This window comes from Phoenix dactylifera, unplaced genomic scaffold (assembly GCF_009389715.1).
Source record: "Phoenix dactylifera cultivar Barhee BC4 unplaced genomic scaffold, palm_55x_up_171113_PBpolish2nd_filt_p 000328F, whole genome shotgun sequence".
NCBI lineage: Eukaryota > Viridiplantae > Streptophyta > Magnoliopsida > Arecales > Arecaceae > Phoenix > Phoenix dactylifera.
Window position 1 is genome coordinate 15,109 of NW_024067792.1, and position 72,089 is coordinate 87,197.

A 72,089-nucleotide genomic window follows, 5' to 3' on the forward strand; every position below is an offset into this window, starting at 1 on the left:
TATGAATCTAAAACTTTTTGATGAATTTTGTGAATAAAATAGAATAGTTCATGAAATAACTCCACCATATTCTTCAGAATCAAATGGTGTTGTGGAAAGAAAAATAGAACTCTTAAAGAAATGATGAATATTCTTGTAATTTCAGGGCTACCTATCAACATATAGAGGGAAGCTAGTCTATCATCATGTCATAAACAAAATAACATTTCTCTTAAAAAAATAGGTAAAACTTCTTTTGAATTTTGGCATGTTTATCCTCTTAACTTAAAATATTTGAAAGTATGGGGGTGCTTGGCAAAGATAATGTTACCGGGCCCTAAGAAAAGAAAAATTGGTTCTAAAACTTATGATTGTGTTTTTATTGGTTATGCTCATAATAGTACTATGTATAGATTTGTTGTTATTAAAAGTGATGTTTTAGATATAAATATTATTAGAGAAGCCAAAAATGTTGAATTCTTTGATAATGTATTTTCTATGAAATCAAGAAGTACTTTATATGGCGCATCAACATCATTTGCTATGGGGTAAATTCCAAACTTTGGCACAAACAAAACTTTGATATGTCTCTACCTGGGGTGCTTTTGTATGGCCACCCGTTCTGGGCTTCCTCTTCCCTCTTGTATCACTTCTTTCTGTATATCTTGTAACCTTTTCTTTCTTAATAAAAAGGGGTAGTGCCCTCCCACCTCCTCTTCCTTTTCAAAAAAAGAAAAAACAGAAGTACTTTTATATCACATAAACCTTCTAATGCTTTTAATGAAAATGAAACTAGTGAATTAGAATTGAGGAAAAATAAAAGAGCTAGAAAGGATACTAATTTTGATGATTTCTATGTTTACCATGTAAATGATGAACGTTTAACTTATCAACAAGCTATAACCACTATTGATGCACCATTTTGGAAAGAGGCAATTAATAATGAAATTGATTCTATTATGTAACCATACTTAGGAAATGGTTGATTTGCCTTCTAAAATAAAACCAATTGGATATAAATGGATCTTTAAAAGGAAATTAAAACCACATGGCTCAATTCATAAACACAAGGCATGCTTGGTTGCTACGGGTATAAACAAAAGAAAAATTTTGATTATTTTGAAGCTTACTCACCAATATCTAAAATTGCATATATTAGGGTTTTGTTTGCATTGCATCTATATATAAACTTGTTGTGCATCAAATAGATGATAAAACCGCATTTCTTAATAGTGAACTTAAACAAGAAATTTACATGGAGCAACCTGATGGATGTGTGGTCTCTAGATAGAAGCATAAAGTATGTAAATTAGTAAAATTCTTGTATGGTTTAAAACAAGCTCCTAAACAATGGCATAACAAATTTGATAATGTTATACTTTCTAATGGATATGTAATAAATAATGCTGATAATTGCATATATGGTAAAGTTGTTGATAACATTGGTGTTCTGATCTGTTTATATGTTGATGATTTGTGATCTTTGGTATTGATATCAATGTTGTAATTAATACAAAGAAAATTTCTTGCATCAAACTTTGACATGAAAGATATGGGTGAAGCTAATATAATTCTTAGTATAAGAGTTATAAGAAAAGATATGGGTGAAACTTTGTCACAATCACATTATATTGAGAAAATGCTTGGAAAATTTGATCACTTTGACAACAAACATATATCTTCTCCTTATGATGCTAAGGTTGATAAAAAATCTCTATATAGTGTATCACATATTAAATATACAAAGATCATTGGTAGTTTGATATTTTTAATGAACTCTACTCATCCTGATATTGCATATGCTATGAATAAGCTCGATAGATACACACATAATCCTAGAAGTGATCATTGGATTGCATTATCTAAAATATCTTGTAGGGATGGTTGACATATTGTTGATTTCCAATTGTCTTAGAAGGATATACCGATGTTAGTTGGGTTTCAGATTCTGATGAACTAAAGCCAACAAGTGGCTATGTGCTTACTCTAACAGGTGGTGCAATCTCTTAAAAATCATCCAAGCAGACAATTATTGCAAGTCCTCCATGGAATCTAAATTCATTACCTTAGAGAAGGCATCATCTAAAGCCGAGTGGCTAAGGTAATTGTTGGTGGATGTTCCCATATGGAAAGGATTGATGACATTTGCATCTTTATATTGTGATTGTCAAGTTGCCTTAGCTTGAGCTAAAAGCAAGACTTATAATAGGAAAACCAAATTTATTAGATCAAGACTTAATATTGTGAGGCAGCTAATTGAGAGGTGTTATGTCCATGGACTTTATGAGGTCAAACGAAAATTTGGCTGATCCTGTGACCAAGCTACTGGCTAGAGAGTTAGTGAGCAAAACATTAAGAGGGATAGGACTGTTGTCTATTATAGAGACAACGTGATAGATCCCCAACCTCTATGATTGGACATTTCATGAAGGAGGTTAATGGGAAGAATGAAATCACAAGACATCTTAATTAGGCGGCACTCCCATTTATTCTCTATCCACCATCACATGGAAGACAGTGCTACTATAGTGAGTGCAAGGTTGAGCTCGATGAACTGAAGTACACTTTTGATGGATGCCACTTATGAGTGTGGGAGTTAGGCCCCTCCCAATCAGACAAAGGCAGGTCTCAATAACACTCATGAACATTGAGGTAGGTGCATGGCCATAATGGCACTAACCTGATGGAATTTGGTCTGATTAGAGACAGTTATTTAGATAGCAGTTTTGACTATATCACACTAAAGGAATTTGGTTAAACGAGCTTAGCTCCACCACATTTCTATTATCCCAAACTTTCTCATTAGAGGTATGGTTCAAACCCCCAAGGTACTATTACTATGAATGACTTCTCATGTCTCTCGCCATATTAGGAGAGTGTTTTGAAATATGTAGGGGATTGTTAGTTTTTTTTAATTTTATTTTGGTGTTTCAAGATATTTCAAACTCTTTTGTTCTTATCCATATGAAAAAAGAGTCGTTTCATGCCTTTGTATGATGGAATTTTTTTTCCATTGGATATCTGAATGGTTGCTACCTTTGGTTCGGATGGTTACTTTTGTTGACCAAAATACTGTAAAATCTCTTCCATAAATATGTTTCTTCTTTTCTCATTTCCAACATGTACTCTGTTTCTTTTCTGAAAAGCACCTTTCTATTTCTCTCTTCTATTCTTTGCAAAAGAACCTTTATTTTCCTTATCTTCCATTTTCTGCAAAATATCACCACATCTTTATTCTTGAGGCACAGGGCAACTAGAAGCAATTCAATTAAACCTTAATAGTTGAGCGCATCCTCACAAAGATATTATTTTTATAATTGAATCCTGGAGCAAAGACATGCTGGGATCCTTTGCGTTGAGTCATTGATTTTGGGAAATGCGAAATCTACCTTTAAGGACACCATGATCCACGTACCTCTATAGCTAAGTTTCCTTTCTCATTTTATTCTTATTTATTTATTTATTCTTGATTATTTGTGTTGTTACAAGAATTTGCAACCACATTTTAAATTTCTAATATACTCTAGATTGAGTCTCTTGATACGGTTTGGTTTGCATCTTGACCTCTACTAAATTTTCATCTCTTGAAGTGGTTGTTAGTTGTAAATTAGTTTAGAATTAAGATAATTTGCACTAATCATTATATTAACATGGTATCTGGAAGCTACGAGAAGATTTTAATTAGGATAAATCGCTAATGTGGGAGATGAAAATTAAGCAAAATCAAGGTGTTAAATCATCGAACCAATGGAAAGGCAAAAAAGCCAGACATCCCTCACCTCATAATGGAACGAGGATGTATCTTTCACATAAAAGAATTACCTTCCTTCGCACCTATACCATAGATCTCAAAGCTCTCCAAACTCCATCAACCATTCACTTGCGCAGATCATGAAGTGATCGATGGGTGATCCAACGATGAATTTGCATGAAGGAGGGTGAATCCTTCTTTTTTGTGGAAGATACACTCCAGGCCTCGTCGAACAAAAATCATATGGGGCGGGCGACAAAGAAGAAAATATAGGGTGGGCCCATCTTAAAGAAGAAACACAAAACTCTTTCTACTAACAAAGTCGTCAGTTTTGTAATTAAAAAAATAAAAAAAAAGAAATTGTGCATGATAACCTCTTTCTTTCTCGTCGAACCTCTCCATCTGTGCTCTTCCTCATCAAGCCATCTCTTCTGTCCATGAGATCTTCCTTCTCTTTTCCAAATCTTTTTTTCCTCCTTCAAATCTCTTTCTCTTTTTCAGATCTTTGCACATAAGATTTCATGAAATCTAAGGAATGACATTAATATAATTTCTTATGTTAGACAAAGCTAGAAAACTCTGTACTATATATTGGTACTGATGAATGCTATATTTAGAAAAAAAACATATATCAATTTAGCTAGAGATATATATTAGGTTGTTAGATGACTAATTTACTTGATATGTATCACCAAGCCATATAGTTATCATGGTAAAAAGTATGTTCTGAAATTTGTCTATCAATTTACCAAGAGATGTATACTGGATTATTGTTGGAAGTGTATCAAATAAGCTTGCAGTATATATCAGAAAGTCGATAAATATGCATCACCTAGCTATATAGTGTGCATTAGTGAATATTATGCTTTAGAAATTGTGCATTAATTTACTTGAAGGTGTGTATTGGGTTACTAAATGGCTAATTTACTAAGTGTGCATCATCTAGCTATATACTATGTACCGATGAACATTACATTCTAAAAACTATATTGATTTACTTAAAGGTATGTATTATTTTTGTTGTGATTACTTGGGCACAAAAATTAATCTATCCGGCTTACCAATTAACAGTTACTCTCATTCAGGTATTTCACAAAACACATCACAGCATGAATAGACAAGCACAAAGATACCAGATTTACATGGTTCGGCAGCAAGTGCCTACATCCACGGGGAGGAGGAGCAATCCACTATGTCAATCTTCCCAATAGGGTACAAACAAAGATACATAAAAGCCCAAAATATGGACTGCCAAATGATCACAAGAGGAGGCAATAATAAACCAAATATAAGGCAAAATAACCAATCGGACCAACCCTTCTGCAGCCACAATGATAGATCAAAAGTGTAGTATGCAAAGCAACCTTTCTACGGCTCCAATGGTAGATCAAAGGAATATCAAAATCTTACCTTTCCTTTCTTTCATATACTGTGAACAGCAAAGAAGAAAGAGGCTCACGGAAACAAGAAAACCACAGAGAAAAGTCACGGCTGAAGAAGAAAAGAAGGAAGAAGGCCTCCAGCGAGCAATAGATCAAAGGAACACAAGCCTGTCGTTGCCGGAAGACCGAGAGCACATGGGAGGATGAAGAGGATGGAGTGCGGTGGCTGGATCCTCCTTTCACCCAAAAACAAAACCCTTCATCCCAGGAATAAAAGAATAGGCTGCCTTATATATATAATGGGATGTCAATCTTGCAAATAAGTCCCTCTCAAAACAACTATTTGGAGCAAAGTCCAAAATAATCAATAATCCTCCTCCTTGCGACAAATCATGTACCCAGCATCAAATATGGATTGATAAAAATAACCTCCTCCTCACCACAAGCCCGGAAGGGCATTAACAAGTGCTCACACCAATCAAGTTTAGGAAAGTCCTGAACTTAACTGCTGTGATTGGTTTAGTGAGCATATCAGCCGGATTATGAGCAGTGTAAATTTTCTGAAGTCGGACATCACCATTCTCCACCAAGTCTCTGATGAAGTGATACCTGACATCTACATGCTTAGTACGTTCATGATACATCTGATCTCTAGCAAGATGCAAAGCACTCTGACTGTCACAATGAATATCCAAACGGTCCTGCTCGAGACCCAAATTCTGTACCAACCCTCTTAGCCAAATAGCTTCCTTTGCTGCCTCTGTTAACGCCATATACTCTGCTTCTATAGTAGACAAAACAACTGTAGGCTGCAAAGTAGCCTTCCAACTAACTGCACAATCAGAGAGAGTAAATACATATCCGGCTAATGACCTCCTTCTGTCCAAATCACTAGCATAATCTGAATCAGAAAATTCTGTAACAGTGCAATTATTATGTGCAAAGAATACCAATCCCAAATTAGAAATGCCTTTCAGATATCTAAGTATCCATTTCACAGCTGACCAGTGAGCCTTTCCAGGCTTATCCATGTATCTGCTTACTACGCTTACTGCCTGTGAAATATCAGGTCTAGTGCAGACCATTGCATACATGATGCTGCCTACTGCACTTGCATATGGCACTTTAGACATATATCTCTCCTCATCCTCAGTCTGGGGACAGAGTCTGGCAGATAATTTGAAATGACTGGCAAAAGGAGTAGTGACTGGCTTGACTGTAGACATACCAAATCTATCCAAGACTTTCTTAATATATCCATGCTGAGTAAGAAAAAGTTTACCCAACTGCCAGTCACGATTGATCTCCATCCCAAGTATTTTCTTTGCCAGTCCAAGATCCTTCATCTCAAATGCAGTACTGAGCTCAGCTTTCAAATTTTGGATGACTGATATATCCTTGGCTGCTATCATCATATCATCCACATACAACAATAAATAACAAAATGATCCATCTAAAAACTGCTGGTGATATACACAACTATCATATGGAGATCTGTTGTATCCATGGTCGACCATAAACTTATCAAATTTGCGATACCACTGTCTTGGAGACTGCTTGAGACCATATAATGATCTCTTGAACAAACATACATGATCTTCCTTGTCTGGAACCTGAAAGCCAGGTGGTTGTTGCATATAAATCTGTTCCTCTAAATTATCGTGAAAAAAAGCTGTTTTAACATCTAGCTGTTCCAGCTCTAAATTCTGAGAAACAACTAAAGCAAGCAATACACAGATAGAATAGTGTTTGACTACAGGAGAAAATATCTCCTTGTAGTCAATTCCTTCCATTGACTATAGCCCTTAGCTACTAACCTGACCTTATATCTAGAATCCTGAGGACTGGTTCTCTCTTTCTTCTTGAAGATCCATTTGCAACCAATTACCTTCTTGCCCTCTGGTAATTTGACTAATTCCCAAGTCTGATTCTTCTTTAAAGATTGTAGTTCTTCAACCATAACCATGGTCCATTGTTCAGCCTGTGGACTACTAATAGCCTCCTGATATGTGGTTGGCTCATCACCAATAGTGTCTGCAATGCTCAGAGCATAATAAACTAACCCAGCACAAGCTGAATCCTCAAAGCCATACCTTTGTGGTGTTCTGATCTGACGCCTGGGTCTACGAGTGGCAATGCTATCAATCTAATCCTGATCTTGCATGCTAACCTCCTCCGGAGTCTGTATCTCTGCATCTGTCTGCTGTTGCTGCTCATTCAGAATAAAAGTATCTTCATTTGCCTGCTGCTACTGTGATTTGATAGTCTGATCAATATTGATAATAGTCCTACCCATCTGATCCTGACCCTGATATCTTTGAGAAGAACTAGGCTGTAGCTGCCTTAAAGGAGTGGCTATCTTATGAAATGTCACATCCCTACTGACTAAAAAACCTTGGGATCCAGGCTTTGTGAACCATAGTCTGTAGCCTTTTATCCCATATGCACATCCAAGAAATACGCACTTCTTAGCCCGGGGGTCCAACTTTCCATCTCTTAAATGTGCATAAGCTGGACATCCAAAGACTCTGAGTATTGAATAGTCTGCAGGTCTTCCTGTCCACATCTCTTCCGGAGTTTTCATGCCCAATGCTGATGCTGGAGATCAGTTTATAATGTAGCAGGCTGTGTGAGCGGCCTCTGCCCAAAAATCTCTAGTTAATCTAGAACTAGATAGCATAGATCTGACTCTCTCAATTAGTGTGCGGTTCATGCGTTCTGCCACACTATTCTGTTGAGGTGTACCCACTGTGGTTCTGTGTCTAACAATGCCCTCTGATTTGCAAAAATCATCAAACTCAGTAGAACAAAATTCTAATCCATTGTCAGTTCGGAAGGTTTCAACTTCCTATCAGTATGCCTCTCGACCATAGCCTTCCACTTCTTGAATGTGTCAAACACATCACTCTTATTTCTGATAATATATATCCAGACTTTGCGGGAGTAGTCTTCAATAAAAGTGAGTAAATACCTAGATCCACCCTTGGATGTAATTGGGGCAGGCCCCCATAGGTCCGAATAAATATAATCTAATATACCAGCTGTCCTGTGCACGCCTGTAGAAAAACTGATCCTGTGTTGTTTTCCGAACACAATGCTCACTGAATCCAAGTGCACCAACCTTCTGACCACTTAGCAAACTACGTCTTCTCAGCTCCTGTAAACCTTTGTCTGAGATGTGGCCCAATCTCTGATGCCACAGGTGTATCAACTTCTCAATAGAAGACTGTACTGCTGAAGCCTATCCAACTATTGTACTACCATCCAAATAGTAAAGAGTCCCACACAGTTTCCCTTTCAATAAAGTCAATACTCCTTTATTGATAGTTATTGATCCTCTACCCCATCTGTCCTCGAAACCTGCACTATCGAAAGCATGTACTGAGAGAAGGTTTCTTTTTAGTTGAGGAACATATTTGACATCGTCCAAAGTCACTACAGTGTTTATATTAGATTTAATTTGAACTGTTCCAACACCTTCCACTTTGCAAACGCCATCATCTCCAAGAAGAACGGTGCCCCCCTTACATGATCTAAAAGAAGAGAACCATTTCCTATGGGGTGTCATGTGGAAAGATGCTCCAGCATCCACAATCCAAGTATCAAGATGGCTAACACTGCAAGCAGCTGTAAATACTGCATCATTATCATTATTGTTGTGACCTGCTGATGAAACTGCAACTGTTGCCGAATCTGAGACGGTTCCTTTATTCTTTTGTTCCCTCTCTTTCTTAGACTGTAGGAGTCTACATTCTGATTTTCAGTGGGCTGGCTTCTTACAATAGTGACAAACACTTGGTCTTTTGGACCTAGACTTTTATCTGGTTTTGGATTTACTTCTATCTTGTCCACCTTTCTTCTGTTCATCTCTACCTCTAACTATAAGTCCTTGAGCTGGAGTCTGAACCTGATGCTGTAGCTGTACTTTCAATCTAAGCTCATTGGATAACAAAGTAGCTTCTACCTCTTCAAGACTTATTGTCTCTTTTCCATAGAGCATAGTAGTAGTAATATGCTCAAAGGACTTAGGCAATGAGTAGATCAGGATCAAAGCCTTGTCTTCTTTATCTACTTCAACACCAATATTTGATAAATCAAGTAGGAGCTTATTATACTCATCCAAGTGATCTTTGAGTGAAGTCCCTTCTGCCATACGAAATGTGTGCAACTTTCTCCTCAAATACAGTCTATTAGTAAGGAATTTTGCCATATATAGACTCTCCAATTTTTTCCATACTCCCTTAGCTGTATCAAGATCCACAACATTGCGTAGGACTTTATCACTCAAGCTTGAAAACAAAGTCCCTAGTGCTCTCTCATTAATCTCTTCTTTGACAGCCTCATTATCTCCTGGGATTGCATCCATACCCTTAAGGGCCTTTGCTATACCCTCCTTAACCAACAAGTATTTCATCCTTATCTTCCACAGTGAAAAGTCCCCTGTGCCATCAAATACAGCCACTTCATACCTCATGGTAGTGGAATGAGAAATAGATGCCGAATCGTTGGCCCTAGATGAATAGATGAATTTTGTTGCCCGACAGTGGCCATAGCTTTGATACCAATTGTTGTAATTACTTGGGCACAAAAATTAATCTATCCGGCTTACCAATTAATAGTTACTCTCATTCAGGCATTTTACCAAATACATCACAAGCATGAATAGACAAGCACAAAGATACCAAATTTACGTGGTTCGGCAGCAAGTGCCTACATCCACGGGGAGGAGGAGCAATCCACTATGTCAATCTTCCCAATAGGATACAAACAAAGATACATAAAAGCCCAAAATATGGACTGCCAAATGATCACAAGAACAATAAACCAAATATAAGGCAAAATAACCAATCGGACCAACCCTTCTGCAGCCACAATGATAGATCAAAAGTGTAGTATGCAAAGCAACCTTTCTACGACTCCAATGGTAGATCAAAGGAATATCAAAATCTTACCTTTCCTTTCTTTCATATACTGTGAACAGCAAAGAAGAAAGAGGCTCACGGAAACAAGGAAGCCACAGAGAAGTCACGGCTGAAGAAAAGAAGAAAAGAAGAAGGAAGAAGACCTCCAGCGAGCAATAGATCAAAGGAACACAAGCTTGTCGTTGCCGGGAGACCGAGAGCGCACCGGGAGGATGAAGAGGATGGAGTGCGGCGGCTGGATCCTCCTTTCACCCAAAAACAAAACCCTTCATCCTACGAATAAAAGAATAGGCTGCCTTATATATATAATGGGATGACAATCTTGCAAATAAATTCCTCTCAAAACAACTATTTGAAGCAAAGTCCAAAATAATCAACAATCTTGATAGATAAATGATTTGCTTGGTGTGTATCACGTGACGATGTAGTATGTATTAGTAAAAAAGAAAGAGAATGTCTGTGCAGATTTTTTTTTTTAATTTTTTAATCAGGAGATATATGACTTCATTGGTAACAGTAGTTTCTTTTAAATTTTTAAGATAGCCACTGTAGGAGACGTTTTAGGAAGCCCGCCTCCGGCCCCGTCGTTTTCCCCTACCGTCGAGGAAAGATTTGTTATCATCGTAACCTCCCAATTCGATCCTATCCATCGGATCACTACTACCGGCTGTACCGTGACGTAGCGTCACGTGCCGTGGAACGGAATTTATGCCGCCAAAGGTAAACCGGATCCCACGTGCCCAGGTCGCGCGCTTTCTCCATATAAATAATGCCCCCCGCCCTCTCCCGCATTACTTCGAGAACGCCGGAGAGCAGCGGTCCGAAATACGCGATCGCTCTCCCCCTTCTCACACAAAAGCGAGAAAACCTCCTCCCGATTCTTTCTCCTCTCCATCCGATTCGAACTCCTCGGATCGCCTCTTCGATTCGGTTCGATTCCTCGATCCAGCGGTTTCTTGTTACCCCTAATCGCTTCTTTCTGCGATAAAGACCGATCTTTGTTCGTTCTTTTTTTTCTTTTTTTTTCCCCCTTTTTGCCTTTTTCTTCGATTCATGGCGGTGGTGGATCGGTACGTGGATCGGAGTTAGGGTTTGAGGGGTTCTTGAGAGGAGCCGGGAGCTGAATTCTTGGAAGAGTACGATGGAACGGAAGAAGTATCCGATCCGAGCGGAGGATTACGAGCTGTATGAATTGGTGGGGCAGGGAGTCAGTGCGGCCGTTTATCGAGCGCTTTGCATTCCTTTGGATGAGGTCGTGGCGATCAAGATTATTGAATTTGAGAGGGACAATAGCGATCTGGTGCGTTTGACCGCTAACTTTTGTTCTTATTTCATTTTCTTGCTTCTTTATGATTGGAAAAAGGGATTATTTGATTTGACTAGAAAATGAACCTGCATTAAAGGATTTTTTGTATAAAAGAAATTATTCATCATAGTAGAAAAATCAATCCATGACAAAGTTTTTTTTTTTAAAATTCTTACATAGGTTATTGATGATTTACTTGACTGCTGAACGTATTTGTAATGATTTCTTGGAATCACATGCTAATTGAAATCGAGGAAAGGTTTTCATACTGATCTTTATAGGTATTTTTCTGCTATTTGGCTATGAATTGCATCGTTGCCCTGAATTTTGTGTTTTTGAGGAAGTTATTTCCCTAAAAAATTGAGTTTTGGAAATCAGTACATTGCATTAAACTGATAAGTGACACAACAAGAGGATGAAATTACTGAAAAAGGGGCTAGATTGTTTTGTCGTGTCTTTATCTTGAACTAATCAAAGGACATGTGTGAGATAAGCTTGATATTACGTGATATTCTTTTCCAGGTCTAGGGTATTATTCAGGCTGCATTAGATGGAAATTTATCTGAAAAAATAATTTTATTATTATTTTTTTGGTGTAAGTCTATTAAAGGCATTTTTTTACTCTTTTACTGCATTTGCTGTGTGCTACTAAATGTGCCTATCTTTAACTATGGTAACTAGAATGGCGCTAAAAGTGGAAATCATCCTTTTCTTCTGTGGAACAAAAACCAGGCACCTACTTTTTTTTTTTAGTTAAGTCATTTTGTGCCACATCTTGGAAGTGCAATTAGCTTGTTGACTTTGTTGACCTTCTGTGCAAGCATCCATATCGACCTGCAATTAAACATAAATGGATGAAAGTGCTAAGACAAAAGGTGGAAAACTGGAACTAAATATGCTTTGTATATATCATACCTGAGGGACCATGGACAATTGTCTGTACATATTTGGAGCTTTTACTTTTTATAATGGAAACATTGTAATATCACAATCTTCCACTTACTTTCATCTTATATTATAATTAAACTTAATTAAATACCTGCTGGTATCGTTGTTAATTTTTAAATGTGTCTCTTTTCCATGTTATGTATGTCACAAGTTGGCAGCTAAGCAAAGGAATTTCAATTTATCTCTCTGTATTTGTGCTGTAAGTTTGCATGATAGTGACTTTCTAGTTCTTTGGATTTCTTTCCACCACAATTTTTAATAACTTTTCATTTTATAATCATTTCTCCATAGTTTTCATACCATAACGTCTGATATAGATGGAAATATTAAGAACCTTATCTTGAATTTACGTGGAGCCCTATTGTTGATTAGTCGTTTTCCGCAAATTATTTTGTTTGATCTAGCTTATCAACAACCTTCCATTCAAATGTTAGAAATTTTATCTCTCTCTATTTTATGCAGAGTAGCATCTCCCGTGAGGCACAGACTATGCTCTTGATTGACCATCCTAATGTTCTCAAGGCACATTGTTCATTTGTGAATGGTCATGACTTGTGGATTGTCATGCCTTATATGGAAGGAGGATCTTGCCTTCATATAATGAAATCTGCCTATCCTGATGGCTTTAAGGAAGTTGTGATTGCAACTTTTTTACGTGAAGTGTTAAAAGGATTAGAATATCTCCATCATCATGGGCATATACATCGAGATGTAAAGGTAAAGATATTTGTATTGCAAATTTGTTGGTTTATTTGTTGGACATGATTAGCCATCTTCTTTCAGCATTGCCCAATTGTTTTCATTTATTACAAGGTTATATCTTTCATGTACTGCGAATTTGCCTGTCACAACCCAGGATCTCGCCCACAATGGCTAGCCAGAAGGTATTATTTGGATTCCTTGATCCTATAATAACATATCCAATGAATAACCGATGTGAGACTAAACATATGCCTGCACAGTTTCTCACATACTTTTTTCGTTTAATCTCTGACGTCCTTATCAGGCTAAGGGTTCAAATCCATTCAAATCTAATCATAAGCACCATGATCGGCCTGTAGTCAGCCCAAATAAATTCGTGCTGTAGTATCCTATAGTCCACATAGTTTATAGGCAGGGTCAACTCTAATACCATTTTTTGTCACGACCTAGATTCGGAGCATGATTTGTTGCGGCCTAAATCCGGAGCATGATACGACCGTGTTACCGAGGGGTACATCCCATGAGAACACGAAGCCAACATTACATTTAGTTTTCAATTCCATCTCAAATATAATATCTAATTTCATTATTCATTAAATAAAAACCAATATTGGTTCAGAGCTTTAAATCCAAATATAAATACCAAACCCAAAATCCATACTATTTAGAAAATTACTAATTACAAATTCATAATCGGCTGTAGAACTAAAGTCCTGCTCTGCTATATAGATTGCCAAGCTTGCTAGCGCGAACTTCAAGCCTGGACCATCCTTCATCCCTACTGATCTTATTTGCCTGGAGAGAAAAATAAAACCGAGGTATATGAGTGACACAGCTCAGTAAGTAAATCTTATACTCCTTACTAGTTTTCAAACTTGTAAATAGATCTTACACTCCTTATTATTTTTTAAATGATCATATTTTTCGTGCATAAAATCTGCTTGTGGAAATATCATGCTTTTCTTAAAATTATGGATTAGCATATGTATTATGAAAATCATGTTATATTATAAAAAATAGTTTCATGAATATTTACCTCTCTTGCGTGAGAACTTGGTAAGTGGAGGCATTAACAGTTTATATTGATCATCATGTTTCAACTTTTTAGCACTACATCTCTTAGATAATCTTGCGGTAGAATAGGCTGATTTGACATACTACTAATGTTTTACTTCTTAGACTTTTTAATGAACTTCATCCTAAGCATGACCAAACTGATTCTGTTGGTTTGGACCATCAAGTTTAACAAGTCATCTTTTTTTTCAAAATAGCCTCAAATAAAGCAAATGACTGCTTTGTTGAGAGAAGGTTCACCATGCTGCTTGCTGGTCTTCCTCTTTAGCCTATAAATGAAAACTCATTTTAAATTTTGAATTGGTCCTTTTCCTACCTGGTTGTTGCAAGTTTTGCTGGAATACTCAACTCGTGTACTGGGTAATTCATATCTGCTAGGAGTATCTTAAAATTGATGAAGGCTAGTATGTCCTTGTCATCGCATTTTAAATTGACATTAGTATTTTTCCCAACCTGGTTGTTGCAAGTTTTGCTGGAATACTCAACTTATTCTCTGTGTAATTCATAATATCTTGTAGAAGTATCTTAACATTGAAACTAGTATATCTTTATGATTTTTAAACATCTGCCATTATGATTTCTTCTTGTATGTCTTTGTGTTAGTTGTAACTTGTGGAGAAGTCTTAAAAGTTTTAGTAGTACAATGAATTTACTGGTGGCTGTATGGATGCTTGGCAATCGTATCCAAATCATATCTCATATATGGTCAGTAAAATATTAAGAAGCACTATGATCAGAGGAAGGGAAGGGAAGAAGTTGGAGGCAATAGGTTGGCAGTGATCATGCAATCCAGTTGGAGACAATACCACAAAGACTATCTATCTATGTTGGATGCAAAAAGGAGATTTTGATGCAGATATATTAATTTCTGCTTAAAGATGCAAAAATCCAGTTAAGGCTGCACGAAGAGAAAGCCGGAGGATGATAGAAGGATGACCATGTTATGAATCAGATATGATATCATGCTGATCGATCAAAGTGGATGCTAAGACAATCAGACTTAATTGCAATTCATGGTCCTGCCTCTTCTTATTCACATGATCATAGGTTACGAGGTTGTACATTAGCTCATGTTTCATATTTAGCTGCAGTTCTTAAAATCAGATATTAAGGAAGGAGTCACTAAGAGATTGTCCTCGAATGGTCATTGATATGGAGTGATTTGTAATCAGTGAAACCATTAAAATGAAATCCTTTCAAAAAAGAAAACGTGGAGAACCATCCTTATGTGTCAATTTAGCCGCCGTTCTCAATCACATTATTTTTTAAAAAAATCAAGAGACCTATAGGATCATCATTGATATTACATTGAATTCTATATAGCAAAGTATGCTGAACCGCCGGGTTCACCCTGTGCCGAACCACCCAGTTCACCCCATACCGAACCGCCCGGTTCACCTCGTACCGAACCAAACCGATGGGGAACTAGATTGGTTTGGTCCTAAATTTTGAAATCCTCCCTAAACCGCTCCGAACCGGGTAGTTCGGAGGCCCCCCCTTCCGACCTTTTTAAAAGGCTTGAATCATGGTCTATTGAACTGGGGTGAACCAAACAATGGACTGGCATAGGTCCTGGTATCGCTTCGGCGGACCTTGCTATATAGGAATTATTATTATTATTATTTTACTTCTCCAATTTGTCAAAAATGATTTAGAAGAATGCCACATCTTACTAGTCACAGTGTAGACTGTGGGTCACTCACATTTAAGTAAATTCTAGACTAGTAGATACGCTAGTCAATGTATAATCTTTGGTAAGTTTGATATATCAATGCACTTAAGGAACCTAGGTTTGGCATTGAAGTTTAACTATTACTGAAGATGCCTCTCTGTGTGCTTATCATTAATGTAGCAGTTAATTTTTGGGTGGTGCATTCCTCAAGAAACATTGTACATGATGCTCAGTATAGTTGTAGGACCCTATGTTCACCTAGTCATATTTCATTGCTCCGCCCATGTTTTTTTTTTTTTTTGTTCCTATGCACTACTAATTCCTCCAAGTATCATATTGCTTGTTGTAGGCTGGTAATATCCTAGTTGATGCACAAGGTGGAGTTAAACTTGGAGATTTTGGGGTTTCTGCTTGTCTTTTTGATTCAGGCGACAGGCAACGCACAAGGAATACAATCGTAGGGACGCCTTGCTGGTACATATTTAAAAACAACAAGCATTTTTGCATATATTTATGTTTTGACATTTAATTCTTAAGCTTAATATTCCTTTTGATAGGATGGCACCTGAGGTGATGGAGCAATTACGTGGTTATGATTTCAAGTTGGTCTATAACTTTTCTTTAGTCATCGTTTGGTTAAGTTTGTACCAAGCTAGTATATACTCATTGCAAATGCTTCTTGTAAATAACCAACAGGGCTGACATATGGTCTTTCGGAATTACTGCCTTGGAGCTTGCTCATGGTCATGCTCCTTTTTCAAAATACCCTCCAATAAAGGTATTTCTTTCAATTCAGATAATAATTTATCATTTATAATTAAACAATTTGAAGAACCATTTCATATCTGAAATTTTTGCTGCATCCAAGGTATACTGTACCAGTCCGAACTAGACAGTACGGAGCGTAATGTACCATACCGGTTCGGTACCGATATCCGATATGGGTGGCATACCGACACTCAGTATGCCAAAAAACTCCGTACGATTCTGTACTGGTACTATGCTAATGTGGCATCAGTATGGGGTCCGGTACCAAGACAGCAAATCTTGGTTGTACCACTTTTTAGCCTTGCCAATTATGTATTCTGAAATTTGACAATTCAATCAAGTTCTCTTTAATGCACACTGTATGCCTTTACCTGATATAAATAACTTGCAAGGGCTTTGGCAGGGAAGTTCCTGCATGGCAAGGTTTTTCACTATATTTTTTTTGAGGGAGTTCTGAAGTAAGTTCACATGGCAGGTCTTTGTTATGACTCTGCAGAATGCCCCTCCAGGCCTTGATTATGAAAGAGACAGGAAGTTTTCAAGGGTATCGTTACATTACCGTTAGAAAATATGCTCTTTCTATTTGAAATATTTTTTCTCTCATAACTTATGCTTTTGTTCTTAGTCTTTTAAGCAAATGATTGCTATGTGCTTGGTAAAAGATCCTTCGAGAAGGCCTTCAGCACAAAAACTGTTAAAGCAACCTTTCTTCAAGCAAGCCCGTTCCCAAGATTACATTGTGTGGAAGATATTGGAGGGGTTACCTACTCTTGGTGTTCAGCATCAAGCTTTGAAGGTTGCAAACTGTGTTTCTGGGCCCACGGTTGTAATTTACTGATTATTATTCATGACAATAACATATGTTCCTATTTGAGTGCAGGACAAGGAAGAAGACTTGGTTGCGCAAAAGAAAATGCCTGATGGAAAGAAGGAGGAGATATCACAGGTTTGGGTTCTCATCCTAATCCAAGTTGTTCCAATTTTTCTTTTTCTTGTTGAGGTATTTAAGGCTGAATAAATTGTATGATATAACAAATATATACTGCATATTGCATGAAACTTTTGAGTGTTGTTAAGTTACTCAAAGGTCCCCTTGACTCCTATGACTCAAATATCCAACCCATTTTTCATTTTTCTTCTATTAGGTTAACCAACTGAAGATGACTAGTGAAATTTATCAAGAATTTCAAGACTAGAGAAAGTCAAGAGGACTGCTTGATGACAAAAGATAATTTTGTTACAAATGAAAGGGGAAGTTTGGAATATGCAGTTGATGCATCGTGCTTAGCAATTTAACATTCAATAAGGGTAAAATGAAGGATGAAACATTAGGAGCAAGTGTTGAAGTTTACACATGTAAGGTCAAATGCACGCTGACGGAATGAACTCCTATGCTACAAGTAAGCCAGCTAACCTGAGGATGCAAAGGTCAAGTTGGATTAAGAACTAAGGTTTTGTGACAAGAAGATAGTTGATTGAAAAACAAGTAGCGACTGATGCGAGAGAGAGCTAGTAGATGCATGATGGCATCAAATTGTGATTGTGTAAGAAGTGACCAAGGTCCTTGAGAGTTGAGACTGAATAATGAGCTAAAATGATGCACAAATCTGCATGACCTTCCATGGGCAACAAAACTTGGAAGCATACCAATACAAACAAGCAGCATAATTTGCAGGTTTAGGTTTGTTGTCACATGGTATGAAGAGAAGCCACATAGACCTTCATTGCTAAATATTGATTTCATATGATAGTAAATGTTACACGAGTCATGGCAGGAGGGTTCTACTTGTAACCCTGAAGGAAAGACCCAAACAACACTGCATATGGTTGAACGACAAAATGAATGGTAATCTTAGTTACCATGAATTGAAAGCTGACGTGCCAAGTGATCTTTCCGAGCCACATGGTGAATTATGTGAAGAAATTGGCAGCAAAGTAGGCATTGTAGTGAAACAAACTTGAAGCATCATAGACTTATTTCCAACAAACGGAGTAACATGGGTACATGACATATGTTAACATGTAGTACTAATTATAGATCATGAGCAAGGTACGCTGTACCAGTACTGGTTAGGATCGGTTTGAACCGGTACTGAACCGGCCAATGCGCAGAGCGCACGCAAAAACGCGCACGGATGCGTTAGGATCGGTTTGAACCGGTACTGAACCGGCCAATGCGCAGAGCGTATGCAAAAACGCGCGCAGATGCGCACCCGCCGCGTTAAATACCCTTTATGGCATTAAACGCGCCCGCGTGGGCGCGCTGCCCCAGGGAATCACGCCCGGAACCGCGCCTGGGCGCTCTAACCCGTGTGCGGGCGCGCTCCCCGATGCGCGCCAGCATGGGCGCCCTGCCCCGGGGAATCGCACTTGGAACCAAGCGCGGAATCACACGCGGGCGCGGTTTCCAGCTCACCCCAGTGTAGCCGTGCTGCCCCGCGTGCGGGCGCTCTTCTCCATGCGTGGGCGCGCTGCCCTGAGGGTGGGTACCGGTGCGCACCGGTACCGGGCTTGTACCGCTCGGTTCCACGTTTGAACCGGACCGGTGAGGTACGGGCAGAATCGGCCGATACGGGCTGGTTCAACGTACCATGATAATGAGCTACTTTTTTTTCCGTGTATCATGATATCTTGGATCATTTTTAGCTTCTTTAAGTCTTCTTTCCTACATTAAGTGGTTTGAAAAAACTCATGGATTTCTTGCTTTCTTTGTTTCATTCATCATGATATCTTGGATCATTCTTTGCTTCTTAAATTTTTTTTTTTGAACCCATGGACATCATCACTTTTTGCTTTCTACTCATTTAAATCCCCCTTGCCCCACGCCCCCGACCAAAAGAAAACACACATGCATATTAAAGTGGCTTGAATGAACCATTTGGCATTAGTGGAATATAACTAAAGTTGAGTGCCTTTGTTGCAGTTATTCATTATTCCATATTTCATCTCCATTTGGTGATAGGCCAATTTGATGCTTACGAGAAGAATTCTATTTTTTCCTTTCATTTTATGCGTAGAATGAATATAAAAGAGGAATCAGCAATTGGAATTTCGACATTGAGGACTTGAAGGCTCAGGCTTCACTGGTACAGATTCAAACTTCTCATCCTCCTCCACCAATCCATTTTTCAGGCTTTCTTGATGAGCTCTTCTTTCAGATGCCAGATAATGAGGATGGCATTCTGGGAAATTCTTTATTTGAACTTGATTCTTTGCAAGAAAAAATGCCAGAAGGGACCCATCTTGCTCCAAGTTGCTCATTGAATTATGATGATGATATGGTAGGTTGCAGTCTTTTATAGAGTTTAGTTTATTGTTCTCCCTGATCAGATCTGTGACAAGTTTCTAATATCATATTAAGTTGGCAGGAAAGTGATGGGATGGCACATAATAAATCAGGTCTCCTTTCATCACCTGATCAAACTGCATGTCTTCAGAGGTAATCTAAAAGCACCTTTCTGAAATTACCAATGCCTTTTTTGTTCACCTGTTTTCAACCCTATAAGGATTGATTCTTCTATGGTAAGGTCACATCAATTTTTTCTATGGTTTTTTCAGAGTTAAAATGTTATTGGACCATCATATATTTTTAAAAATGTTCACTAATGCCAATTTTTGCTTACCAGGATAGTATATGTATTTTCTCAGAGGTATATCCTTATGGCAACTTGGTTTTCCTTTATTATCAGAGCCAGATCCAATGAATCTGAGAGCGAGTTTAGAGATGCTGGAACAAGTGACCAAAATCTTCTTCAGAATGGTTTGCCGTTCCATGGCAATGGGGTAGAAAACTGTACTGGTGAAAGTTACGAACCAGATATCAATGTAAAGTGTGTGGAAAATGTGCCTGTCCAGACTTGTCACGAACGGAAGTCTTCTGCAAGTTCATGCTCATCGGACATTCTTCCTTCAACAAAAGGAGAGAGGTATCATAAGCACCAAATGAAATGTAACCAAAAATAGCAGCAAACATGACAAAATCTATTACTGCATGGCTACTGTTCTTGCTTGTGTATGGATATACTTGTGGAGTCAACAGTTGTAAAGCAGTACCTCGTGAATATGTCTCCTGGTCTCTTGATCCCTTGTTGCTGTTGCAGCCATGCCTTCATTAAGAAAGACTGCTTTGTTTCACATTTTGATTGTGAAACATGTCTCTGTATTTTGTTCTTTGTCATTTGTTGTGCAATGTTTCTTTTGGATTATTTGTTGTAGATTTGCATGTTTCTTTACACACAGATTTCTCCGTCAAGGTCACGTATTCAACAGTGGATCTTCAGTATTACTGCTACCTGGTTTATCCTTTTGTAATGGCTTAATTGGTCATCCCTGTAGAATTTTTTGCGGCCCTTCCTTGCAATGAATTCAAGTCCTTAAATTTGGATAGCATTGCAGTAATCATGTTTTGCTTGTGAGGATTCCATCTTTTGTGCAGCAATTGCAAAACAAAAAAGCATCCATAACTAAGGTCTTCTAGGAGGCATAAAACTGATATTGAGATACAAGGGAATAGAGGCAAAGAGAAAGGAGAAAAGGCATTTTCTCATAGGCATTTTTTCAAAGTCAATAGGCTTTTCTTTTGGGTAACGCTCTTGTTTTCTTGGGAGAGGCGTTTCTTCTTAGAAAACCATCTTTCACTATAAGGGGTCTTATTGTCCTCATGTATCAGTTGTGGACTGCTTCATGTACTCCGTGATAGTTGTCCACCTTTTGCATCTATTGCATAAAAGTTGTTCATGTACTGAGTTCTTCGTCCTTCTCTGTCTTCACTATATAACTAAGTTTTATTTTCTGTTTTCAGTTTGAAGCAAAAAAGTCTACTCCAGAACTTGGGAAATTGCAGCGGTGGAGTTTCTCACATATTTAATGAGACACCTGTTGAAGCAATGCCTAAAGCACCCAAGTCATCAGGCATGCATATAAACCATTTCTCTTTGCATTTCACTGGCTCGCTTTACTTATTTCTATTTTTTATGAAATTTTTGCATTTAAACTCCTCACCTGCATTTTGTTTTTTAAGCTGACATTTGTGATTGCAGTACCAAGTGCTGATAATCTTGATGATAAATCAAAGCCTCCACTTGTGCAGCAAAGGGGACGTTTTAAAGTGACATCTGAGAATGTTGACTTAAACAAGGTAAGCTATCAACTGTGAATACCCAGGCTTCTTTTAGATTATAATTTTGATGTGGAGGCTTCTCCTGCCCTTTCAGGCTCTTCCATCTATTGGCCTTCAAAAGAGTCGCAGTTTTCAGGTACATAGTTCTAAGGTGATTGTCTTCAGGCTGTATGGAATTGATACTAGCATTTAACTAGGTATAGTTGTTTTAGTGTTTATGTAAATCCCTTACCTTGTTCAAACTGTTACATGTTGTTTAATCCTTTGATAATCCATGTTATCACATTGACAATTGCCTCCACAGATATAAAATATGCAGAAAGTGTGGATGAGTTCTAAGTGGGCAAGTAAAAAATATTCGAACTCTTTTTTATTGTTATGATAAATGTGAGTCATGTATGAATTAGGTTAAGGGAAACTTAGCAACCAGTCCTTTGTTTGACTGCCATTTGATGCTTAATTCTCACACATTTTATTCGTTTAGTCCTGCCCACAGTTAGGATAATATTGTGTAGATACTTACACCTGTTCTAACACACATTTAAACTTGTTTCTGTACATTGGTACATAGACACGCTTACATAGACATGCTTACATCGACTTTTGTACAGGACCAGGGACTAAATGTAAAAAGACATCAAATCAAGGGGCATGAACAAAATTTTTAGACAACAGGGACTAAACATCAAATGGCAGTCAAACAATGGACTCAATGTCAATTACAGCTTAGGTTAACACAGATTGTTAGGTCTCACTGGCTTCCAAAAAGGAGCAGACATAATGTCTTAGGGTTTTCTTTTGTTGAATGGCTTATCAAAATCATGGATTCTGTAGGCTATATCACAGCTTTCTATGACAAGTGTACCATCATCAGTGGACGCTACATCAAATCTTTCTGCTTGTTCCATTTTTCCACAGCTGCATTGTATTCTACAGGCAAATATTTTTGAAAGGGTATGAGGAACATATATTCTCCTTTTCAATCTATTTTTTTAGTTTCTTTTATTTTTTCCTCTTTCTTTTGCAGGATAATATCCTTAGTATGATCAAGCAGCTGAGTGCTAGTGATTCACCAGTTTCCAATGCTTCAACTAATCGTTCAATTGCGGGAGCATCCCTATCATCACCTCATATTGTAAGCGAGAAGTCCTTGGTAAGTGATTAATTTCTCACTAAAAATCTTGCAAATAGGTGACATGGCAGAAGATAAAGCCCAATCTTAGACTACATACTCATGCAAACCATCAAGTCTAGAGGCCCTTAATGTGTTTGCCAAAATATCTGTTGGATCTTTCAAAATATGTAAAAAATATCAGAGCAATGCCATGTAAGTTATTGGATTCTAAATATCAAATTAATAAGATAAAAACTATTGCTGGCATAGTTTCATGATAATGGGAGGTCTGGGTACTTTTTTCAAATTGCAGTCCTTATTATTTGATAAAGAATGTTTGGTTGAAAGGCTGAAGTAAAAAAATCATAAATCTTGGTAGTACAAACTTTAGAGACAGACTAGACCAAATGGAGGAACACAAAGATGATTCATATGGCCTTCAAAAGTGTGTCATGACCTTATATCCTAATTTTTTGTGCTATAAGAAAATGTTACATGAAATAACAAAAACAGGCGAACAAAGTAACGAGCCAAAATTGACCAACTTTATTCTAGCAAAGAAATTGGCTGGGTGTCTTTATTACGTAACCATAACTATCCAACCTTGTCCTAACTATTTGTGGTTGGCTTTATGGATCTCATTCACCAGTAATTCCTATTTAGGATCACCTCTAAAGTTATTCCAAAATTGTCCATATCTCTTACATCCACCATCTATGCAATCTTAGGTCTTCCCCTCCTTTTTGTGTATCCTTCAATTTCCAATTAAAGTACCTCTCCTTACTAGAATCCCTTTTGATCTTCATCTTACATGCCCATACCATGTCAATCAATTCTCCATCATGTTGTCCTTAGCTTATGCAACTCCTACAGCTTCTCTATCATACTAGTTTTTCATTTTATCCTTTTCTAATATTACCACACATCTATCTTAGCATTCTAGTTTATGCTACACTTGTTTACTTGGAGCATCTATATTGACCAACATCTGAGACATACAACATTACATGCCTTATTATTATTCAATATTTTTTCTTTTAGTTGTCAAGGTATGTGACTATATATAGTAGTCAAACAATATGTCTTCATTTCATCCAATCAGTTCGAGTTCTACTATGTCTTTATCCATTTCTTTATTATTTTGTACAATAAATTCCAAAAAGCGAAATAACCTTTTGGTATTTCTTGCCCATAATTGTTTATTATGGTGTTATCTTTGTTTCTATTTCACTAAAATTACATCTGCATACTCTATCTCGTTTTCTGAATTTAAACCCTTATCTTATTAAGATCTCGCTCATAGAAGAACGTTAGAATAAATTAGTCCGCCAAAATTGGCAATTTTTATTCTATTAAAGATTTTTGTCAGGGCTCCTAACCCTAGTATTCTCCTATAAAAAGAGAAAAAAAGGTCAGCCAAAATCGATTAGCCTATTTGTTGTTGCCAGGTTAATTTAGACATGAGAGACATTTGAAACATATGGAAGTGATAGTTGGCCACTGAAGTTAGAGGAAGACGTGCTGGATTCATGTTGAAAGACAAGTAATTATAGGCTTATCCTTCTATGCATATCAGCATATGGCATGAGGGAGGCATGAGGTCCAAGCTGCAAAATTGTAGGCATTAGATTATGTAGTGTGATTTGTACCATTAGTTAGTATTTATGAGAACTAGAATGTGTTAAGGGATGAGCATGGGAAGAGGAACACCACCTAGCTGCTGGCAAGGCTTTGAAATTTCCAATATTACAAGGTAGGGATACATCCTATCTTATTTGTGCCACCCTGAATTTGATGGTGAGAATGCATACAATGAATCAAACATTGCATCCATGGTGCACAAGCAACATTTTTTCAATTTAATTGGTTGGGTCAAGGTTTGCTATACTGGTTGGCACTTGTATATACTGATCGTACTGTACCATATCGGTACCAAATTGGTACGTGGTACAGGAGGCGTACCGACTGTTAGTATACCAAACCGTACTAGACGTACCGATTGTTGGTGCCGAACGGTACTAGACATACCGATTGTAATAGGATGGTATCTATACGGGGTCCGGTACCAAGACAACAAACCTTTGATCATGTCGCTTTTTGAGATGTGTGTGCAAGGTGGGTGCAACCTAGGCTGCGACACTTGCAAGTTAAGTGTCTATTTTTAGGAGCTAGTCATGAACCAAATCAAGGTGTAAGTGTGTGATCCCAAGGCTTATTGGTGTATTACAAAATGTTTAACACATGTTGAGCCTATGAAAGTGGGAATTCTAGTCAATAGAAGTAGCTATGATGAGTACAAGGAGGATTGCAAGTGTATCCTACAAGGTTTAGTAGTGTATTAATATTAAGAATACAAGCAATGGAAATCCCAGGTGGGCAAATGGAACACTTAGAGAGCAAACAAATATGACAAGCACCTTACAGTGTAAAAGAATGATGACAAACATATGAAATTGTACAAATGAATAGGATGGTTCAAGATGTCAAGGGAAAGAAATGATTTGGTGAAGTAACTAAGTAGAGATGAAGTGAACCTTGACTAAAGAAGATATATAAAATGTTTTTTGGATGAAGGTTGATGGGTACTTATAAAAGCAAGAGCTTTAGTTTTCAATGCAGGTGCTAGAAAGAAAATTCAAAATGAAATTGAAGGTAACTAAGATTGCAAATGGGTCGGGTTGACCCGTGACCCGACTCGATCCGACTCGCTTAGACCCGATCTGATCTGTTTCGGAGGACCCGTGGGGTTGGGTCCTCCAGGTCAGGTCTGGGTTTACTGAATTCAGACCCGACCTGACCCATTTAAAAATTTGGGTAATTTTGGATTTTCAATCTTATGACCCGATCCGACCTGAATTTGTAAAATTATTTGAGCCTACGGGCTGCAGCTCGCGAGGGTGCAAACACAAATTCTGAAGCCATGGATGAGTTGACCCGAACCGCACCCAAATTTTTTGGATTGGATCCGGGTTATACATGGACCCGACCCGATCTGAATGACCCGTTGGGTCAAAAATTGTCGCAGTAGACCCGATCCGATCGGATCTGGGTCCAAAATTAAGATCCGAACAAAAAACCGAATTAGGTTAGGGTCACTTATGATCCGACCCGACCCGACCCGACCTGACCCATTTGCACCCCTAAAGGTAACTAGAGAATGATTAGTGGATTGGAAGTTGAACCTTTCACCATTTACTAGTTACCAAGGGCATGTTGATTAGGAAAAATCAAGAGCAAGCTATGCTCTATGTTAAGAGTGCACAAAAGCTGGCTTTCATATAGGTTACTGGATTTGAGTTTTTTTTTTTTTTTTGACTGACAATGATGAACATGTCATTTCATTTTGGTGATCATTTGGTTAGTATGCCAAATTAAGTTGCCATCATGCAAGTCCAAGTCCATGTGACAATCACATTTAGTTGTAGGGATTGGCAAATGGGGGTCATATACTTCTAGTGGGCTAGGACGTACCATGACAAGATTAAAAAAAAATCCCCAAGTTGATACCACATAACTTGAGGAGCAAAAAAGAGCAAAATGTTGAAAAACTATGTATTAGCTAAACGAATATGGAGCCATTTATAATAACCCAGCATCTCACCTAAACAAGCTACCTCAAAGGTTATAAATTAAGATCCTCGATCCTATTTAAGTATGCAAGATCTCCCTAAAGTATAACTAATATGGGACTACATACACACTCGCAGGTTTCTTACACACTCCCCCTATTTAAAACCTTGGTGTCCTTATCGAGGAAGGGTCCAATTACAAACAAAAACACCACAACTGGTTGTTGGTCAAAAGGACCTGCATTGAAGTGTTCCCGAGCCATACATAAGCCACGGGCTATATTGGCTCCGATACAATCCAAGTCCTCATCCAAGAAAGCTAACAAGAAGGATATTAGCTGGGGCTCTTGTCTCTACTTAAGTACCCAAGTTCTCTCTAATGCACAATCAATATGGGGCTAAATATGCCTATACAATGCCTCATACATTTGCAACGACCCAGGACCTTTGTTGAAAAAGCTAGCTAGAAGTTATTAATATAGATCCTTAGCCTTGCTTAAGCACCCAAGACCTATGCAACACACAAATAATGCAAGACTATGGTTTCTACCACAATCCCCTTATTTTTAAGCCCGGCATCTTCCTTAAGGCTCGAGTCACAAATAATCCAATTACAAATACTATGGCCAGCTCATTCTCAGCCCCCAAAAGGCTCGTGCTATAGTGACCCCTAGTCCCACATTGGTCATGGGCTAAGTTGGCTCTAATACTACTTGTAAGTACCTAGGAGGCTAGGACCTTAACCAAAATGGCTAGCCCAATTGGCACCCTAAGGCTCTCCAAAAGGTTATTTATTGGGATTCTTGACCCCACTTGAGTATCTGAGATTTCCCAAATGCACAAACAATGCGGGACCAACCACACACATGCACAGGTCCTCACATCAAGAGCCCTATATGTGCATCATATTTACAAATTAAATGGCTAGTGCTAGGCTATAAGCCAATAACCTGATATATCCAATTATTACAGGCCATATCACTCATGTATTACATCTTTGTATATTAGATGGACTTTGTTATATTTGCACTGCATCCTACGCTATGAACAAGTTTTATCCCCATCTAATGGGCTGGCCTTAAGAATATTCATTTCGTGTTTCTTCTAATCAAATTCTAAATCCCTGGTCAGCACAAGATCTGATTTCTCATGGGTCATCTAGATTTTGGTTGACTTTCTCTTTGATTGATTTGTCCACATAAATATCAGTGCCTCTCTATACCATGGTCTTCTCCTTTCTATGTTGCAGATGTTGTACAACCATATATGTTTTATCCTAATATTTAGTGCTGCTAGTCCTATCCTTCTTCCATTTATAAAAAGCTTATTTTTACCTTATGTCAATATTAATTTTCTTGATATAACATACCATTTGTAGGTGCTTGCACTGTGCTTAACACCTTTGATTCCAGTATATACAACAAAACTATTTTTGACAAGTTGGCACCCACTACATACAGTAATACATGCCTTTCCTTTCTGCAATAATTCCTATTCCACTGGAAAAAAAAAGTTTAGAAGCAAGACACTTAATGGATATATCATCTCACCAACATGTAATAATCGACAGCACTTCAAAATCATGCCTTCACCTTATCTATCATGAGTTGGATGTAACGGTATATTGTTATCTATTTCCCCATTTTGTAGCATGACAGATCCGAGATAACCAAAGAAGGGAAAATATTGTTCACTATGCTGTTTTTTTAAGGACACATTTTTATCATGCTCCTACTAACTCGTGCAGATCCTGTATTATGATTATACCGCGTGAATCTTAATTTTGTAAATCAGGAACTCTGCAAATTATATTCCTTGATTCTCCTTGAGTATTAGCATTCGGCGCATCTCTGACAAATTTCAAATGATAAGGGCCTAGCTATGATCTTTGATGTCGGGGTCCCGCGATTGCTAGCCTCGTCATATCATGATATATACCTCTTGCATATTCTTGTTATGCTATATCCAATACCAAATTGTTGGGAAAAGGCTAGATGATTATGATATTCGTGCTATGCTATGCATATTTTAAATGCTTTTTACATAATATTTAATGCATATATTTTTTAAAACATCCATCAAATTACCTCTTAATATATAAACCTTGAAAATGATAAATGTTCTCTAAGATTCACTCCCTTCTCCTAAATGATTTCTGTATTAAATTGAGGTAAAGTACAGCCTCAACAGATGGATATTCTTGGCATTAAAGCAAAGTGGACACACCGGGGTCATTTCCTTTTTTATTATTCTAGCACAAATCCTGAAATTTCACAGTACTGCATTATTTTTATTTCCATATGCAAGATTTAGCTATTCAACTATACGAATACTATGCTTTTTGAAAATAGTTCATTGATGGAGTGTTGAGGTCCCATACCTTTATTGCAGTGAATCATTGTCTCAAACTGTAACATTATTTCATAAGTTGCTGTCAACACCTCTAGATGCTATTAACTTAATTCTGGTATATAGCCTACATCATAAGTCTTCTCAGTTCAGCTAGTATGCTTTGATGTACTATGCTTTGTATCCTCTACTAAGAAAAGGTATTAATGTGTCTAGATGCTCCTAATTGCTTTTTAGGTGCAGGATACATTTGCAGCTTAGAAAATAGATGGCCAAAGGGGCAGCATGGTCAATTTACAGCAATGAAAGCTCTCACTATTGCTAGTTTACTAATAAAGCAATCAATATAAATCATTGTTTATGAGATCTCCAATTTTTTAGAATATAAATTGGTGGCTTCACGTTGGGCCCATCTACACTTCTTCCTCATTGTTCTCTACCAGGCTGATCTTCCCACATTGAGAAAATGACACAATGTATGTGATCATTTCAAAGCGAGCTGGAGCAATGAGAATATGCATGGGAATACAATGCAAAGACTTTCAATCAGCAAACAAGAGAGGGAGAGTGACAGTGGACACTTCAATATGACATTTAAGTGCACTTCTGTTAGGCACAAATACAAAAATTAGAAAATATTATTTTACTTTGGCATTAGGGAGTTTTATGTTTTATGTGGACTCAAAGACTACACATTTCAGGACTCTAAAATTAGAATTTTATAAGGACTCTAGTATTTTATTTTTATCCAGACTCTTATTAAGATTTTTGATTATGTATATAAACCCATTACTTTGTTGATTGAAAATACAGTTTGTATTATTAAATTTTGAGAATGCAAAATATTGAGTTGCCCTCTCCCTCTACCTCCTCCTCCTCCTCCTCCTCCTCCTCCTCTTCTCTTCTGTCTTGCATCGGGGAGGAATCTAAAAATAGAAAAAAGAGGGCATTTATCCCACAATCCCAATTTCCAGGATACATAATCATTTTTAAAGTTCATTGTTGTAACCTATATGTGGATTTTGTGGACGTAGTCAGAGAGTCCTACAGGAACTCAAAAGTTTTACCTTCAATCCCTCCAACTTAACATTGCGGCTGTTCCTGTTAGCACATATAAAACCCTTGGATCTCACAACCCAGCATCTGAACTCACCCTTGGTGTTCACGCCTCACTTTGTTTTCTAATCAGCATTGTAGTCTAATAGCAACTGATAGGAAACAAAACACCATCTTTGTGATCTACAGCTATGTGGTTATCATACACTTGACTTCGTTTTGGATTGACAAATCCAGATGGAGTAATTGATACCTGTTGATTGATATTTTTTACGAGACTGATAGTAACATCAGTCACTTGCAACCTTAAAACTTCACATGGTAATAGCATCTTCGAAGTTCTTATTTCTGTATTTGTTGAAAGAATTTCTTGTATTCGCAGCTGGACTTTGCCCATGAAAGGGAGAAGAAGCTGATCCAAGATATCACGGACCTGCAGTGGAGGTAACCATAACATTCTGAAACCAAATACATTTATACCTTAATACAGATGTGTGACATGTTTGTGACTGCAGGCTAATATGCACGCTGGAGGAGCTACGAAGGCTTAAAGCAAGGAATGCTTAGGTCAGTATCTGCACGTTTTAATACAAGAGTGAGGTGTCAATTCTGGTGTTATTGCAGACCGCTAGTGTTCGACTTCAACTTTTCTGGCTATTACACCGCCTCTGCACTACTACAAACTAAAGGAAAGCATAAAGCAAGATGGAGAAGAAAAAGCAGGTGCTTTATCAGCCAGAGAAAATTTTGGAAGATATGGAAGTCATGAGATTCAAAGGTTGATGCATCGAGAAATTATACCCATGGGGTATCTTCTGTTTTTTATTGGAAAATATGTTAATAGCGTTAGTGTTTGGGATTCTAGGAATTGCTCAGGATAGAGCAAGTTGCGATTGCTCGTGCTGGTTCATTGGATGTATATAATTTAACAGCGTGTACCAAGATGGTTGGCTGGCAAAATAATGTGTGAGATACTTGTTTGGGGCTCAAGTCTGATGATTACTGAATCATGAATCACTACCGGATGGCACGTTAATGTATCACTTGTTTGGGGCTCAAGTCTGATGGCACGTTATTGATGCATGGCAGTTGATCTGGGAAAGTCAAAAGCTAGGGTGGGTTGAACAGGGTCTTGAGGGCAGTGCCTTGCTGAATCAATAGTCGTGCAGTGGACAACCTTCCATCAAACACCTGGTGTGCGGCCATGGCGGCCCCTAGCACAGCGGCGCCGGGTGGCTCCGGAGGTGATCAGCCTTCAAGCCTTGCTTCTGGGCAGGCCAACACCACTCCGTTGTGGTTGAAGGTGGCGGGAGGGACCATGTGATGGCCAGACGACTCCATCCATTGCTTCACTGAGGCGGAGCTGGAGGAACTTCAACGGAGATATCCCCGAGGGGCGGTGGTACTGTCGGAGCGGGCGTCGCAAGCTAGAGGCCTCTGGGAGGATATGACAGTGATCGCAAGGAGTCTGGGGCGGCGAGTTCCTCCGGAGCTGGTGGTGCGAGACCTCCAGAATTGGTGCAAGCTGCAGAGCGAGGTTGAGGTTTTGCCAATGATGGAGGGGTTTCTCACCATCCGATTTGTCTTTGGTGATGATCGGGCGGCGGTGCTCGCAGCTGGCCCATGGATGGTGGCGGGCCAGCTGATAGCAATGGAGAAATGGATGCCCGATTTTATTTCGAGCATCCATTCGGTGAGTCGCACAATTATTTGGATCCGACTGCCTGAACTTCCCCTCGAGTATTGGGATATGGAGGCTATTCGGGTGATTGTGGCAGAGGTGGGAGACCTCTGGAGCTTGACCGGTTTTCCAGCGAGAGGCGGCAAATCGGTTTTGCGTGGGTCAAGGTCGAAGTCGACTACCAGCAACCATTGATCATGGGGACCATCATCCAGGGCATGAAGGCGAGGTTCTAGCTGACCTTTGCTTATGAAGACTTGCCGGGTCTGTGCTATCGGTGTGCTCGCATAGGCCACCAATCCGGTGAGTGTCGGTTTCAAGACTCAAGCCCAAAAATGGGGGCAGAGCCTAGGTTCAAGGTGATGGAGGAATCAGGTGAGCCATCCGGTGGGTCGAACGCCCCAGTCTTCTAATTGAAGGTGCTACTGTAGAACTGTCGGGGGGTGGGGAAGCCATCCTTCAAACCGGCTTTCCATAGGCTGGTAAGCCTTCATGATCCTGAGATTTACATTTTGTTTGAGACGAGGTTGTCAGGGGTCAGTCTGAAGCGGGCCAGGCACACCATCCTGAGGTCTCGGGGGACATATGCAGTGGAGTCGCAGGGGCTGTCCAGAGGAATTACTGTTATGTGGAGGATGGAGTCTTGCAGCCTTGATGTGTTTCATTGATGCAGTCAGTAGATGACCTTAGTGATATCAGAGGGTAGAGGGGCCCCATAGGTTCTATTGGCAGTCTATGCGAGCACAGACTGCAGGGAGAGGAGAGTCCTATGGGAGGAGGTCACCAACCTCATCTAATTGGGGCATCTGGTGATGATAGCGAGGGAATTCAATTGCATTGATGGCCCGGAGGAGAAGAGGGACAGGAAGGCCTTCACCAACAAAATCGAGGTTCGGGAATTCCAAAATTTTATTTTGTCCAATAGGCTAGCTGATCTTGGTTTCACAGGTTTGAGATACACATGGTGCAACAACCGGCTGGGATGGGCACGAGTTTGGGAGCGGATAGACCGTGTCTTTGCTTTGACCAGATGGATCCAGAGATTTTCGGATTACTGGGTGCGCCACTTGCCCAGGTTAGCCTCAGACCATAGCCCCATACTGGTGACTACTTCACACTCTATCCAGATTCATAGTCCATTTCGGTTTGAGAAGGAATGGCTGTCCTACCCGAGGTCGTGGGACGTGGTGAGGGAGGTATGGCGATCGCCAGTTCATAGGAATGTGATATACAGGTTGACCCGGAAGCTTGAGTTAACTAGTCGCCGATTAATCAGGTGGAATAAGGAGGAAGTGGGGAATTTATTCAGGAGAGTGGAGGAAGTCGAAGCATCCGCGGCACTAGCTTACAGGCCCAAAAGGATAGTGGTGGAGGTTTATCAGAGGAGGACCAAGGGAGCTCAGGGGGATACTGGCCATGCATCACTCTCTACTAGGCAGCAGGAGGTGTTTTGGAGGCAGAAGTCGAGGGTTCAATGGATCAAAGAGGGGGACCGGCATACGAGATTCTTCCACCAGTCGACTATCATCTGGAGACAGTAGAACATGATTCGCAAGATTAGGGACAATAGTGGGCAAGAGTCAGAGGACATGGAGGTTGTGAGGACCCTAGAGCAGTTTTTTTCATGCTAAGTGGACCGAGGCAGGGGGTATGGATGGCAGTGGTTGTGGGCTGGACCCAAAGGAGCAGGTCTCTGAGGAAGAAAATGCAGCTTTGACCAGACCAGTGTTGGATCTAGAGATTCAGGAAACCCTCTAGTCCCTGGGTAAGGACAAAGCCCTGGGCCCAGATGGGTTTCCCCCAGTATTCTTCAGGAGGTACTGGCATATTGTTAGACAAGAGGTGTTAGCGGCTTTCTAGCAGTTCTTTGTATCGCCATCGATGCCCGAGGAGTGGAGGCGGACCTTTATCACCCTGATCCCGAAGAGACAAAACATTGGAGCCGGGCCATTTTCGACCTATTAGTATGTGCACCACCCTGCATAAAGTGGTGGCAAAGGTTTTGGTCCAGAGGTTGAGAGGCATCCTGCCTAGGCTCATCTGTTCGGAGTAGGGAGGCTTTGTTGAGAACATTCGATCACTGAGAACGTCCTCATCGCTCATGAGTTTATGAATGATTTGCAGAGAGTGCCTCGGTGTAAGAGTCTGATGGGGGTCAAACTGGATATGGAGCAGATATATAATAGGATGAGGTGGAATTTTGTGAGACGGTCCTTGGAGGTGTTTGGATTTCACTCAGTGGATCATGTGGATTCAGGGTTGCATTTTGTCACCATCCTTTGCACTATTGATAAATGGATCCCCAATGTGGTATTTCAAGTCATCGGCGGGCCTGAGGCAAGGCTACCTTTCTGTTCATCATTTGCTCAGATTCTTTGTCATGGGCACTCTGCCACGAGCAGTATCATAGGGGGTAGAGGCATATGGGCCAGCGAGAGGTGCGGCCCACATTTCTCACCTGCTTTTCACGGATGATTGCTTGCTATTGACCCGCGCGACATGTAGATCAACATAGGCTATTAGTGGGATCTTGGAGAGGTATTGTGGAGCTTCAGGTCAGATGGTCAACTTCTCTAAGTCAGCCATCTATTTTAGTCCAAGGATCGATCCAAGGGTGAAGGCCTCCATCATGAGTAGTTTGGGGATTGACGAGCAGGAGGGGATACTTAGATATCTTGGGGTCCCGATTGCAGGCCAACGCTTGCGGTGGGGGGAGTGTATATCTATAGAGGCAAGCATCAGACGCAGATTGGAGAGCTGGCAAGCGAGCACCCTATCGATGATGGGCAGAGTTACTTTTCTAAGGTTAGTGTTGAGTTCCATTCCTTGTTTATTTACTATCCAATACACTGGTACCGGTTACTATGCTCCGAGAACTGGAGAGGATGTTCAGGAGCTTAATCTGGGGACGACGTAGGGACAGAGGGGGCATCCACCTACTGGCATGGGAGGTTATTTGTCAGCCTACCAGTCGGGGGGGGCTGGGTGTCCACTCTTTACTTAAGCGCAGGGAGACACTGGCCACTAGGCTGGCAGTTAGATTTCTTTTGGTGCCGGGGAGTCTTTGGGCTTCTCTTCTGAAGGTGAAGTATGGGAACCCCACCATCTCGGCAGCCTTCCGAGCTGGACGAGGGTCCTCTTTCATTTGGAGAGAGATATGTGCTTGTTCCCTGGGGGTGCTTCCAATGATCAGATGGGAGATTGGGGATGGTCGGATCATTAGTATTATGGAAGATATGTGGCTATCGGAGGGCATATTGCAGGACTGGCCCACACTGATCGATCATAGATGGTTGGAGGGTCACACAGTTAGTGACCTGTTTGTCTAGGGGGAGCGGAGATGGGATGTAGATCTTGTGAGGCGGGTGTTTGGTGAGCAACTTGCAGAGCGGGTGCTGACTTTTTCGGTCCCGGTGGGGGTGGCAATAGATAGGAGGATATGGAGTCCGTCTGGGCGGACGACGGTGAGCTTCCATGACATAGTGCGGATGAGAGGGAGAGCGGTGCTTCGACAGTTTGATGGTAGCTGGATATAGACACTACGTGTCCATCCCCGCGTCGCACTATTTCTGTGGAAGGTAGTTTAGGGTTGTCTACCCACTAGGAGCGTCCTGGCATGGCGGGGAGTGAGGATAGCTACAGATTGCGGAGTATGCCTGGGGTGGAGGATTCCATCTATCATGTGCTAGTCGAGTGCCCGCGAGCTAGTCAGATTTGGAGGTGTAAGGGGTTCCCTTATGATGAGGGGTAGAGGTGGGGTCCACTAAGGGGTTCCTATGTTTTTTTGGAGGCCTCGGGGTCAGCATTTGGTTCGGAGGAGAGAGGGACTCGTGTGCCTACCTGGCCTACCACTCCTGATTGGACAAAAACGCATGAGTCTTTAAGGGTAGTAGCTCGCCCCCGAGGGTACCCCTTCTGCTCTTGCAGCATCCAGATATGTTTTCGTATCCTAGGTGCCCCCACCTCCTGACTTCCTGAAGGTGAATTTTGATGGCAATGTAGCCGGTGACGAAAGAGGCGGAGGCGTGGGCTTCGTTATCAGAGACCATGACTCCGACTAGTGGCGACAGAAGGCCAGCAAATCTTCGATTCCTCGGTAGTATGTGCTGAGCTCAGAGCCGCCTGGGAGGACATATCCTATGCCCAACGGACACTCGGTACAAACCGGATCATCCTCGAGGACGACTCGGCCACAGTAATTGATTGGATCAGGGATCGGGGACGTGCAGGTGAGGGCAGACCATTGCTACTTGACATTCGTGGACTACTACTGGAGTGTAGTGCTCATCAGGCTACACACGTTTATAAGAAAGTGAATAGTACAGCTGACTGGGTTGCTTTCTATGTAGCTCACCATTTTGGAGCTTTTGTTTGGAGGGAGCACGATATAGTGCTGGATTTCTTTTCTATTTTATTATCTTCAGATTTTGTCGAACGTATCCACACCCGTAAGGTGTGAGCCGCTGTAGTACCAAAAACAAAAATAAAGCTTTAAAAGCTCTATCTGAAGGCTAGTATATTTTATAAAAAAGAGGAAAGCAAATGCCTCGCAAGAATATTTACTCGAGTTTCTTGGGTATCATATGACTGGTTTAACGAGGTGAGCTTTGGTGTGTTTAATTTACTCCTGCAGCTTTTTCTCTCAAAAGAATTTCCTGTGCGGCTTTTATAAGCAGACGTTGACATCGTGTGATGCCTATACGTAAAATATGTTTTAGTTCAACTTTTTTCTACAAAAAAAATACCTGGTTAAGTTTGAGTATACCGACCAGTTTCTTATTTGGAAATTCTCACTCTTGTTCAATTCCAGCTTTGATTCAAACTATGACATGCAATTATATCAGTAGTATGAGTAACTTCTAGCGAGAAAGTTTTAATGATGAATCCACACGTTATTCCCAAATATATCACTCAGCGTTTAAGGGCAATACATACAAGAATGTTAAATGGCAACATGGTTACAGATCTGATACATCAAAGTCCTAAAACATAGGGATAATAACATGGTACATACATATCTAGATACATGGATGTACACATAATGAATAACAGTTGGAAACCTCCGAAACCATTCAAGTAACCCAGTCTCGCTATAAAGCACAGAAACATGTCAGACATGGTGCCACAAATTGCAACACAGACGCACGTCCACCAAATCTAGCTTTTATTTTCGATTTTAAGAAGCCATTGGCGATGGTAAATAATCATTTAGGTTTTGGAAGCAGATAAATGGTAACTATGGTACAAGAAGAAACCATTAGTTGCATCTGTGCTCTTTTCAAAGACATAATTTCATGTAGTAAAATCCAGTTTAGGTCGTAAATACCCAGATACAAGCCTAATTTTCATTAATATGGTCAATGCAGTCATTGAGAAATAGTGAAAATCAGCTAGCAAATAAATATCTAAAGTCCGGGTCATGCCATGATAATTTCAGCAGTTTTTCTTGGTGGAATAATGAATCTAGTTGGGTCAAATAAATATCTAAAGTCTGAGTCATGCTATGATAAATTTTAGTAGCTTTCCATGGAAATGCTAGAATTTGCTTCTTGTAGTTTTAATAACTTTATGAACAGGGCCAGCTATACAGATGACACTAAGAACAATTCATAGCACTATCAGTATATTAACTATTCAATCAATAGACTGTTTTTGATCTAAAGGAGGCACTTCTTCCATTTCTTCTTCCTTTCTTCATTATTCCATTTCTCCGTTCTCCAATCTGCCCCCCAAATCTTGTATGCCCTCTTCTTTTCTTTAAGCATTCTTGTGGCAGTCGTCAACACTTCCTTGTAAAATTAAAATTATGAAGGGTACACAATGACTTCCAAACTCCTCTATTACTAGAAATTTGACAATTTAGATTTACATTAGGTCCTTCATAGAAAAATAATAGGTGGAGACATCAGGAATCTGGGACATCGAGAATCCAAGACATCTTGTCTAGATGGTTAATCTCAGCCAAGAACTTCCACTAATGCAACGGCAATTCTTTGGAAAACCCCTTTCATAACATTCCCTTTTAATATCTTCAGACATTCTGATCATTTTAGTGCTATCTAATGACATTTTCGTTTTGGAATCCCTAGTTTTAACAAACTTATGCCTACAGTCTGCAGCATGCGCTTAATTATATTTTAGCAAATTTGAAGAAGAATTTCCTCTTTTGGAGATCAAATCAAGACAGTCGCTTCGATTTAACCAGTCACGTATCATAATATCCTGGTTATACCACCTTTAGTTGAATCCTAGTATTGGATCTTCTTCAAAGAGTAAAAAAACACTTTCTACTTTGCTGTCCAGATCTTTAACAAGGATTTGATCTTACCTTTGAGCTTAACCAAGATTCCAATGCTGCTAACTCTCTAATTTTGAGATTATATTTTTAGCAATCAAATTTACCCCATATGCCTCATCTCAAAAGATCTCCACCAGGTTCCACCACCTTACTCAGATATTTTCAGCCAACACTAGTAAGTTGCAGCTGAATAAAGCTCCCAGCATCTGCTCACTTTACATATAATTCACTGCAGAAGACAAAAGCTGTAACATCCATTTACTTTTCAATGGTCCCTTAAAAACTCCATGAACACTAACAAAAACATAAAAAGATCATTGCCAGCAATTTATATTTTTGTGGGGAGCTGCTGGAGGTAACCAACTTATGAGAAAATCGACCATGTAGAGTTGAATTTGGCCATGGCTAGGCAAAATAGTTTCTTATTATTCTGTGAGTGATGATACTCTTTGAAAATTATAACAGATGAAACAAAAGCCACAATTTTCTTCTATGTAAAGTTCTAGCCTTATTTTTTATATATAATTAAATATGCCCCAGGGACTTGTCATCAATAAGGACCAATTTTATTCCATCATCGTAGTATCTTGACTAACCCATATTTAGTGGGACATGGTTTATGCATCAGCCGGAAGATTTGCATAAAGAGTGTGACTTTCTTGTCTTCAACTCTTAACAAGTTTCACAAAAAATAGTGTTATACCACTTTACCTTAAAAAAAGGGGGAAAGAAAGTTTTAACTGTCGTCAAACTCACCTCTCTCGTAGCATAAATCATAATTGGATGGCTCTGATTGTTGCGTGTGAGTTGGGACTAGTGACATGGCAATTTTCTTTTAGAGAGATAAAGCACTTTTAGTGCTGAACTCGAGCTGATGATTGGTTGGATCGGGTCTAAACTATATTTATTTTTAGTGCAGCGTCAGATCAAATTCATTTAAAGAAATTTTGATATTTTTTATGCTCAAGTATGATCGATAATTAGCTTTAAGCTGAGCAAATAATTAAATCCAGTAATTGCACATCACACTCTCACATCGGATCCAATGATAAAGGAATCATATCTTACATAATTTACTTTGGTTCCAATTTTTGCTTTCCAGTGAATAATATTTTAAATAATAATATCTGATCTCACATATTGAGATAAGAACATACCACTACTGGCCGTCACCCTAACTGGAGTCGGTCGATTTATGTTGCGCTTAATCCTATTAACTTGCATAACATGGGCTCGTGGCTTCTTAAAACCTAATGCAACTCGAACCTCTTACGAAAGAGTGACTCTAGAGAGTGTTTCTGTGAATAGCGATGTGCAACCTGTTGCATGATCAGTGACTTAATTTCTTGTATGTGTTCTGCAAGCATTCAGTGTAACTCATTTTCAAATTTGTCCAGTGTGATGGATTTTGTCAATATAATTCATTCGCATTGCCATCAAGGTGTTTGTATTTAGCTTTTCTGGTTGCACGTATTGCATGAACTGATGAACACTAACATTTTATGTGTTCATTATGGCATAACTTGACTCCATTTGTAGCATCAGAGATTCCTGAACACTAGGTAAAGTGAGTCGAGGAGCAATTGAGGAGAGCAATTAAAATTCCTTACCCTCGAAATGTACCTCTGTGTATAGCTTCGGAATGGTGCATTTGACGTCAACTGCGAAGAGCACTGAGGCTGCCAAGTGCCAGGTATGCGATTCCTAAGGCACGTAACCTAGTTTTTACAAAAAAAAAAAATTATACCTTACATCATATGGCGGTGCACCACGCCAATTATTTTGTTTTGTTCTTGTGAGTTGCATTCATCATGTACTCATCTCGGATTGCCGCTCTCCTCATCCTATCTTAAATTGTTCATGTGGTGCACTATTGACATAGTGCACGTAGTGTAGCATATAATTTTCTCCGATCTACTGGCTGGACCTGCTAGAAATGGTGGCCCCACTCAAGGGGGGTGGCGGCCATGGTGGCCCGCCCCCACTCGGTGGCAGCCGTAGCCCCAGGCAAAATAGTGGCCGACAGGGGCGGGATCACGCTAAAAGAACATCGAAACAAGGCATCCATGTTTCGTTTGGTGATTCGTCGGCTCCAATCATGGTGAATGAGGCCGAAAACAACAAAGAAGAAAGAGAAGGAGAAGAAGGAGCCTTATCTCGGTCCGGCGAGGCGATCTGACAATCCTTTCTGGCGACAAATTGAGGAAGAAAGCCTAGAAAGAGGGCTTGGAATCGATAGCGATCTTTGGCGATTCATGTGGAGGAAATCTAAGAAGGAGGAGAAAAATTAAATAGCCGAGATTCTAAAGTTCAAGCCGAACTCGGATTGCTCTCAGGGAGTCTCTGACTCTGCCGGGATCAGGGGAGGAAGAAGACTTCCATCGGAGCTTTCTTCTCCACCTACATCGTGCCACAGTGCACAGTGACCTTGGGCCTGGCCTCTTCGGGCCGGCCCATAGGCCCACAACTGAGCTATTCATGGGTCGGGCTGGGCCTGACTACTCCGAGGCGGCCCTCGAGCCCACGGAATAGGGTTGGACGCGGTCGGGCTGGGCCTGGCCAATCCGGGCCAGCCTAGGAGCCCAAAAAAATCTGGGTTATTACATAGACCACTTTGGAGAAGGTCCGCGCCTGGAATTTCAGAAGTAAGGCCGTAAATGAGTCAGGTTGACCCGTGACTCGACTTGACCCGATCCATTTTGGAGGACCCGTGGGGCCGGGTTGGGTCCTAAAATTGGACCCGTTCCATTTTTCGGATCGGGTCTAGGTTTGTTGAATTCAAACCCAACCCAAACCGAAACCGACTCATTTGAAATTTGGATAATTTTGGGTTTCCAATCCTACGACCTGCTCTAACCCGACCCGACCCGTATCTATAATATTATTTGGGCCCGCGGGCTGCAGCTTGCAGAGGTGCAAATAAGTTCTGTTAAGGCCCGGCCCAAGCTTTGTATTTCTGTGAAAATTGAAATCGCGCTCAGGCCTCAGAGAGTTAGAGGGCTCATGATACAATGAAAACAATCATCTTGGGCATCTTGTAAAAATTGAAATCGCGTTCATGACACATCACCAAGAACTGTGTTTTTATTAGCTGCAATATGATTCAATTCCAACACCTTTTAAATTCTAGACTCAGCAATTCCCTATGGAAAGACTTTAGAAGTTAAGATGATTGCTTTCATAATTTAGAGTTATGACTGACCCACGGCTAAGCATCAAATAATAGTTAGAATGTTCTATATTCACAACTAGTGAATAAAGGAAAGCGCCCCTTTAAATTCATATAACATGATGTACAATCAATAGGAAATTTTGCAGATGTCTAAAGATAATATGTGTTGAATAATTTTTGTAGACGTACTTATGACGGGAGTCATAATCGGGTGTCTTACTTGCTGACTTATCACTGTTAAACGGACGGGTGCTGGTAAAGTATGCAGTTGAAGAAACAAAGATTTACTTGTTCCCTTGTTCTTCAGATTTACCAACACTAAATGATTGTCTGTTCCACCAGAGACAAGCTCATAGCCTTCCTCAACCAAGCACTACAAGAACATGTCACTTCCCTTGTTAGATATAAACTTGAAAGATAATTAAATTGCATTCTCAATATGAACTCTGACAGTTAAGCAAATGTCATGCACTTTTAAGCGAAACATCCCTAGCATGAATTAATGACAGCCAAGCTATCATGAGTCACATGCAGGAACCATGACAATTAACTAAAGTTCTAGAGGTGAAAGCTTGAAATCAAGGTTAGAAATTAATGAAAAATGACAGCTATAACTGGGAAAATTTTGCACAATTATTTTCACGGAGTAATCTTAACTGAATTCAAACCCGATCCAAACCGGATCCAAATCGGACCCGAATTGTTTGGATTGGGTCCGGGTTATATATGGACCCGATCCGATCCGATCCGAATGATCCGTTAGATCAAATATTGTAGTCGTAGATCCGAACCGGCCCGATCGTCTATTGGGTTGAGTCTAAGTCTAAAATTATGATCCGACCAAGAAACCGGGTTGGATTGGGGTCATTCATGATCCGCTCCGACTCGACCTATTTGTATCCCTAGTCTGAAGTACCTCTTTCAGGAAGACATTCACAGTTCTCAAAGTCAGTTTGTTCTTCCAGAGATTTTGGAATTGATGGCTCCAGATCATATTAGCTGACTGAATGCATTTTGAGTGCTTTTGTTAAAGTGCTAATAAGAGCAATTAAAGATTGGACTTCCACATTTATTCACATGTTAAAGCACATGCCACTTGTAGCTATTTTTGCAAAATAGGAGCAAGAAACACTTGAAACGTAGAAGAAGAGAATGGAGAATATTGGATACCGCAAAAAAAAATAACAAGGAACAAGATGTAGTTTCTTTTTAAATTTTGTGCATCAATTAAAGCAAAGCTGGCGCCGTGCTAGCTTCACGTAAGTGACTCAACGTGGTGAAAGAAGTTTTACCTCTCGAGAAAAAATAAAAAAACAAGAAAGTCCTTTCAAAAATCAGGCAATAATAAAAAAAACTACAACTAATCACCAAGTCGCAATTTCAAAATCCAGACAACCTTTACGAATTCTCAATCACGCTTCCTGCAAAAGTTTTTTTTTTTTTAATACAATGGCACTTCATATACTAAATACTAAATGTGCATGAGTGCAGCCAACAAAATTAAAAAAAATTATAAAAAGAGAAAAAAACTTAATTCTTCTAAAAAAAATTCTAAAATGATAAGCCACAAAGAAGGCAACTTAGTCAGCAACACTGTTCTTGCTCCCAATAGACATGGATGATTCGGAAGAAACCACACCCTATATGTCGCGGAGCAGCGACTATCCACCAACATTATTATACCGGCCTCAAATCTACTTGATCAGCAGCATTGTTCGCGCTCCTAATAGACGTGAATGATCCAAAAAAAGCCACACCTTTTCGATAGTCCGTATATGTCGCGAAGCAGCGACTGCCCACCAACATTATTGTACCGGCCTCAAATCTACTTGATCAGCAATACTGTTTGCGCTCCTAATAAACATCAAAAAGAGCCACATTCTTTTGATAGTCTGTATACACCGTGGAGCAGTGATTGTCCACTAACATTATTGTATTGGTTTCGAATCTACTTAATTACTGTAGCATCTTCTTCGAAATAAACCCAGTCCGCACCAAAAAAAAAAAAAAAAATTCGCATACATGATGCCTGCCAAAGTTTTTTCATGAAGGAACCGAGTCGCTTTAGGTTCTCAGTTTAGTGTTCCTTCGATCCTGCTTTCAAGGAACAGTACCGCATCGGAAATGCGTCCCACTATGATTGCAGCCTACCGGCAAAACCCGGCATGGCCGTAGGTAGGCTGCGACACTGCAGGGGCAGCGGATCAGCTCCCAGGCACAAAGGACCACTTCGCCACGCCTTGTATTCCTTCACCAACATTTGTCCTGCCCAACAGAACACCTGCGACGCGCGTGTCTTGTAGAAACCCGTCGTACAAGACAACCGTCCCCATCACAGCTGAACCGATCCCATTCCAAACGGAGAACGGCCAATCTTGCCGGTTTCCAAGCACCCACGTCATCCGCGCGACGCCACACCAGGTTCCGCTTGTGTCGTCGCAATCCGACGGTCCAGCGCACGAAAGAACATCAATCACTCTTTCGTTCGTGCATGCCCCGATATCTGCCAAAAATAAATAAATAAAAGAAATTTACAAATTTACCCCCTTATGCCCGGGGCATTTTGGGAAATTGGAAAAGGTCGTCCAAGCGACAGCCAGTTCTCTGGTAATCACTGATAAAAAGTTGGAACGACGTGGGCCCACAGTCTAACGCGGCATCAGGACCACACGATCTGACATATCCCGACCACGATCAGAACGCGACCAAAGTTTTTTTAAAAAAATTATAGATTAGGATAACGGGAAAGAAATGTGCTCTCCCCGAGAAAGGAAAGGAAGGAGATGCTTTCTCTTCCCAACTGTAAAATTTCTGTACTTCTTTACATCTTTTCCTGATGTTAGAAAAGAGCGAACCAACAACTCAGACAGGCTGCAAAGGAATTTTTCTTGTAATACAGAAACTATGTTGTTAAATGCCAACTTCTCCTATCCTAATGAGCATTTTTACCTAGGACCAGACAGCTCCATTTCTTCTACTACATCCAGGGAATGGTTATCATCATCATCATCATCACTACTGCCACCATTGTCATCGCTGTTCATTACAAACAATGCATTAGAGTCACTTTGATGGTGTGCGCCGGGAGCGTCATGATGCATTGGGAGTGTATTGGAAGCTTCCCACTTGTCGGCGAGCCCGTCACCTTCGAGCATCCTTAGCACCTCCGACATCTTCGGACGGTGAGAGGGGAGGAATTGGGTGCATAGGAGGGCCACCAGGACCATCTCCCCCAGCTCTATCCGGTCGTAGTTGCTTCCCAAGTCTCGATCCACCAGTAAATCTAGCTTCTTCTCCTGATGCACCTTCCTCACCTGCATGCAAGAATCATGCAAAATGGAGGTATAAGAAAGGAGAATGTACTACTAGATCGCTACTAAAGTATTCATCCATATATGAAGATATTTATGGCGTCTTTTAGATATATAGAGACATTCATATACATTCATATTACCCAGTCGAGCATGGCGCCTTTCTGGTTAGGCCCCTTGCCAAACTCAAGGGCACGCTGTCCGGTGACAAGCTCGAGGAGGAGGATGCCGAAGCCAAAGACGTCAGTCTTGTCGGACGACTGGCCGGTGGAGAGGTACTCTGGAGCGATGTGGCCGACGGTGCCACGGACGGCGGTGGTGACATGGGAGTCTCCATGGTCGAGAAGCTTGGCGAGGCCAAAGTCGCCGACCACCGCCTCGCAGCAGTCGTCGAGGAGAACGTTGGCCGCCTTCACATCCCGGTGGATTATCTTTGGGTCGCATTGCTCGTGCAGGTACAGCAGACCCCTCGCTGCTCCCAGGGCTATCCGTTTCCTCGTGTTCCACTCCAGCGGCGGTTTACCTGGGAGAGCCAAAAAAAAAATTCAAACACCTTAACGTGATCCCGTCACCGGAGGTGAGGAGGTTAAAGTCATTTTCTTCCGGTGGTCAAAATTGGTGTTTTAGATAAAGATTTAGGCTCCGACAAACTTTTTTTTGAAAAAAGAGAGAGAAAGATTTAGGCTTTAATGTCATATCATAGCCTCTCAACCAGGCTCATCAAATAACATAAGACATCTTATTTACGATTACATTCGACAGTGGCCCGACCATAGTAATACATCTGCCAAGAATGTATTCAAAGAAACCAATGAAATTGAGGATTGGATGACTTCTTACGTAATCAACTACTCTGAAAACACTCTATGGGCCGAAAAGAAGTAGTTATCTTAAATACTTCGTAATTTATTATTTTTTAATTTTATTAGAATATTTTGTATTGGTATTATATGATATATTCATTTTAGAAAAAAAAATCAAAACAAAACAAAACAAAAGGTAGCAAAGCCCCACAAGATGACGAGACGAACAGACGGCTACATCGGATATGGATTGTACCTAGAGGCAAATTAGACGGCAGATCTCGGAGGACGCACAAGAAGACCTAGAAGGAGCATCCAAAAGATGGTGTTGCTCGCAATCCGCATGTGGCTCCGGAAATAGAGTGGGGGAGGGTCCACCGTCGGTCAAATCGAGAGCACGTAAACGGAGTGTTACGGCCATCATTACATCGAGCCGACCGGGAAGAAGTACAAAATGTACGGTGATCGAGACGGCCAACAGGACTCAATAGGTTAAATAAAATGGGATCCGGTCACCGACATGAGGACCGGACCCACCCGCTAAAGCCTGCCCGCGGGGACAACTATAGTCCAGTCCGGCCCCCACGCGAGTACGAGGCCGGCATGGAGTTGGATTGGGATGGAGATTGGAGCAGCTGTTTAAATCGTTATTAGAGCGGTCCGCAGGAGCAGTGTACCGTACCCCGGAGACGGGAGGCGACGCTGCCGTTGGGCATGAAGGGGTAGACGAGAAGGCGCTCGCCGGCGGCGGTGGCGCAGTAGCCGAGGAGGCGGAGAAGGTTGCGGTGGACGGCGAGGCTGATCATCTCCACCTCCGTCCGGAACTGGGTCTCCCCCGCTGCGCCGGCGTCGTTCAGCCGCTTCACCGCCACCATGGTGCCGTCGGCGAGCCGCCCCCGGTACACGTGCCCAAAGCCCCCCTTCCCCAATAGATTCCGCCCGCTGAAATTCTCAGTCGCCGCCTGGAGCTCCCTCAGCCCGAACAGTCGGAGATTCCCCAGCCCCACCACCACCGCCCCCTCCCGCTCCCTCTCTGGGGAAAAAAAAGAAGAGAATTTGATCATTCTGTGAGAGTTTGGATTTTTCTTCGAGTTTAATGACAGCGAGAGATTTTGGTGACTAACCCTTGAGGCCGAGGTTGGAGCGGTCTTTCTTCGTCTTCCGCCACCAGAGAAGGAGGAAGATGCAGAGAAGGAAGGAGGAGGCGCCGAAGCTGGTGCCAATGGCAACGGCTAGTTTCTGGGCCTTTGATCTCTCTGGATGAATTGAAAGCGATTCCCATGAATTAAAGAGTGCAGAGCTTTGCGATATTGGTGAGAGAGAAATGGGAGGAGATATTGATTACTTCGAGAAGACTCCAAGAGGAAGGGAAGAGGAACAGCGGTTGGTGTTCTCGAGCACTCTTCTATGCTTCCACTTCCACATATCAGAGGATTCCCCACTACACTGAGATGGAGATAAAAAGAGAAAAGAGAGTTAGAAACTCTGAAACGCGTTTTGGAATAGGGAGAACAGCGTCCAGGCGGGAAGAAGGAAGTGGGAGGAGAGAGGGCTGTCCTCACTTGAATGTTCTGGCGGGGAACAGGGAAACCGGTCGTCCGCTGAGGTTATTGTAAGACAAATCCCTGGAAAGGAGCAATCTTGGTTGCTATAAATCCAGAACAGAAACCAAAACAGAGGAGAGGAGAATTCCCTTTTTATGGAAGAATCATAAGGCTAAGCTATGGAGACTTACAGGAACGAGAGCTGAGGGATCCTTGATAGCGACACAGGGAAGGCTCCCGACAGGCTGTTGTTGTTTAGTCTCCTGTGCAGAGATCGAGGAAAAGTTTAGAATAATGAGAGGATTAAAGAACAAGAATGCACGCTCGAATAAGATTGTTGGGGATTTCCTTTGCACTCTTTTCATGCTTCCGAGATTTAAACCACTTACAGATATCGAAGGAGAGCAAGGCGACCCAAAGATCCGGGCACCTTTCCGGAGAAGTGGTTGTTCGAGAGATCCAGCGTCTGGAGCTTTCGGAGCTGTCCGAGCTCGGCCGGGAGTTCCCCTGTTAGGTTGTTGTTCTGAAGTAACCTGAAAGCCCATTAAAACAGAGTAATATAGAGAACAGAGGTGTATCCAAGAACTGGGAAGAAGGAAACGAAGATGGGATTTTGTGATCTTTTTTCAAGGTTTTATATGTTGTTCTCACACTTGCTGAAGATTGGTAAGGTTCCCAATCCTCCCAGAGAGCGTTCCTGATAGGCCTTGGCTCGGCGCTCCGCTGCACAAAAAAAAGAAAAAATAATAAAAAGAGCATTAAATATTTAGAAAAGAATCCTTCTATAATACTCATTTAAAGTATAAGAATAGAAGTTTCTTGCAAATTCTGCAACCCAATAAGAACAACTCCAATGCAAATCCAACGAATCCTACGACAGCCTGAACAAATATTTCTCAATTACGTAGATTTAGTTATTACGAGAAAAAAGATCCCAATAATCTAATCAGACTGTTTCTATTGGTACTCATTAAAGTATTTGAGAAGCCCCTGAAGTTTTTCCAGAACTCAACAGCCTTCACACAAAATCCTTGGAACTATAAACATTGAACTATTAGAAAAAGATTTCCAGTGCTGCTTAAATGAGGTCCTACAGTTATATTATCAAACTATAAGAGAAACCGAGAAAATGCTCTCCTGAAATCCAATAAAAATTTCACACCCTTCAAGCAAAATATTTTTGTTGTATTAATGAAACCACAAGAAGAAGAGCTCCCGTTGGGTCATCGATTTGGTGGGAGTAGTTCTACTCCAAATCATACCCATTCAACAAAATCATCCAATTATGTACATTAAATCCAATAAATAGATCCAACTGACATACAACAACTAAAAACCAATACCCTCATAAACTAACCCTCTTCTACATTGCAATATAAGAAGAAGAGCTCTCTATGTTGTCCCATATAGCCCATTAAAATTAAAACAAAAGGACCATTTTGTAAAGTCATTAAGCCATGGAATGAAGAAGAAAAAGAAGTCTCACAGGCCAATAACAAGATTCTCAGAAGAACAGGTGATCATAGCCCAGCTACAAGGATCCACAGAGTATTCATCCCAGTTGTTCAAAGCCCCATGCGGATCGTTCAAACTTCTTCTGATAGCTATCAAAGCCTCCACTAAGAAACAAACAATCCAAAGAAAAACCATTACTAAAACTAATAAGATATTAAAAAAGAGAGAACACGCGCAGAGAGAAGTGTTGGTTGGAATATGAACACTCTCCTACCTTCCATGTTGACGGGCTCGAAGGAGAGAGAGAAGGAGGCGAAGAAAAGCAAGAAGACATGGAGTTCTAAGAGGAACCAGAGCGTAGAAGGAGCCATTAGAGCAGCAGGGAGATAGAGAGAAGAGAGCAGACATGGAAGCTTTTGGGTGTTTGTTATAGCCGAGGAGAGAGAGCGTGGGTTCAATGATGGTGATGGGAATGACGTCCGATGATGATGAGGTACACCTATTATGTACACTGGACGGCTGTGATGATGGTGATGGGGGGCGTGGTCCATGATGAGGGCATAACATGGGGATAAAGAAGGGGAGGCATGGGTCATAGGGGAGGACAGAGAGTACAGGGAAATTCGAGATCAGGGGACTGATTCGGGTGTCAGAGAGGGCCCAGAAGTTTAGAGAGAGAAAGAGAGGGGGAGTTGGCGAGGCCAGCGCTCAGCAGTACTCGCTCTCAAAGTGTGCCCACACTCATTCCATGGGCTTGGAAGGGAGGAAAAGTGGAAGGAAAGAAGGGAAATAAAGGGAAAGAGGAAAAGAAAACAAGGGGTCCGCTTTTCTATTGTTTATTTTTTAGGTTTCTTTGGATAAAGGTGAAAAGAAAGATGGCTTCTGTTGTTGGGTAGGAGTGGCATTGTGTGGTTAATCCTATTACCATTGTTATGGACTTTGTGCTTTTAATTGGATGGATCAATAACTTGGCAATAACAGGCATAGGTTTTTAGGTGGTTATCCTTGGGTCTTGCTTACTTTTGCCTATGCCTCTCTCCTCATGCATTGGACTCATTGCACTGGAAAGCTGGTTATTATATGTGGGAGAGTGCTCCTATTTAGACCCTGCTCAGGGTTTAGTTTGAGGCAAATTGTTGGACTTAGAGACATTTGCAATGAAGGGCTGATGCAAGTAGATTTCTTTGCTGGTTCTCTGCAATTTAAATCCTCCCACTCTCCATGATCTCAAAGTCGCTATTATATTGAATGAAACTCCAAAATGGAGCCTCTATATTTGCTATTTTGCTTCCAATACGAGACACCAAGGAAATGTTATGTTTAGTAATTAGTTCACACTTCAATTCTTCGTAAGCTTCGATCAATTTGATTCATTCCCTATCCATGTATTGCATATTTGCATGCTTTTCTAAGTTTGTATTTTCTTTTTTTTTTCTGTTTCTTTGTGGTGTTTTTTAACATCCCCGTGTTATGAAGTAATTCACATACTTTGGCTATATGCCTTTTTTCTCTAATTTGTCTTCCTCAAACTGTATGGAGTCATTGTGTAAAGTTGCCCCCCTTGCATGGAACATTCTCGCTTGAGCTTCATGCTCCTATTGCGATGCATGCACTGTTATTGAAGCTCGATATGGAACAAACCTATGACTGTAAGAGTTGGCGATTCTTTACACACACTTTGGAGAGCTTTGATTTTTATGAGATATGGATCAAATGGGCATCGGTTGTGTGCAGGCTCCTTTCTTTGCTATCCTTGTGAATGACACGCCTATGCCCTTCTTCGACTCTGCCATCGGGCTTCGTCGAGGTTGTCCACTCCCTTTCTATCTTTTTATTATTTGCACTGATGCCTTGTCCAGAGCCTTCCAGGAGGCTTCTTTGACACGGGTAATTGAGGCCTACAGGCCAGTTCCATCATCCGCCCCAATTTTACACCTTTTTTTTTGGTGATGACTATATGCTCCTTGTTCGGGCTACAAGGCAGAATGCTTGAATGATATGGAGCATCATGAAGGCTTACTACTTTGCATCTGGATAGGAGGTTAACTTGACTAAGTCAGCCATCTATTTTAGTCCGAAGATCAAGCCTCATCTCAGGTCCACCATCAAGAAAACCTTGGGAGTGGGGGAGTAGGAGGGACTCTGGAGATATTTGGGTGTGCCTATCACCAAAAGGCGGCTTCAGAGGGTGGATTGTAGCAGTTTTGAGCAGAGCATCAGGGGTGGCAATCAAAGACACTCTCCATGATGGGCAGAGTCACTCTAGTGAGAGTTGTTCTCAGCTCAGTGCCGATCTACTTATTATCTAATACCATCGTGTCGAAGGCTCCGTTGATTAGATTGGAGCAGATGTTCAGGAACTTCATTTGGGATAGGCACGAGGGCAGAGGTGGAGTGCACTTGGTGGCATGGAAGGTCGTTTGTCAGCCCTTCAGCAACAGGGGTTTGGGTATTCAGTCTCTGCTGATGAGGAGAGAGATTCTAGTAGCCAGATATATTATTAGGCATCTGCTTCAGCTAGAGAGCCTATGGAGTACTATAATGAGGGCTAAGTACGACACGCGGATCATGATGATGGACTTCTAGATTGGTCGACATGACTCGTTTATTTGGAGGGAGATATGCGCTTGCGCCCCGCTGGTGTTACCCAATATTAGATGGTCGATTAGGGATGGTCAAACAATTGATGTGATGGATAATAGCTGGATGGTTGAGCTGCCAATATCTCCAATTTGAAATTGGTTGTTGACCTAGATAGCATGAACGTTGTCAAGGTCTGTGACCTGATTATCCCGAGGAAGAAAAGATGGAACGAAACAGTTATGCAGCATATCTTTGGGGCTCAGCTAGCCGAGAGAGTTCTGGCTTTGTTGATTCCTACTTGAGGGGCCGCTAATAAAAGGGTCTGAAGATCGACTTGTAGGTCAAATATGAGATCGAGTGACCTCTGCGACCTGTTTAGAGCCGAGGCTACTCGAATAATGGATGGAGGTTGGATTTGGAAGCTCCACATTCACCCCTGTGTTGCTTTGTTTCTTTAGAAGGTTGAGTGGGGCTACCTACCAACTAGAGTTGTACTAGCCAACGGGGGTTGAGGCTCAATTCTACATGTGTTGGATGTCTAGATGTCGAGGAGTCGTCTGCCCACATTCTGTTTGGGTTCCTGAAGGTGGCTCAGGTGTGGAGATTAGCTGGGGCTACTTGGAGCTTCATGCAATCCACAACTCCGATTGAGGCCTTTCTTGTTTACCTTCATAATGGGGAGTCGGGTTGGCCTATATGGCCTAACACATTCAGCTAAATAGAAATGCGCAGGTCTTTAAGAATAAAAGGCAGCATCCAAGGACTGTTGTCGACAGAGCTTTACTCCATGCGACTGAGATCATCCAGGCTCACTCCTGTAACTCATCTAGGATTGCAATGGATATCTAGGACTGCCATTCAACTTTTACAATGACTCAGATGTTCTTTATCTCCTAGGAGCTCCTACTTTCGAGCTTTCTCAAAATGAACTTTGATGGAAGTGTGACTGATGGAGACAGCATGGGCGTAGCAAGGTTTGTGATTAAGGACCCCAACTCTAGAATTATCGCGGTTCAGGAGCGATGGATTTATAATATCTCTGTTCTTGGTGCAGAGCTGAGGGTTGTCCAGGAGGTCATCACCTATGCAAGGCTCGTCTTGGAAGTGGACTGTATTCACCTTGAAGGAGATTCAGCTACAATGGTCGAGTGAATCTAGGGCCAACATAGGGCTAGCAATGGACATCTGCTTCTGTAGGACATTTACAGGTTGATGATGGACTGTGGTGCTTTCCTAGCCACTCAAGTATATCGAGAGGTGAATAGGATTATTGACTACATCGCCTTTTTTGTTGCCCAACATTGGGTCGTATCCTCTAGGACAGCTACGAGACTATCCCGCTGCCTCTTTGCCATCTTTTTTTTCCGACTTTTTTAGATGTAGTCATGCTAGAACAATACGATCCTCCCAGCCTATCAAAAAAGAAAAGTTGACAAATTATACCTTACACCGTATGCATCACGTGGCCATACATACCACCAATCACAACCGCTCGTTTCTGTGAACTCGATTCATCAAGCATGCATCTCGATGTACTGCTATAGGAATAAGTGGTTGTAATTGGTGGCATGTATAGCAACATGGTGCATGCAGTGTAGTGTTTAATGTCTCAAACTAGATTGATATACTGAGGTATCATGGTTGTTTGTCATTGGACCAACCTATTCCAATTCCCCAATGCCAGGGGATGGGCCAGCCTACCCCACTACCTTCAGCTTGTAAAATAGCCTATACTGCAAGAAATGTGGCCTTTTGATTCAATGCAAAAAAAGATTTGCGTTCCATAAGCAAGCCAAATTTGTTTTGACCTATCAAAATAGATGGGCCATGAGAAGCATACAGTATATATTCTTGTACATATTATATACGCATTAACATAAAGAATTGATTATATATATATATTTGTCAAGTAACAATTATGTTTGTTGCTGGAAATTGGACCCGGGGGCCGCCGCGAAGCCGGGGAAGGAGGAGCTCCGCCGCGGGGAGGGCGGACGGCGGTGCGCCGGCCGGCTGCGTCCTCCTGTGCCCTCCTGGGGGGTGTGAGAGAGTGGAGAGGAGAGTGCGCCCTGTCCTGTCCCGTCCTGCAAAAAAGCCGGTGGCCGGGCTCCTCGGCGCCGGCCCTCCGATGCTTAAGTCAGAGGGGGCAAATATGTGGAGAGAGCAAGCCAGAGGGTGAAGAAGATGAAGAAGATATTGTGCTTAATTGTGTCTGTGCTGTTTACTTGTGTTCCCCCCCCCTTCTTTCCTCCCAGGCTCCCTTTTATAGAGGGATTTTATGTTGCCCGGGAGGTGACAGGGAGTTTGTCCTCTTTTGTAATAATTGGGCACGATTTGGCCCATTAATGGCGTAGTAGAATATGAGGCCGAATCAGACCGGAACCAGGGAGTTGTCACGGTCGATCGGACCTGTTGGAGTGGTTGAACCGCCGGCTGTGGTAGGCCCGGGGTCCATGGATGGTAAGTGCATTTATTACCGAGTGAACCGGCGGTCAGGGAGAGCCATGCGCTTTGATGGTTCGGTGATCCGGAGATCGTCTTGAGCCGTGTTCATTAAATGACTGAGCGCATCGGAGACTTGAGGGGGTCTCATGCATTAATGGCAGGTCGTGCCAAATACCTGCGGAGATCTTATGCCTTGACGGCTTGGAGATAGCGGCAGGTTGTAGTGGAGTTGTCAAGTCCCTCAGGGGGTTAGGTAGGGGTTGAACATTTGGTCAAGGCAATCGGCTCGGCAAGGGTGCCGAGCCGAGCTGGTCGTCCAATGGGGCGCCCTGTGGCGGGGTCGCTTCTAATGCCTCTGGTCGGCGCCCTTTGATCGAGCGCCTCCTAGCCGAGCGCCTTTATTTCGCGCTCTTTCTTCTCTGGTCAGCGCCCTCCAATCGAGCGCTTTTCTGGTCGGCGTCCTCTGGTCGGCTCTCTTGGGCCGAGCATCTTTTCGGATCGGCGCTCTCTAACCGAGCACCTCTCTGGTTGGTGCTCTCTGGTCGGCACTCTTTGGCCGAGCGCCTTTCCGGTCGGCGCTTTTTGGCCGAGCGCCTCCGTGGCGGTATGACTTGGAGTTTTTCCCCCAACACTACCCCCCGACTTCCGAGTTCCAGTTGGCTACCAGCTGGAGCGCGGGAAGTAGCTTTAGTTGGGCCGTTACGAATTCCAAAAATTTTAATTTATTGCGCATTTTGAATTATCGGACGCTTCGAGATGCCTTTAATAGGCGGCGTCTCTTCTTTCCCGAAAATTCTCATTATTGGGACACCTTTTGCGAGGCGTCCTCGCGCCGTGGGCTCATGATGGGGCCGCACGATCCGATGGGGCGCTTCGGCGTTCGAAGCGTTAGCCCTAATTAAATGCGTCGTTCTGTCTTTTGGACCGACACGTGTGGTCATCTCAACGGGGTGCGGCTTTTCTTTTGCCGATCGGGGCCGTTGGGGAGGTTTATATAAACTCTCCCCTGGCCCTCCGTCCCCTTCCTATTGCCTTCTGCTTCTAGCTTTTCTTCCCCCAGCTTTTCACAGTCCGAAGTTCTTTTCTCCGGCGTCTTCCCCAGGTCGTCCTTTTTTCTTTCTTAATCCCTTTCTCTCAATGGGTTCTCTTCCCAGTGAGGTTGTATCTACCATGAGCGTCCTGGAGGTCGAAATGACCGAAGAGTGGTTTTTTTCTCTTCACGGGTTCCGCTTGGAGCCCGCCAGGCAAAGGGATCGGATAGTCGATCCTCTAGTAGGCCGGGTCGGAGTGCATCTGGAATCGCTCTGGGCCGGCCTCCGATTTCCTCTCCACGGCTTCGTGAATGAGTTGCTGACGGTGTGCCAGTTGGTTCCGGCGCAACTCACTCCGAACGCCTGGAGGACAGTGGTCGGTTTCCTATCGCTGTGCTTACTGCAGGGGATTCCGACCTCTGTCAACGTTTTCCGGCGACTTTTTATCTTTAAGTCGAATCCGGGAGACGGAGAGTGGCTGTATATCGCCCTTCGGGCGGGTCGGCCACTTTTTGATGGTGCCCCCTCATCCATTCATGGCTGGAAGGAGAAATTCTTCTGCACAGTCCTGGGGGTTTGACCCCAGGTGGGGACCGGCTCAGCTCAAGTCCATCAACAAACCCTCCAGACTTTCTGCACGTGAGCAAGGGATCCTCGACGCCATCCGCAGCCTCGGGGACGGCATCTTACTGAACGGCCTCATATGTGAGGACGCTTTGGTAAACGTGGGCTTGAGCTCGGCGCGTCCCCACGGTAAAAGTAATTACAAAGTGTATTTATTTCCTTACTGTTCTAATGTTCTAATCCTGTTCGCCTTTGCAGATATCGCAAAGATGGTGACTAAAAGCGAAGTCCTCTATGCTCGCTTCCAGAAGAGGACAGCCGAGCTCTTGGGCGAGCCCGCCGAGCCGAGGAAGAAGCAGAAGGTCTCGGCGACCTCAGCGACCCCGGCGACAGCAGTGGCCGAGGCGAGTCCTTCTCGCCCCGTGCATTCCGATGCGGGTCAGAGGGAGGGCGCAGATTCCAGGGGCTCGGGCTCCCGGGGAGCTTCAGCAGTGCTCCCATGCCCGGTGCCCCTGGCACAAGTTCCTGATCGGCAGGACGCTCCAGTTGCCGACCAGGGGAGGAGTCCTGCGGGTCCCGTGCTTGCGCGCCCCGCCTCAGTCGTGCGGCAGTCGGATCGGCCGCTTGTCCGACCCCAGCCCCCTAGCTCCGAGCCGGGGAGCAGTCAGGGAGCCTCGGGGTCGGCTCCGCCTAGGCCAGCCGATGCTGGCCTTCCGGGCCCATCCGGCTCGGGGGAGCGAGTGCCTCTTGCACTCACCTGGTCGGTATTCGAGGGCGATTCAGCCCTCGAAAACCCTCGAGTGGCGCGCGAAGTATTCCGGGTCGCGCTGCTCCCGGCCGACCGGGCCACGATACAGTCCATGAGCTACAATGCCTTCATGGACGCTACCCGCTGCAACGCCGTCCGGGTAAGTAAAATTTTCGTCTGTGTAATTTGTAAAAGAATTTTTACTCGCAGCGCCTTATGTCTTTCTTTTCGTCTCTTTTACAGCATTTGCACGAGACGGAAATGCTGATGCACATAGTCCAAGACTACCGGGAGCGGGCTCGGAGGTGCCAGCATGGTTACGAGGAGGCCCAGGCGAGGTACCTGGCCGCCGAGGCGAGGTACCAGGCCTCCAAGGCCGAACGTCAGGTGCTCCAAGAGAGAATTGGAGCATCCGAGGAAAGAATTCGAGCTCTGACCGCCGAGCTCGATGAAGAGAAGGGCGCGCACACACTAATAAGGTCCGAAGTGCGCGCCGCCGAGGCTCGTTTGGCCACAGCCGAGCTGGCGTTGGCCTCCCGTGAGCAGGAGGTGGGGAATGCCCGCCTCCGACACTTGGAGCTCGAGCGGGAAATAAAAACCCTCGAGCGGAAGGCCGCATACCACGAGGCTCGGGAGCTCGAGGCTCGAGAGCAAGTCCAGAACGCGGTAAGGCTCTTCCGCGAGTCGGAGGAGTTTCACGACCTCCTAGTAGAGGAGGGCGTGAACGGGCTAATTCAGGGCTTCCGGGACTTCTGCAACCAACTGCGGCGGCTTCTCCCAGATTTCGATGTAAACCTGCTCCAACCGGGAGCAGGGGTCGAGAGGCCGGAGGCGGAGGCAGAAACTCCGGAGGCCGACCAGGGAGGTCCAGCCGAGGCGACCGAAGCCGCCCCTGAGGCTACTCCCATTGCTGCCGAGGCTACTGAAGCCCCGACTGCTGAGCCTACCACTCCCGATACTGCCGAAGCCGAAGTGGTCGAGCTCGAGCCTTAGTGTAATTTTTGTTATTTTGTAAAGTCGGGATGGTCCCCCATACTTGTAAGGGCCGAACCCGAATTTTTGTACTCAGCCTACGGGCTTTTTGAAATGAATATACTTTTTTGGAAACTCGTCTGTTGTAGTCCAAGTTTCTCTGCTCGGATCCATTTTAGGTTCCGAGGACATGGGCTCTAGGGCCTCAGCTTTACCCGCCACAGGGTTTGGTTTTAGGTTTGGCTAGCCGAGCTCCATTGCTCGGTCCTTCGACCAGTGGTATAGCGACGCTTATGCTTATACCAAGGGGATTCGGGCTCGGAGAATTTTTCCGAGCCTAGTCCAGAATTCGGCCAAGCCCTGGGGCGGCCGCTAGGACAGATCTTTTTTAGCGTAGTGAACTTCGAATCCGAGCCTCGGGTTGTCGGGGCGAACCGGATTCTTTTCCAACGAATGGGTCGAATGCTCGTCAGCTCGTGACGGGGATTCAACAGACTGTTTATACCAAGTTTGTTGGTATCGTGAGTGTTTCACGCCGAGGCGACTAAAACATTCTGCTCGGAGTCCACTCTTTGAGGACGTCGGCAGAGAAATCCAAAACAGATAAGATAATGTAGAAACATTAAGTAAATGGGTACCTTGTATCGTGTGCGTCCTTGCGCCGAGGCGACTGAAGACGCTCCTCTGCTCGGGGTCCGTTCTTTGAGGACGTCGGCAGAGATCCAAGAGTAGATAAGATAATGTAAAAACATTAAATAAATGGGTACCTTGTACCATGTGCGTCCTTGCGCCGAGGCGACTGAAGACGCTCCTCTGCTCGGGGTCCGTTTTTTGGGGACGTCGGCAGAGATCCAAGAATAGATAAGATAATATAAACATTAAATAAATGGGTACCTTGTACCGTGTGCGTCCTGACGCCGAGGCGACTGAAGACGCTTCTCTGCTCGGACTCTGTTTTTTGGGGATGTCGGCAGAGAAATCCAAGAATAGAGAGCGAGCCGAGCTCGTTGGCTGAAGCCGGCGGACAACGAGCTGAGCTCGTCTTGGTCAATGAAGACCGCATCCCAACGCATCGGGGCATCCCGATAAATCGGGGCATCTCGACGTCTCGAGGCATCCCGACCGAGGTCGGGGTAGGAGAACGAGCCGAGCTCGTTGGCTGATGGAGCACGAGCCGAGCTCGTCGGTGGAAGTCGATGGAGAACGAGCCGAGCTCGTCTGGTCAGAGAGGACCGCAACTCATATCTCGACGTCTCGAGCTTCCCTATAACCGGGGCATCCCGACATCTCGGGGCATTCTGACCATGGCCAGGGTAGGAGAACGAGCTGAGCTCGTTGGCTGATGGAGCACGAGCCGAGCTCGTCGGTGGAAGTCGATGGAGAACGAGCCGAGCTCGTCTGGTCAGAGAGGACCGCAACTCATATCTCGACGTCTCGAGCTTCCCTATAACCGGGGCATCCCGACGTCTCGGGGCATCCTGACCGTGGCCAGGGTAGGAGAACGAGCCGAGCTCGTTGGCTGATGGAGCACGAGCCGAGCTCGTCGGTGGAAGTCGATGGAGAACGAAACGAGCTCGTCTGGTCAGAGAGGACCGCAACTCATATCTCGACGTCTCGAGCATCCCTATAGTCGGGGCATCCCGACGTCTCGGGGCATCCCGACGGATCGGGGCATCCCGACGTCTCGGGGCATCCTGACCGTGGTCAGGGTAGGAGAACGAGCCGAGCTCGTTGGCTGATGGAGCACGAGCCGAGCTCGTCGGTGGAAGTCGATGGAGGACGAGCCGAGCTCGTCGGTCACTTAAGACCGTATCTCGACGTCTCGAGCCATCCCGGCGGATCGGGGCATCCCGTTGTGGCAGGGCATCCCAATATATTGGGGCATCCTGACGTCTCAGGGCATCCCGACGGATCGGGGCATCCCGACGTCTCGGGGCATCCTGACCGTGGTCAGGGTAGGAGAACGAGCCGAGCTCGTTGGCCGATGGAGCACGAGCCTAGCTCGTCGGTGGAAGTCGATGGAGGACGAGCCGAGCTCGTCGGTCACTTAAGACCGTATCTCAACGTCTCGAGCCATCCCGACGGATCGGGGCATCCCGTTGTGACAGGGCATCCTGACCGTGGTCAGGGTAGGAGAACGAGCCGAGCTCGTTGGCCGATGGAGAGCGCATCACGAACTCACGAACCGTCTTCAGGGAGTCCACGTGGGTACTCTATCATCCCGAGATATCGGGGCATCCCAACCGTGGTCAGGGGAGGAGAAATAAACCTGGGATCATGAGATAACCAGGAAAATCGGTGAGCTTGAAATGAGTATGCAGATCATAAGTTTATTATGAAATGAAATCCATAGAATGAAATTCAATAGTTGAATAATGAGGGACCCCTTGGGGTTCTACTGGTGGTACACGCGGAGGTTTTCAGAGCTCCAGCTCTGCGGAATGGGAGTCCCATCTAGAGACTCCAATTTGTAAGTTCCGGGTCGGCGGATGCGCGTGACTCGGTATGGTCCTTCCCAGTTTGGGGCCAGCTTTCCTTGCTCAGTTGGTCGGGAGGCCTCAGCTCTTCTGAGGACAAGGTCCCCTGGTCTGAAAGATTTAACTTTGACCCTGGCGTTGTAGTACTGAGCTGTCTTTTGCTGGTACCTCGCCATACGAACTCGGGCGGCCTCCCTCGTTTTCTCGACTAGGTCAAGGTTGCTTCTGAGCTGCAAAGAGTTGGAGCTGGCGTCGTGATGCTCGACTCTTGGAGAAGGAATCCCAATCTCCAGTGGGATGACAGCCTCCGTCCCATATGTCAGGTTGAAGGGAGTCTCGCCGGTGGAGACGCGGAACGTGGTCCGGTAAGCCCACAGGACATTGTATAGGTCTTCGACCCATTGTCCTTTGGATTTGTCGAGCCTGGCTTTGAGACCCTGCAAAATAGTACGATTAGTTACCTCGGTTTCTCCGTTCGTCTGAGGGTGCGCGACCGAGGTGAAGCGATGGTCAATGCCAAGCTCGGAGCAGAACTCTCTGAAGTGGATGTTGTCGAACTGGCGACCGTTGTCAGAGATAAGGATGCGGGGAAGCCCGAATCTGCAGATAATGGACTTCCAGACGAAATTCCGCATCTTCTGCTCGGTGATCCGGGCGAGGAGCTCAGCTTCCACCCACTTCGTGAAATAGTCGATGGAGACGACCAGGAACTTCCTTTGCCCGGTGGCCAGTGGAAATGGCCCGAGGATGTCAATTCCCCACTGGGCAAAAGGCCAAGGGGAGCTGATAGAAGTCAAAGGAGCCGAGGGCCGGCGCTGAACATTGGCGTTCCTTTGGCACCGGTCACATCTTTGGACGAAGCCCATAGCATCCTTCTGGAGTGTCGGCCAATAGTATCCTTGGCGTAGAATTTTGTGGGCCAATGCTCGCCCTCCCAGATGATTTCCACAGATTCCTTCATGGACTTCGCGCATGGCGTAATCAGCCTCCGTTGGGCGGAGGCATCTGAGGAGGGGAGATGTGAAAGATCTCCGATAGAGCCTTCCCTCATATAGTATGTATCGGGTGGCGGAGCGCTTGATTCGGCGAGCCTCTCGTTCATCGGTGGGGAGGACTTCGTCTTGCAGGTAGCTGGTGAGTTCATCCATCCAGCTTGGCTCGAACTCAGTGCAGAGGGTCTGCTCAGGCTCGTCTGTACTGGGCTTTTGGAGATACTCCAGTACTACCGTTTTGGGAAGCTCGCTCATGCGAGAGGACGCCAGCTTTGATAGCTGGTCGGCCCTGAGATTCTTCGACCTGGTAACATGTTGAATGTGAAAAGAATCCAGGGTCGAGGTGAGATCCCGTACCTTCTGAAGATACTTCTGGATGGTCGGGTCTCTGGCTTCAAAGTCGCCCATAATTTGGTTGACGACGAGCTGAGAATCACTGAAGGCCTTTAAGTCCTTCACTCCTAGCTCTTTGGTTAGCTTGAGCCCGGCGACAAGCACTTCGTACTCCGCCATATTATTGGAAGCGGAAAACTCGAGGCGCAAGGCTTTCTCGGCGACCACCCCCTCCGGGCTGGTGAGGATAAGTCCCGCTCCACTACCCCCCGAGTTTGAAGAGCCATCGACATGCAGAGTCCATGTCAAACTCGGGGTCGGCTCCGTTGGTGGCTCAGGCTCGGGCTCGGCCTCGTCCGGTATGATGCACTCGACTATAAAGTCTGCGAGCGCTTGTGCTTTGATCGCCGGTCTGGATCGGTACTCGAGGTCGAATTCCCCGAGCTCGATGGCCCATTTAGTGATTCGGCCCGCACGGTCTGATCTCTGCAAGATCTGCTTGACCGGCTGATCGGTCAGTACGGCCACTGTGTGGGCTTGGAAGTAGGGTCGGAGCCTTCGAGCTGAGATGACCAGGGCATAGACAGTCTTCTCCAGCTTGGAGTATCGGGTCTCGGCGTCCCTCAAGACCCGGCTGGTGTAATATACTGGCTTTTGGAGTTTACCCTCCTCTCGGACCAAGACCGAGCTTACCGCTACAGGGGAGACAGCTAGATATAGATAGAGAAGCTCTCCCTGTTGAGGCTTTGTGAGCAGGGGAGGGGAAGCCAGTAGATGCTTGAGCTCCTCAAAAGATTGCTGGCACTTGTCCGACCACAGAAAGTTCTTTGGCTTCTTGAGGGCTGCAAAGAATGGAAGGCAGCGCTCGGCCGAGCGGGAGATGAATCTCCCGAGGGCTGCGACTCGGCCTGTGAGCCGTTGTACCTCCTTGACCGTCCTGGGAGGCGCCATCTCTTGGAGGGCTCGGATCTTCTCTGGATTGGCCTCAATTTCTCGTTGTGTAATGATGAAGCCGAGGAATTTGCCGGAGGTGACCCCGAATGCACATTTAGCTGGATTAAGCTTCATCTGGTACTTTCGGAGTGTGGAGAATGCTTCATTGAGGTCGGCTATGTGGTCTTGCGCCACCTTGCTTTTCACCAGCATGTCATCCACGTAGACCTCCATGTTTCGGCCTATTTGGTCTTTGAAGATTCGGCTGACCGGCCTTTGATAAGTTGCCCCGGCATTTTTCAAGCCGAATGGCATTACCTTGTAGCAGTAAGTTTCCCCGTCGGTGATGAAGGCTGTCTTTTCCTCATCTTCTGGTGCCATGCGGATCTGGTTGTATCCGGAAAAGGCGTCCATGAATGCCAGCGGCTCGTGACCCGAGGTGGAGTCCACGAGCTGGTCGATGCTGGGGAGTGGAAAGCTGTCCTTTGGGCAGGCTTTATTCAGGTCGGTGTAGTCCACGCACATACTCCACTTTCCGCTGGCTTTCTTGACGAGGACCACGTTGGCGAGCCATTCCGGGTAGGATATCTCCCGGATGAAGCCAGCTTCAAGGAGCTTGCCGACCTCCTCAGCTGCTGCTCGTTGTCGTTCAGGGGCAGCGCCTCGTTTCTTTTGTCGCACGGGCTTGCTGGTTGGCTTCACTTGGAGCCGGTGGACCATGATCTCCGGGTCTATCCCCGGCATGTCTGCAGGCGACCATGCGAAGACATCCATGTTGTCTTGTAGAAAATTGACGAGGCGACCCCTCTCATGCTCGTTGAGGCCAGAGCCGATCTGCACGGTTAGCCCGGGAGAGATCTCTCGTAAAGGAACTTGAATTAATAACTCACCAGGCTCTACCCGCTCTTTCTGGGGGTTGACCCGTGCCTCCATAACTTCAGTTGAGGGCTGGTCAGTTGTTGGGGCAGGTACCTCGGCTGGTCGTCTTGCCTCGTGGGTCGCTAGGTAGCATCGCCTTGCCACCATTTGGTCCCCTCGAACTTCACCGATTCCCTGGCTGGTGGGGAATCGCATCAGCAGGTGGTGAGTCGAGACCACTGCTCGGAGGGCGTTGAGTCATGGCCTTCCGAGGATGGCGTTGTAGACCGAGGGCAGGCGTATTACAAGGAAGCTCATACCCACGGTACTTTCACGAGGGGCGAGCCCGGCTGTGACCAGAAGGTCGATCTCGCCCTCTACTGGGACTGAATCCCCAGTGAATCCAACCAACGGAGCATTCATCCTCCGTAGTTGCTCTTTTGTCATCCCCATTTTACAATAAGCACCAAAATAGAAAACATTCGCCGAGCTTCCATTATCAACCAGGATGCGTTTTACATCGAATTTATTTATGATCATGGAGATGACCACGGCATCATCATGGGGAGTTTCGACTCCCTCTAGATCATCATCTGAGAAGGAGACGGCTTCAGAGGTGCGCGGGCGCTTCGAGGAGGCTTCTTCCCCTGAGGCCTCTCCAACCGAGGTCCCGCCTCGGATAGTGTTGATGACGCCGGCGATGGGCCTGTTGGCATTCGAACCTTCAGGCTGTGCTGCTCCTTCGGCGGGCTTCTTCCCTTCACACCGGCCTTGCACAAACCGATCGAGCACCCCTCGGCGGATGAGTGCTTCGATCTCATTTCGAAGCTGGTAACACTCCTCGGTATCATGGCCGTGATCCCGGTGGAAACGGCAATACTTCCGGAGATCACGTCAGATTCTGGTGTCTGGTTTCGGAGGTGGGAGCCGGATGCAATCCCGACTCTCAATCTCCATGAGGATTTCAGCCCGAGGAGCGTTAAGGGGAGTGTATTTTTCATACCTCTCCTCGGGTGCATGGGCCCGCAGTTGGAACTTCGGGCGGAGTGGTGACCTCTGCTGTGGCGATCCCCTCAACCGGGGTGGACTCTTCGGGCGGGGCAGATTCTTAGCTCGTCGCGGAGACGGGCTTCTGGGCTGGCCGCGCTCCTCGCGGCATCTCTTCTTGGGGTTCTGCTCGGTCCCGCCCCGCCTAACTGCCACGGCCTCTTCCGCCTTGGCATACTTCCGCGCCCGAGCGAACATTTCGGTGAGGTCCGAGGGGAAACTCTTCTCGATTGAGAAGAGGAACCTGTAAGACCGGGATCCAGTCTTTAGTGCTGACATTGCGATTGACTGGTCAAGCTCCCGGACCTCCCATGTTGTGGCGGTGAACCGGTCCAAATACTCCCTGAAGGACTCTCCCTCCTTTTGCTTAATATCTAGGAGGGAGTCGGACGTCCGTCGCTGGGGCTGGCTGGCGGCAAAGTTGCCGGCAAACTGTCTGCCGAGCTGCTCAAAGGAGGAGACAGTACTCGGCTTCAGCCCGGTAAACCACAGCCGGGCTGGTCCTCGGAGTGTCGCCGGAAAAGCCTTGCACATCATGGCCTCCGAGGCTCCTTGTAGGGCCATTAAGACCCGGTAGCTTTCCAGGTAGTCAAGGGGATCAGCCTTGCCATTATAGGGCTCCACCTGGGGCATCTTGAACCGTAGCGGAACCGGTTCATCTTCGATCTCCGGGGAGAAGGAAGACTTCGTAGTGAACTCGAAGTCGTCGTCACGTCCTGATTTTCTCCCGTGGAGTGCCTGGATTTGGCGCTCCAGCTTCTCGACCTTCTTGTCGAGTTCGTCATTCTGGAAGATCGCTGCAGCGGTTCGTTCGAGCGCAGGTTGCCCTGGAACCGACTCAGCTTCTGAAGGCTGTGGCCAGCCTCCGTAGCCCCTGGCTGGGTGCTCTCTCCAGAGGGAGGCCTGGACTTGGGAGTCCTGACCTCGAAGGGGAAGTCCGCTTGTAGGGGGCTCCGGTTGAACTGGAGCCGGAGGAGGCGGTGCTGTTGGGATGCCCCTGGGCTGCAGGCTTTGGACAGCGGTAGCCAGGGCCTGCACCTGTTGCACCAGGGCATCAAACTGCTCCGGCCGAACTTGATGAACTGGCTCAGCCGGAGGTGGTGAGTTTCGGACGGAATGCTCAGGGCTAGGTGGAGGACGTCGAGAGGCGTTGGAAGCCCCTTTGCTTCTTAGCTTCATGGCAGCGAACTCGGTCCCTTCCTCTAGCGCCGACTGTTGCTGGAAATTGGACCCGGGGGCCGCCGCGAAGCCGAGGAAGGAGGAGCTCCACCGCGGGGAGGGCGGACGGCGGTGCGCCGGCCGGCTGCGTCCTCCTGTGCCCTCCTGGGGGGTGTGAGAGAGCGGAGAGGAGAGTGCGCCCTGTCCTGTCCCGTCCTGCAAAGAAGCCGGTGGCCGGGCTCCCCGGCGCCGGCCCTCCGATGCTTAAGTCAGAGGGGGCAAATATGTGGAGAGAGCAAGCCAGAGGGTGAAGAAGATGAAGAAGATATTGTGCTTAATTGTGTCTGTGCTGTTTACTTGTGTTTCCCCCTCCCTTCTTTCCTCCCAGGCTCCCTTTTATAGAGGGATTTTATGTTGCCCGGGAGGTGACAGGGAGTTTGTCCTCTTTTGTAATAATTGGGCACGATTTGGCCCATTAATGGCGTAGCGGAATATGAGGCCGAATCAGACCGGAACCAGGGAGTTGTCACGGTCGATCGGACCTGTTGGAGTGGTTGAACCGCCGGCCGTGGTAGGCCCGGGGTCCATGGATGGTAAGTGCATTTATTACCGAGTGAACCGGCGGTCAGGGAGAGCCATGCGCTTTGATGGTTCGGTGATCCGGAGATCGTCTTGAGCCGTGTTCATTAAATGACTGAGCGCATCGGAGACTTGAGGGGGTCTCATGCATTAATGGCAGGTCGTGCCAAACACCTGCGGAGATCTTATGCCTTGACGGCTTGGAGATAGCGGCAGGTTGTAGTGGAGTTGTCAAGTCCCTCAGGGGGTTAGGTAGGGGTTGAACATTTGGTCAAGGCAATCGGCTCGGCAGGGGTGCCGAGCCGAGCTGGTCGCCCAATGGGGCGCCCTGTGGCGGGGTCGCTTCTAATGCCTCTGGTCGGCGCCCTTTGATCGAGCGCCTCCTAGCCGAGCGCCTTTATTTCGCGCTCTTTCCTCTCTGGTCAGCGCCCTCCAATCGAGCGCTTTTCTGGTCGGCGTCCTCTGGTCGGCTCTCTTGGGCCGAGCATCTTTTCGGATCGGCGCTCTCTAGCCGAGCACCCCTCTGGTTGGTGCTCTCTGGTCGGCACTCTTTGGCCGAGCGCCTTTCCGGTCGGCGCTTTTTGGCCGAGCGCCTCCGTGGCGGTATGACTTGGAATTTTTCCCCCAACAATGTTGTATACTACTTGCTTAGTTGTTTACCATATTAACGTTTTATCTTCATTTTTTGTCATATTTCGTATCAACTTTCCTTGGGAAAATAGAAATTAGTCGATCTTGTCTCGAATGAGACTTTTTAGATGCAACAAATAAAGGGGTCTATGTCCAATGTGATGAAGAAATAATTTGTGGGATTATTAACAAAATAATCCGGCAGCATTGAAAATTGAATCTTGCTTAATTTATGCACGGAGGGGTGATTTGAAATTTGAATTTGAACAGCCTGACGGAGCCAGATACGTCTTCATTCAATTGCTTGCCAACTTGTCTGAATTGATACTCCTCACGGCTGGGGGCCTACATGTTCCTCAATTAAACAAATGCAAATTATGTTTGATGCATAGCAATTAAATATTCTTTATATGTAACATTTAGATGTGACCAAGGTTTTTGAGGCACAAAGCTCTTTAGTAACTAATGTGATCCTTTCTTTCTTCTCTTTCTTTTTTTTATTTAGTATCATGTTGATTGCCCGTTAACGTACTGTAAACAATGAGATCCAAGGCGAATTCAAATTTTGACATTTTCCAGACACTTTCTCATGTGATGGACATCTAATAATGTACAAATATTGCTGCCATATCTAAGTTATGATCGTTGGAATGGTATCACATAATGGATAGAATAATGATGGGTGCTCCAGACACGATTAAGCCGAACCCATGCTATCTCATGTCTCTGAACCATAACCCCCACACGGCAGCCACCGTGTCGAAACCATGGGGAGCAGAGGGCAATTCGGCGATGAAGCCAGCAAGCACGTGGAAAGGAAGAGGGTTGTGATGGGAGCGGGAGGAAGAGTAGTTCGGTTGCTGCAACGACGGAGGAAGCGAGAGACGCAGTGGACTACAACTAGACTTACCTTTCTTCGGAATTCCTCTCTTCTCCTTGTCCCATGTCCTCGACTTCGTACCAAACCTGCGTGCATGGCGCGAACCGCTTCCCACGTCTAAGTCTTCGTACCGAGTCTGTGTGCATGGTTTCTGCTCCTAGTTTCGAGCGTCTCCCGCTTCCTCCGTCGTCGTAGCCACCGAACTACTCTTCTTCCCACTCCTATCGCGGCCCTCTTCCTTTTCACATGCTGGCTTCATCGTCGAACTGCCCTCCGCTCCCTACGGTTCCGACACGGTGGCTGCCGTGTGTGGGTTATGGTTCAGAGACATCAAATAGCATAGGTTCGGCTTCCGAGCTCGTCGTGGTTTGGAGCACCCATCATCTCTAACAGTGGTTCACTCTCACCCGAAGAAGAGTTGTAGTCCACCAATTCTTTCACTTTCTTCCGTTTGGGGACCTATCAAATAACAATTGTAAAGCAAGTTCTATCTCTTGCTTGAGGAAAAGAAAAAGTTAATCAAACATGCGTGAGAGTGAACACGCAAAACATATTCTAAATATAACATTGTTATTTTACCATATCAACACCCAGGATGGCCATCATGAGGATCCATGCAAGAGTGCATTTAATCTCGCAGGGACTATACATGAGGCATATCTTGAGGACTTACACGGGCCAAGGATTCCAAAAGCATCTTCTGGCCAACTTTTTTGGTGATGTCTTAGGCTGCGACAACCATAACAACACTACTAAGGTAAAACTTTATTGTTTGTATTTGTTCTAGAGGAATGTGTTTTACCTTCCGGCCTAAATCGATTCTCTCACGTTCATGCGAACGCGGATATGGGCAAAAGTTTGGCGAAAGAAAAAGAGAACGGCAAAGTTCAAAAAGAAAGGAAAAGTTTGAGGATAAAGGCCACCTTCCACGCCACCCCCAAGCTGCCCCTTTTCTCTTTGCCCGATTGCCATCCTCCTTTGAGGCATAAATAAAGTTAAAGATAAGCACCAGATTGTGGAACGTCTTTTTGCGTGGTAAGCATGTGATTGTCGCCACTTGGGAACATTTCATATGCCAATTCAAACTTCAAATCTAGTCCTTGAAAATAATTGCAAGCTTCTCCTCAGTTGATCAACAAAAGCCATCGTCTAGATCTCACACCTCTTCCTCAAGCTCAATTGGACTTGATGATGGTTGAGGAAAAAAATAAAAAAAAAAAGGAAAACAAGAAGGCCTCGTCCACTTTTGAAGTTAATATTAATTCGAACGAGATTGGTAGGTTCATCTCGCTAAATTTCATTTGTTCCAACCCTACAAATTACAGTCGGCAATGAGGAGGAGGTGCATTTATAAGGCTCTTTCACACATTTGAATGATGTGAAATTCCAGGGAAATTTTTAAATACTTCTCAAGGTCTTATAATGCATTTTTTTTATTTATTTGCATCTCTTGTGGAGTTAAGGGGGTGTGCAAGGGGTGAGATTTGCAAATTCTAATCTCAGCTTTTCACCACCAGTCCTCATGATACTTTATGGCATAAAACGTTAAGCATAGATGAGAGGCCACTCGAAAAACTTTGGTGGCTTCTTTAGTTATAATGGATCATTGGCATGGCACTTTTCTTATGTCGATCCGAGTAGTCTAAGACTTCGATAGCAATTTCCTAATGAACGCTTTTAATTTCTTAATCAAAGATTATGTCTCCATCCTTTCGGCTAAAATCACTAGTTCTTGTGGAACTCAGTGACTGCTCCTCCGCCACCATGCAACAATGGGCTTGGGCTTGGCTTGTTGCCCTTATCGTGACAACCATTATGGGCCTAATCTCCAAACTATGAACTATATGTGGGCCTAATGTAAGCCCACTAATCCAAAATGCCAACCCATTATCGGATTTAGCTTTATTATTATTGCCGCAACAACAGCCTACTTCTTCACATCCATTGCGCAATGCATGCAACTATTTATAGACAGAAAGGTCACGGTATGCATTTTTGTATACTAGCTAAAACATTACGAATGTATGGTGAAGATCATATGTACCTTAGTACAATAGTGGAAAAGTGGTAAACTGGAAGGACAACGTGAGATAACTTTAGGTTTATTTTATTTACTGCATTCTTTTTATTAGTATTCTTAGACCGAAGTTAGTGGACTTGATTTTACCAAGGATGATGAAATTGCGTTCAAGGATTCCGTCAGCATGGCCGGCGAAGAGTTAGGTCTACAACATTAATCTAAGTAGTATTATTTTTGTAAGGGGCCTATCAAACAGAAAGGTCCGATTGATATAAATATTTGATCCATTTGAGTTTGTCTTGGCCTACAACAAGCCTACATTTGGTTTGGTTAATTATTATGAGGAATATAGTTGGGTCACTCCTAAAACCATATCGATGTAAGCTTGGTTATTATGGTGCCTCTGAAACACTTGACCACATTCTCCTCACTTGCTCTTTTGCCTCTCGGTTTTGGTGGTCATTCCTCAGTGATGTCACTGGTGCTCCATTTCTTCCTGATAACTTGCTGGATCTCTATTCTTCTTGGTGCTTGGAGAATTTGCCTCTTTTCACTTCACATGAGTACTTCAATGGGCCTTCATATGTCATCCAAAGGACATAAGCTTTGGAGTTAATAAAAGCTGATGCCTGGGATGTCAGCTCGCCATCTTGCTCCCTTCTCTTAAACCAACAAGTAAGTTACAAAAACTCCACTTATATTTATATTTATCATATTTGCATCCAACAACTTATGAAACCTATATTTACATCTAGTTAAATTAATGACTTTAGTAAAACCGTTTGCCTCATATGAAAAATTGAAATTGCTCTTTAAATGGGAAGGAGGACACACATGTTCTCTTTATATTTTTTGATGTTTGTTATGTCATTTAAAATTATTTTGGTTATTTTTGAAACTTTTTTACATGGCATTAAAGTCCCATTTAAGGTTAAAGATTTGATTTACGTTCTGTTCAGTTATGGATTAAAGTATTAAATAAAAATAAATTATTGGGAGGGAGGTAAGTATAAGTTTTTCAAACTATTAAACGTAAGCATAATTTATTCCTAATCTTAAAAAAAATTATAATTTATTCTAATAAAATGATTGATGGCAATACAAAATACAAAACCTTGCATTGGAAAAATAGTAGGTTTTTTATCTTTCGCGTGAAAGAAGTATCCACCTTCCTTCATACGAATTCACCGCTGGATCACGCACTAAACCAATCTCAAAGTTATCCGAACTCCATCACTCATCTATCTACACAGATCTCAAAGCATCCAGCACACAATGCAACGGTGGATTCATGCGAAGGAAGCTGAATTTTTTTTTCCCGCACCAAAGATACAACCCTATCCGCATTAAAACCAGGTCTTCGCAAATGTTTCAGGTCATGACAAAAGGAATGCATCTTGATCTATAGTTCAAACGATATCGGATCAGGATTCCCTCCAATAGGTACAGAGACTGGAGGGGTCCGGTCTCTCAACTTAGACCATCTGATTGTTACTCCCGCGTCTTGTGATGATACAAGAGCTAGTACATTGAAAACGCACCCCCAGCTATAAGTTGAGGGTTAGAGATTGGACCTTTAACATCAGAATGAAAGGTTTCTATGATAAAAAAAGCACTGTGAGTTTGTGACACACCACATTTGGAATTTGGGTAAATCCCTGTCTTCAAGTCCCATCTATGTGCTCTTAAAATTTCTAAATTAATTGTATTTTGGGGGCAATGAAGACAAGATTGTGCATGTCTAATAACAAGAGGAGCTAATTCAGGTTGGACCTACAATTACTTTGTATTTTTTTCTACATTTTTCACAACTTAAGATGATAGGATGAGATAAATTTATTTATATATTTTTATATTTTCTTACACTCTTTCTCATATATGGATCAGACTTTTTTTAATGGATAAGTCCAACATATGAAATTTTTAATAATGGAGTTAAAGAGTGCGGAGATAGAGTTCGAACTCACGATCTCTGTTCTAATAACATATTGAAATCAACACTTTTTTCAAAATCTAGATAAATTTATTTATATATTTTTATATTATCTTACAATATCAACTCTACAGGAACATCCAATAACCACAGCGTGAACATGAACGAAAGGCGAAAGCCGAACGAGGCTCATCGTAAATGAGAAGACTGCTTGTCCTTGGCCTTGGGTACTGCCGTGGACTTAACGTTTGAAACAAGCTGCCAAACTAGGCTTAGCCGGCCATGACTTCCCATTTGCTCTCCTCTCTCTCCTCTCTCTCTCTCTCTCTTAGAAAAAAAAAACTCTCCCCACTTTTCTGGTCACCCATTTAGGATCCATTTTTTCGGCAAAAAAAACAGTCAACAAAAAAAAAAAAGTTAGTTAATTTTTTAAAAAAATTATAGGAATAATTTTTTATATTTTATAAAAAAAATAAAAAACATGAAAAAGCTATTTTTCTAGTCGTTAAAAATTAGGATGTTTTTTCTTAAATTATTTTTAAGCCACCAAAAATTATAATTAAATTATTTTATTAAAAATATAATAAATATTATACACAATTTTTTATAAAAATAAATATTGAACCAAGTTTAAGTCATAGAATAGTCACTTTTTTATGATTAATTAAATATACTAAAATTATTTTTTCAGATATTATATTTTCTCAAATTAAGTTTTTTAAAATAATAATAAAAAAAAAATTTTACGAATTAAACAAGTCGACTGGTCGATTCCGCTAACGTGTCGGGTTGGGCAGGATCATGGTACAAAGATGACTAAATTGCATATTTGTTTTTTTCTCTTTTTCCCCCCCATCGTCAGCCGTTTCGTCAGGGATTATTTATTTCTCCATATGACCTTGGGATAGCCAGGACCGTACAAAGACGAATTGACTTTATTATTTATTCTCGCCGCCTAGGGCCGTCCTCTTTCATATTTCGTGGGAAAGGCTCCCTAGTTTCAAGGAAATTGCATGGGCTATTTATTTGCGATAGTGATGGCAAAGAATAGGCTAACATATCCTTTCATATTAGAAAAGAAGGGCAAATTATCACAACTCAAAATCTTATCAAAAAAAAAAAAATCTAGTCACCTATTTATATAAATTATGGATTCATCGAATTTGACTATAGATTGATTGTGATACTTATTTGAATGAATTTGAATTTTTAGTCTAGTAAGCTATCGCTTAGTCTATAAAAGCCATGAGCCGAATATACTCTAATACTATTTATCATCACTTAAGCCTCATCCAAAAAAATTAGCTGAAAAATATTATTGAAATTTTTTTATCTTATATAAGCACGTAAGATCTACCCAATGCATGATTAATATAAAACTAAACACACATCCATATGGATCCTCATGCACACATGTGTGTGTGTCTATATATATATATATATATATATATATTAATTATGTATGGATATATATGTGCGTATATATTTTTATATATATTAAGATAAAATTTATATTTTATAAGAAAAACGGACCAGGAATGTGCCAACTTCCCAAGTTGATAGAGCCTTTCTTAAATGCATCAAGTGATTTAGGATTGAATTGTCTTCAATAATCTGTGGAGATCAGAAATATTAGAGAAAAGGCTACCTCTCTTTATCCCAAACAAAGAAAAAAGAACTTGGATAACAACACTTGCATGCGAATTAAAGAAGCAACCGGTTACCTTATTTCTCTAGGTAAATTTTTTATTTTAATTTATACATTTGCTATCGATTCTTTCTCTAAATAAGAAATAAAGTTTATCTGATAAAACAAAACAACAGATGCGAAATTTTGAAGAACAAAGTGTATCCATTAATAACATGGATTTTTTCTGAACAAATACCGATAAGATAGATTAAAAATTTGAAATACATAGATCATGACTACT

At 43.2% G+C, this 72,089-nt stretch overlaps 2 protein-coding genes across 2 annotated transcripts; one reads left to right on the plus strand and one right to left on the minus strand.

Moving 5' to 3' along the window:
• Positions 1-10,844: 10,844 nt before the first annotated feature.
• Positions 10,845-30,695, plus strand: LOC103701190 (serine/threonine-protein kinase BLUS1-like). Its single transcript, XM_039118238.1, has 19 exons — positions 10,845-11,334; positions 12,751-13,005; positions 16,086-16,210; positions 16,294-16,338; positions 16,433-16,514; positions 16,980-17,048; positions 17,130-17,300; positions 17,385-17,450; positions 19,522-19,590; positions 19,663-19,785; positions 19,873-19,943; positions 20,194-20,430; positions 21,306-21,415; positions 21,544-21,641; positions 21,718-21,759; positions 22,458-22,577; positions 22,651-22,776; positions 30,094-30,155; positions 30,227-30,695. The coding sequence occupies exons 1-19, from the start codon at positions 11,176-11,178 to the stop codon at positions 30,276-30,278; spliced, it is 2,082 nt and encodes a 693-aa protein (XP_038974166.1). The 5' UTR covers positions 10,845-11,175; the 3' UTR covers positions 30,279-30,695.
• A 12,914-nt stretch (positions 30,696-43,609) lies between these two features.
• Positions 43,610-48,413, minus strand: LOC120105624 (probable LRR receptor-like serine/threonine-protein kinase At2g23950). The gene is made up of 11 exons (XM_039118239.1): positions 48,250-48,413; positions 48,007-48,139; positions 47,172-47,243; positions 46,910-47,053; positions 46,712-46,783; positions 46,539-46,601; positions 46,322-46,422; positions 46,101-46,232; positions 45,659-46,009; positions 44,317-44,696; positions 43,610-44,176 (listed from the first exon to the last, which is right to left on the minus strand). The coding sequence occupies exons 1-11, from the start codon at positions 48,344-48,346 to the stop codon at positions 43,808-43,810; spliced, it is 1,914 nt and encodes a 637-aa protein (XP_038974167.1). The 5' UTR covers positions 48,347-48,413; the 3' UTR covers positions 43,610-43,807.
• Between the last annotated feature and the right edge of the window lie 23,676 nt (positions 48,414-72,089).

Excerpts from the sequence above, each read along its gene's own strand:
- LOC103701190 (XM_039118238.1), top strand. The coding sequence starts at position 11,176 with ATGGAACGGAAGAAGTATCCGATCCGAGCGGAGGATTACGAGCTGTAT. Across the intron at positions 13,006-16,085 it reads ATATACATCGAGATGTAAAG|GCTGGTAATATCCTAGTTGA; the intron begins GTAAAGATATTT and ends TGCTTGTTGTAG. Across the intron at positions 17,451-19,521 it reads AGAAGGAGGAGATATCACAG|AATGAATATAAAAGAGGAAT; the intron begins GTTTGGGTTCTC and ends TTTTATGCGTAG.
- LOC120105624 (XM_039118239.1), bottom strand. The coding sequence starts at position 48,346 with ATGGCTCCTTCTACGCTCTGGTTCCTCTTAGAACTCCATGTCTTCTTG. Across the intron at positions 46,010-46,100 it reads CTCCAACCTCGGCCTCAAGG|AGAGGGAGCGGGAGGGGGCG; the intron begins GTTAGTCACCAA and ends TTTTTTCCCCAG. Across the intron at positions 44,697-45,658 it reads CGTCGCCTCCCGTCTCCGGG|GTAAACCGCCGCTGGAGTGG; the intron begins GTACGGTACACT and ends TGGCTCTCCCAG.